Raw genomic sequence first — 71,553 nt, forward strand, 5'->3', positions numbered from 1 at the left:
TGATAGTCTATGATTATGAAGGAGGTCATGTCGTCCAAGCCCGGTGAGCATAGAACCCTTCTCTGGAAGCCGATCAAGACATTACATCAGAAAACAGAATAGGAGTACTAAATATTTATACCCGCTTTGGTCCAACCGCCACCGCCACCGGTGGTCCAACCGCCACCGCCGTCTCCACCTCCGCTGTACAATCCGTGGGCGGCTCCACCTCCACCACCGGTGTGGGCTGCTCAACCTCCACCACCGGCGTGGGCTGCTCCACCTCCACCACCACCGGTGGCACCGGCGTATGTTCCGCCGGTTGCCAACTGGCCGGTACCGGAGCGACGAGTAGGCCCATGCGTTAGTTTTTATATTTTTATTTTCCTTTCTTTACTATGTAAATTATGTTTTTATGTTGAAAAAAATGCAAAAATGCGTCGTGCCGCTGGGGGCACCCCCAAACGGATGTGAGGTCAATTTCGACCATTTGGGCCGACAAAAACTGACGCGCGCGGATATTTTAGGTGTCCGAAATGCGTCGAGATGTCCTAACACATTCACGTGTATAGCGGCTCGAGTGGGGGCACCGGACACAACATTCACGCCTTCTTTATGATTGATTATGTGAAGAAATTTCATGTATTTGGAACAGAGGTTGAACCAATAATTCACACACTTTTTCTGCATTTCTTTTGAAAACAACTTAACAATCCGAACGCATGGGACTATTCCACAGGCAAAACTGGAATGTTGTTACAGAAGAAAAGGAAAAGGAGGTACCTGCTTACATCATTATTTTTGTAAAGTCAAAGCAATGCTCTTCGTGCAGATGCTCGTGAAGGAAGGGGGCTCCAATTTAAAGTAAGACACGACTTACATCAGATAAACAAAAATGTAACAGGAGGGTCAAAGTTACCCTGAGATTTCTAGAGAAGATGTGAACGAGTGCCTCTCAAATAGTGACCAAAGCAATGCCTGTTTTCCGATAAAAAAATCAAGCCACAACCTAAAGATAAATACAGTCAATCATGCTGCAGATATCACCGTAGAAAAATAGATTCGAGTTTTGAAATGGTTCTCAATGAACGCATGTGCGCGTGTGCAGATTTTTACCACTGGAACAAAGTGAAGATAAGGTATTGCGACGGGGCATCATTTTCTGGGAATGTCAAAGACGAGTTTCAGGTCTTGTTTGCCTATTCCGACAGACGTGAATAATGGATGCCTGAGAACTAATAGTTGAATACCTGATTGTTAGATGGAGAAGAGCTCGCTGCCGGCCTTCCGGCCAATCCACATCGCCTTGCCTCCGCACGAGCTCGTCGGTGAAACCGCAGAGCCGCTTGCGCCCAAGTTGGCTGACGGACCTCTCGCCGTCGCCTATGGTGAATGATGTGTTACGGTACGAGCTGCGATAGTTTACAGTTACAAGCACGGATTTTCAGGTTTTGCCACAATGCTCACTGAATCTCAAGCTGAGGCCCTAGCAAGTAAGTACTGTCGATCTTCAGATGGCATATTTATATATTACATCCACATATATAATTAACCTATACCTCCGAATGTAGAGTTCCCTGATGTTGTGAGTGTGAAGCCTAATACCTTTCACAAACTACACACAACTCGGAGCTGGGACTTCCTTGGCCTTGAATATAATCAACCACCACAACAACCAGGCCTCCTCCAGAAAGCAAAATACGGTGAAGATGTAATCATCGGCGTGATCGATTCAGGTTTGCAATCCCACCTCAAGCTTAAATCCAAAACATGAAGAAAAAAACTAAAGATTGGGAAACGTTGACCCCATGCACAACATATGATCGTGCTACAACAGGCATATGGCCGGAATCACGAAGCTTTGACGACAACGGTTATGGCCCCGTGCCAGCACGGTGGAAAGGGAAATGCCAGACCGGCCAGGATTTCAACACCACAAGTTGCAACCGGAAGATCATCGGCGCGCGGTGGTATGGCCGTGGCATCAAGGTGCTCAAGAGCGACTATAAATCACCTAGGGACCAAAGCGGACACGGCACACATGTCGCCTCGACGATCGCAGGCGTGGAGGTGCAAGGCGTGAGCTACGGGGGCTTAGGCACCGGCATGGCACGTGGTGGGGCACCGCATGCGCGGCTTGGTATCTACAAGGTCTGCTGGTTGGGTGCAAGTTGCCCTGACGCAGCGATCCTTGCGGCCATCGACGATGCCATACATGACGGCGTGGACGTCCTGTCAATCTCGATAGGAGGAGCCGGTCTTGAGTTCTACTTTACGTTGCATGCTGTGCAGAGAGGGATCTCTATTGTGTTCGCCGGCTGGGAACGATGGGCCCGTGCCGCGAGACGTTGTCAAACTCTGTACCGTGGGTCACGACAGTGGCCGCTAGCACGATTGACCGGGCTTTCCCCACCCTGATATCGCTCGGGAACAAAGAAAAACTCGTGGTAAGTACAAACAATCTTCAAATAATTATTTCCTAACACATTCACGTGTATAGCGGCTCGAGTGGGGGCACCGGACACAACATTCACGCCTTCTTTATGATTAATTATGTACCTAACCATAGACATGTGTTATCAATTAACAACAAGGTTATGTTATTAGGAGAATGACATGATGATGGATAAGACCTAACTAAGAGAAACAATTAGATCATGCCAATGTTTAAATTGTCGTAGCTTTGAAATATACCAATCCTTAGACCATAAGATTATGCTACTCCTGGTACCGTAAGAATACTTTGTGGACACCACACGCTACTTCGTAATTGGGTGATCATAAAGGTGTATTTGGGTATCTCAATAAGTACTTATTAAGTGATATGTATCAAAACTGGAATTTGTCCATCCATGTAAAAAATAGATATACTCAAGGTCCGCTTGGGTAACACACATTTTATATCGCTTGCAAGCATGGCTAATGAGTTAGACACAAATGAATGATGTGTTACGGTACGAGCTGCGAATGTTCGGTAGGCTGTCGACGTAATGCGGCGAGGACCTCGGTGTCATGGTTCCGTTGTCGTTGAAGAAGCCCGGCATGGACGCAGAGGATCTTACATGGTGCCGCTCGTTGTGCCGCTCCATGGGCTATCCTCGGCCCCATCGGCGCATGTAGTCAGCACTGCCATGTGCACCACATTGGTGACTGTCGAGGCCTTCATGCCGGCGGCAACACGACGAACTTTCCGCGCCGCTGTCTCGTACTTGCGACACACCACATATGCTTCCCAAGCTTCTTGCGGCCACAATTCCGGCTTCGCCTTCGGCGCTGGCGCCTTCCGTAGCTTGTGGAAGGGCGCCTTCGCACCCGTTTTGACAGAAGCCTTGTTGGAAATCTTGCTAGCCGCCTTATTCAATGTCGTCTTGGGATCTTTCGGCGCCAACGCTGCGAGAGACGAGCGTGTGGCGGGGTCTGGATGGGAAAGAGAGGCACCGGACACGAGAAGTGGAAGTTGGGGCGGCCACCCCAAAGTCCTTTGGAGGAGGTTTTAGAAGACGTGACTAGAGATAGCTCTTGCGGTGCAATGGCTGTGTCGTTGTCTGGGATTGTTGAGCTGGACCGTGCAGAAACCGAAGCCTTCCACCGTGCGTAGCCCATTTACCCAAGTGAAGTATTATAGTGCAGAGGCTGCGGTCAACTCAAAGGGGTCGCTCTTCCCTGTACAAGTCTTTTGCAGCAGACTTCTCTCTCATATATTTTAAATTCAGATGACATTTGTCAACTTTGTTACATATTACCTACCGAAGGGTACTTGATAGTCTATGATTATGAAGGAGGTCATGTCGTCCAAGCCCGGTGAGCATAGAACCCTTCTCTGGAAGCCGATCAAGACATTACATCAGAAAACAGAATAGGAGTACTAAATATTTATACCCGCTTTGGTCCAACCGCCACCGCCACCGGTGGTCCAACCGCCACCGCCGTCTCCACCTCCGCTGTACAATCCGTGGGCGGCTCCACCTCCACCACCGGTGTGGGCTGCTCAACCTCCACCACCGGCGTGGGCTGCTCCACCTCCACCACCACCGGTGGCACCGGCGTATGTTCCGCCGGTTGCCAACTGGCCGGTACCGGAGCGACGAGTAGGCCCATGCGTTAGTTTTTATATTTTTATTTTCCTTTCTTTACTATGTAAATTATGTTTTTATGTTGAAAAAAATGCAAAAATGCGTCGTGCCGCTGGGGGCACCCCCAAACGGATGTGAGGTCAATTTCGACCATTTGGGCCGACAAAAACTGACGCGCGCGGATATTTTAGGTGTCCGAAATGCGTCGAGATGTCCTAACACATTCACGTGTATAGCGGCTCGAGTGGGGGCACCGGACACAACATTCACGCCTTCTTTATGATTGATTATGTGAAGAAATTTCATGTATTTGGAACAGAGGTTGAACCAATAATTCACACACTTTTTCTGCATTTCTTTTGAAAACAACTTAACAATCCGAACGCATGGGACTATTCCACAGGCAAAACTGGAATGTTGTTACAGAAGAAAAGGAAAAGGAGGTACCTGCTTACATCATTATTTTTGTAAAGTCAAAGCAATGCTCTTCGTGCAGATGCTCGTGAAGGAAGGGGGGCTCCAATTTAAAGTAAGACACGACTTACATCAGATAAACAAAAATGTAACAGGAGGGTCAAAGTTACCCTGAGATTTCTAGAGAAGATGTGAACGAGTGCCTCTCAAATAGTGACCAAAGCAATGCCTGTTTTCCGATAAAAAAATCAAGCCACAACCTAAAGATAAATACAGTCAATCATGCTGCAGATATCACCGTAGAAAAATAGATTCGAGTTTTGAAATGGTTCTCAATGAACGCATGTGCGCGTGTGCAGATTTTTACCACTGGAACAAAGTGAAGATAAGGTATTGCGAGGGGGCATCATTTTCTGGGAATGTCAAAGACGAGTTTCAGGTCTTGTTTGCCTATTCCGACAGACGTGAATAATGGATGCCTGAGAACTAATAGTTGAATACCTGATTGTTAGATGGAGAAGAGCTCGCTGCCGGCCTTCCGGCCAATCCACATCGCCTTGCCTCCGCACGAGCTCGTCGGTGAAACCGCAGAGCCGCTTGCGCCCAAGTTGGCTGACGGACCTCTCGCCGTCACCACTCACTCATCGGCCAGCCATGGCGCTCACTCTCGCTCTCCTCTCCTCTCCTCGACAAGTAAAAGTCAAAGTCTAAGTCATAGTCACACGCGAAATCCACACGCGGTGTGTGACGAATGACTCGTATATATAGAACGGGGAGTGGTTGAAGAATAGGATGGGGTGCTACGAATGGAGAAGATAGAGTGCTTCGTTGGAGAGAATAGACAGCTAAAATCAACTTCGCTACATAAATGATGCGACTCCTTGAAGATTGTGGCCGGTAGCATTCATTATGGGTTCAAAAAACTACCCACTCCCATTAATTAAGCGTTGGTAGGTGGAGCGTGGGAAATACTAGTAACAAGTACTACTCCTTACAAAGCATGCAGCTTCATGATTTCTTCACGATTTTTTTTGGTCTAAGAGGAGCGCCTATGCCTACCTAAATCTTATTGTGTATCAGAATCATGACTTGATCCTCCTAATTTGCGGTGCCATGTGAAAGGATACACTCGATTTTTTTCCTTCTTTCCCGGCCCACTAATTCGTCGCTTGTTAGTTGCTACTGCTGTGCAACTTCGTATTCATATGTTCTGAAAACATATACAATAAAGTGAATGTGTAGATTGAATAGGTGTTGATCTTTAGATATAACCGGCCATGTCCTAGCTAAATCGCCGTAGCGCTCTCTTGAATAGGGTGTCAAGTGGGATCCCATCAAAATTCAACTTGTATTGCATTTGCATTTCTAGTGTAAATTTTGACACAAAAATTTAAACCTTTTTTTAGATAACAACAAAAATTTAAACTAGAAAAGATAAAACACACTAAAAGCGAGATTCCGCTTAGATCCCACCTTGACACCCTACTCTCAAACCCAACCCGTGATTCACATGTTATCGCCAAGATTGGTGCCTAGCTTCCTTAAAAACTAAGTATCCTCCACATAGTCGCCTACTCGGGAACTATGAGTTCTCCGGACAAAAAGAAAAACCCAAAGTGTAGCACACGGAAAAGAAATATCCCATGCTTGTCCAGTTTTATCAAGTGCTAGCTACTCGTATAGACATAAATAGAAACAATGTTTGGATGTGAAAGAAAAATATTCAAGACTAGGAAATCAATGAATCAATATATACATTCTTGTTCAACTAATTGACAATGTAAATAAGTTTTCTGTCGTGACCTACTTATCGTAGTTCTCTACATGCATGGGAACATCAACATAAGCAACCTGCTACTTACAGCTACCATTTTGCCGGATGCTTTTGCCACACGTATGTCCTGCCTCCCGTTGCTAATCAATCGATGTAGCTAGCTGGAAAGATTGATCCTGCTTCTTACCTGACACTTGCCAACGACTTATTCTCTGTAATTATTTACAGAGGATGGGCAGAAAAATTAAACAACTACAAAACTGGTAATTAATTCTCTAATACTTCCTCCGGATCAGGAATAAAACGTAGGCGATTGTGGCTGATTGTGGAGTTTAATTGGGGAGTCCAAACGATCGGCCTTTATGCCCACCCATTTCTCAGCGCATGCAAGGTATCCAAACTGGATTGCACACCTTTTCCTCCTGTTCTAAACAAGCGCGGGGGGATGAAACGGCATGATATCCCAGGCGCGCCGGTTAATCCGATCCAGACGTAGTAGTATACTTCAATAAATACTGAAGTGCATAAAGCACAGATCTCAAATGACATTCAGACACACAAATATACATCGCCAAACAACAATCCCACAACACCGAACAACGAACATCAAGGAAAGCTGCTGGTGCACTGAAGAGATGTTTTTGCAATCAATCCTAGGATAGCTATATTTCATCTCAAACCATGTCTGCTAACACATTGCAATCATGCTCCTGGGGTACGCATTTGACGACGTCTCCTTGTCCCCGAGTGTCTTCAGCTTCCAAGCGATGCATTGGGCTGCAAGAAGCAGCTACACGTTCATGGTATGACATCTGCTCCTCATTATTGTCCTTGCACAAAAACAAAATATTATGGTCAGCTCTGGAAGTCAAACTCAAAATATGTAAGGCTCACACCAATTGTATTATTGAACAAAGGAAAAATATTGCATGGCAAGTTCAACCGATTCAATCACACATTTTCACGACACGTTCACATGCAAATACTGGCGCACAAATTAGAGACCGATTCTCCTCTAATATCACTTATTGAATTAGCTGATAATATATTAGTTATGCTCACACGAGAAGATTGCAAACAATGCAGCTTTTCTGGATAAACGCAGAAGCATGTGCCAATTTGGAACATAAATTTACAAATATGAACCTATACCTGTCACACCTAGTGTATAACGGAAACATAAAAATGTCGAGTCTTTTGGCTTGCTATTGCAATGTTAGGATACTGCCATAATGGAAGTCAAACTCAACATAGGTAACTGCCAGAGACAGTGGTAAAGATCACCTGATCAATGTCTTCAATTCATATACAAGTAGTTAATAACAGTTTTCGATGTGAAACAAACCTTTAGGTTTCAAAACAACAAAATTGACGAGGGCAACAGGTCAAGGAAAACGGTTGATCAAATAACCTCTCATGCCAGTTAGCAGGAACACATGAATTCAGTCAGCAGCTACTTACAGGCAACCAATACTGCCTGAATTAGCATGATAAGATGGTCCTAATTATATTTAGGTTGAACAAAATACCAACAAACCACATAGTGTTCATTGAAGCTAAGCAAGGAAACGTCTGACTAAGCTGTACAGGGTAGATGATACCAATCCACTCAAAATACGATGCGACAAGATTTAACCATACAGGGTATGAGTTCTTTGTGAAACAAACACACCAGGTACAACTGAAGATACAATACAGTGTTAAGTTAGAATGCAATAGAAAGTAGTAAATAGTTACCTCCATGCCCATCAAAGACGCCAAAAAATGATTTGCATTCATCGATCTGCGGTAAAGCGGCATACTGAAAGTTTTACAAGAGGGCTAGATTAGGCTTCAACGAGTAATAAACATGTTGATGCCCTCAAATTATAGTATCACAAGTAAAAAACTATTTATCCTTAACAGGACAACTTCAACAAAGAGGCTACATTTCCCATTTCACTCATACATCACCAGAATCAATTCATGTGACCTAGCAGTTACCTCTCAAATGCAAGCCGACAAACCGCTATCTCAAGCTTTCCACCAATAGGGAAGCTGCATTAAGTGAATAAATGTGAGTCGCAGGCTTTGAAAACAGTACATCGGCATTTCCAGTTCAGATGACATGCTATTGGTCAATGAGCAGATGGAGAGCTATGAAAGATATGCTACATCAAGCTCCCATAGGATAACCAGAACTCATTATATAATAAGAGAACAGGAAGCGGCTGATTCACCAGTAAAGTTGTCACACAAACGAATAGAATTAAACATGTGGCTGTTATACTACTACATGCCAACACCTAAATTGGATCAGGTCCAGGATCTACTCCATGTGCCTCCCGCTAAATCTCTCTCCAACAGATGCAACTCAAGATAACATCTTCTACAAATTTGCAGGGACAGTCCAAGGTCTCATCATAAAAGATGCCAGCTAGTCTAATGAGCAGATGGAAACACAAGCAGCACATGTAGAGTATAAGTGGCAGTTCAAGCTGACCTTTGAATCGGCCTGCTGCAACGCCCCTGCTGCTCCTAATCGACAAGGGCTTGTGGTTCATACCTCCAAACATTTCCAGAGCAAAATCTAGAACCCGGCCATGTAGAAAAGGACGGGATTATGATTTACCATAATCATATGCCATACACATCTCCATGCATCTCTCTAGAAGGTTGGAGCCATAATTTCAACAAACCTGAACAGAGAACATATACACACAGTTAGGCCTTTTTCCAGATATATCAGCAACCCGATTTAGATAAGTCATCTTCCAAGGGGAAAATATATACACGTCACATGGTGGTAGATGAGGATCCGTGCACCATCCTGGTCTCCTCGGTATCCCTATTAAAACGAAATCACCAACCAGGTAACTATATGAGATGGAATGGAAGAAAAAAAAACAAGTTATGTATCTTAGAAGGGAACGATAACAATAATAAACTCTTTGTGCAAAATCATAGATCAGTGCCGCAGCAAAGCAGTGCCGCAGCAACTTAGGTGTATAGCGAGTGCCACATACAGGTTCATGAATCGTTGAATTAGAAAATACAGACATCAACATCAAGCCTACAGGAAACTACCTCCGTGCACATAGCATATTTTTTGTTGCAAAAAGAATTCAGTAAAAGTATTGCACTCTAAAAACAAAACAAAATGATAATACGATGATACCACTCCACACTGCAGTTGTAGGACGGTTTTGACTTAAATCCACTCCACGCTGCAGCACCATGGAACTCTACAGGCCTTCACGCAATCAAAAGAGCATGTATTTAAACATGGAAAGTGCTAGATCAGAGAACACAAAGCGTTCAAGCTGACCACAATCTAAGTCCTGGTTCAAAAAAAGAAAAGAAAAAGGGGGAAACCAGTTCATTTCTTGGCAGTTAGCCATAATTTGAGGTACCATGAGTACAGAACTTCTACCGTACAAATAATATCCAAGAAGCCAAATCTCAGATATTGTCACTACTCATTCCTGGAATAAATTTTAGCACTTATAGATAGTAGAACTAGGTAGAGATTACTCGTTTTCCAGTTCAATTTCAGTATATAGACAATGTAAGGACGTTGCAGGTGCAATCAAAGCATAGAACATAGCATTCTAGATCTTTGTTTAGTATCCCCAGTTATCTCAGTAGCAAATACCTTGCGAATTTACAAAAGAGAGTAAGAATGATAGGCAAGTATCAATAATTGTTTTAGTTCCACCAATTCTAGCATGGAGCTTAGGTATAAGGCAATGGTCATAATAAAACAACAATGAAATGGATATGCAAGACCAGTTTGACAAGTGAACATAACTCTTCTGAAATTACAAATCAATTACTAGAATGAATGGAACAGGATGTAGATAGGTCTCTAAAATTTAGCGGGGGGGGGGGGGGGTAGATGATCAAAGATAGAGATAAAAACATTAAGCTACCAGGTCTCATGATGTGAGTACAAAAACCAGGCCCATGGTAAATAAGTATAGCTTTATAAAAATTATAATGTACAATGTAGCTTTATTATGAACTGCTTCTGAATTTGTACATTCTCCATGTAGGATGGAAACACCTAAGCTCCATGCAGATGCATTTGAAATCGACAGTATGTGGAGAGTGCGCTCATTGCACACAGAACGACCAATTTGACCAATAAAAAATTGCAAATGAGCTGGTAAATAGAAGTCCAAAGACAACTAAATTAGTGAAAGATCCGAACATTAAAGGTAACTTTTTAATAACATAAGCATATACTCAACCAAAAAAACCTCAGATTTGCATGCATTTAGGCGGTCAAATAATACGTAGTGACGAAAAATATAATCCCATAAAGTATCAATACCTCAATAAGGGCTTCCCTCTTTGCTAACTCCTCTTCAATAGCTCTTTGCTAAATCGGCAGTTGATTCTATCATCTTTGGGGTTGAAATGACAGAAGACGATTCAGACCCAACTATTGATCATCATTACAGCTCAGAGCCTCATAAAGCTAAGACTCAATGGACTTAAGTTTTGGCTGTAGATTATAGGTGCCAAATAAACATGCAAACTACACACGGGTTTCCAAAAATGTATAAAGCTGATGCTCTAACCATACTACAGAAATCTCTAGAGCAGACGCATAAAAGAGTACAAGTTAGATATATACACACTACTACCTCCATACCGGATTAATGGGCAATTACGCACTTCAAGAAATAAGTTTGACTACTAATTTGGTCAACAAAATATAAGATATACATCACAAAAATTATATTATTGGAAGCATTTTTTGAATATGAATTCAATGGTATAATTTTTGTGGCATATATCTCATATTTTGTTGACTAAATTTGTAGTCAAACTTGTTTCTCGAAGTGCGTAATTGCCCATTAATCCGGTATGGAGGGAGTACTATTAAACAGTGAAATTACTAATCACAAACTGAGTTATAATTATAGTCCCTAATGGTCAATTGATCATAGAAAACAACAAAAAAAAAATAGATGCCAAGTTTTGGTACATGTACCTAAATTCATAATTCAATTGGGCGAAACAGAATGTTCGTAAAAAAGTTGGCCGTTTATTGGACATCCAGATCACATAGCAACAGTATACATAAGAAAAACACTAAGGTGCATCAAGCACAACTCATGCAAAACAACGAACATCAAGGAAAGACGATGCACATCATCAATGTTTGCAGTCTCGCATCAAAGCATCGAACCATCTATATAACGTAGATGAGGTGCTAGAAAATAAAAACCTGCTGCATGAGAAAGCAGCTGGACCAAAGCACATGGTGACGTCTCCTTGTCTTCCAGCTTACAAGTGATGAATCAGGACCTCTGGCTAGCATCTATACCTCCTCGTTATCCTAAAAAAGAAACAAAACATGATGGTCAACAGAGAAAATTTAGCAAGAATATATCAGGTATGACATAATTAATATTCATTAAGATTGCCAATAGACTGGAGCATTCATATTGTTGTGGAGCAAACATAGCCAAATTGCAGATACAACGGAATGGTGAATCAGAATAATTAAATGCTATAATGCTTACCACTCAATACATTTAAACCTACTGAAATCTTTTTTATGTGTTGTTGTTGCTTCCAGAGCAACAGTGACACTATGTATCTCTCTCTGCCATTTTTATGAACTATTGCGTTCCTCCAGCTATAATTATCAAAATTATATGTGTAGTTCTCGTCTAGTCCATCACCCTAATCCTAAAGTAGTTAGTGAAAGAGGGATAAGCAACAACAAAAATTCATATGTGCTCTACGACATAGCAGTAAGAAGAAACATTTGCATATATCGCAAATATCATAATTTAGTGAAGATGAATTGAATCGAACCTATAGAATAGAACATACATGCCTATAGAATAGATCGGACCCTGACATCCTGCTACCACGCCGCGCCGCCATGGCCGCCGCCGCCCCTAGACAGCACGACCCGCTCGGCCACACCACTGCCAGGCTGAAACCGCGTCGCCAGTTGATGGCGCAGAGCCCGCGCCGCCCGATACCAGATGCCGCCGCCGCCCCAGAGCTGCCGCGGACACCTCCACGGGAATGCCCGAGATAACTGCGAAGCCACCACGCAGTCGGAGCGCCGACCGTGCCCCTCGCCAGCACGCCGCCCTCACCGGCCACTTCAGCCCGCGCCGTCGTCTCCACGCGAGGGGGGAAAGGGGCCTCGCCGCCGCTAAAGGGGAGGAGGTGAGAGGCCTGAGGTGGGGGTGGCTAGGGTTCCCTCCCCATCTCCCACGGGAGCGACGAGAGCATAAATGAAGTCTTTAACTCCAGGTGTAATCTTGTTGGATGTTGTCTTACAAAACAAATGATATGGGATATTTTAGAGCTTGATCCTGATCCCTAAATGACTGAACGTTGTTCAGACATATTAAGCATAGATAATCCACTGTGGTACAATGTTAGTTTCAGCATTTATTTTCACCGACACACTAAGAGTATGCATATGTGTATGTAGTGGGTGTTAGTTGGAGCTTGAAATATCATAATACATGCGGTGGTACTGTGTCAATCTGATCAGGTTCTGTCATTCTACATGTACATATTAGATTCACACTACTTTGTTGCTCTTCTATGTTTCCATGACCAGTTGTTACCTGCACCGGTGGCAACACACATGCTTCCTCTCTTGTTCCACAGTACAAAGGTAGAGCCCCATGATCACCAGCACTGACCGCTGCAAGACCAAGTCATCATCAAATTAGCTAGTAGTTTTTAGGCTACCTTGGAGTCTCATCGATTTGTATGGAGACCAAGTCATCATCAAATCAGCTATTAGGCAAACTGAAGCTTCACATAGAAGCATGCACATATGCATAAATATTCCGTACACACACCAGCTAGTAGTTTGCCAAAAGTAGTAGGTAGCTAGTAAAAATTTGGACAGGCACATGCACATAAGATGATTTTTGTTCAGGTTCTTATAATCTTCATTTATTTGTTTCAGGTTCTTTTCAATAAATAGCCAGACTATTTAACAGCAACACATGCGTCAGAGCACTAATGAAGAATATGAATTTTAGCACATGCTAGAGAATGAGCAACAAAAATATGTAAAGAACAGCTACCTTGTTGAGGGCCTTTGCAATCGTCATGGCGGAGAGCACTAATGTTCTCGCATGTGTACATGCTGCAGAATGCCCACATGTGGAGGAAGAAAATCAGACTGCCTTCCATGTTCAACTGGTTGCCTTTCCTCTCTTGTTGAGGGTCTTCACTATCTTCACTGAAGCTCTTAGGAATCTTCGCCTGTGTTGTCGCAATCGCTTCGGTACATGCCTCGTTTCCACTGACCAAAACCATAGACATAGATCAGTTGGATTACCAAAGGTAAACCGCCGCTGCAATTGAAAAAACTGAGAAACCATCCAAGCCAGAAGGCAATAAGTATAAGGTTAGGTTTGGTGCCAGCATCAAACAATATCAAGTGGGGAATAAATGGAGAATAACCTCTGTGAAACTGTACACGGATTCCATCGCGACAAGAATGCATTGATCTTGGATGCATCTCCATGCCTCTCCTTTTTCAACTCGCATTCTTCCCCTTCTCCTTTCGATCGGGAAGCACGAACAATTTACAATGGCATCCCAAACAATTTCCGTTGGAGGGCTCATAGTTGAGCGGTGCCATGGTTGGTTGCCCACGGGAATGACGGCCGTGGCTGGTTGCGAGAGGAGGAGAGAGGAATGTGGGTCGAGCGAGGGGGCAAGGCGACGAACGGGCGGAACGGAGTGAGGCACGATGACAGCAGGGTGAAACGCTCTCAGCGAGATTAGCTTGATTGTTTTCTTGTCTATCGAGATACTGGAGATGATTATTTCCTTTATTGTGACGATTTGATTGGTAGGCAATCAATTTTTACCTCTTCTTCCTCATTGATATTTGATGTTTCCTTGATTTATGGTGATATGATTGGTAGGCAATCAATTTTAAATTTGTTTTCCATCCGGAGATGCGTGGGTTTGATGGACGTTTTAGAGAGCCATTGGATAGTTGATTAACGATTGAGATTGCTCCAATGTTTGATATCAAAGTGACACCATCCCCAACTCCAATATAATAGCAAGAATATATCAGATATGGCATAATTAATATTCATTAAGATTGCCAATAGACTGGAGCATTCATATTGTTGTGGAGCAAAGATAGCCAAATTGCAGATACAACGGAATGGTGAATCAGAATAATTAAATGCTATAATGCTTACCACTCAGCCTTTCCAGGCTCCATAGGAACTACAACCACAAAACCAGTAAGTGCCCCATCCAAGTCTGTCTCGTCCATACCTGCAGAAGAATACTTGTTCAACATGACACTGGGCAGCGGTATATCCATCAATCTCTACATTTGTCAAATTTATAGCTTTTGGAAAAACAGAAAAGTATCACTTAAATCGCAGAGCTAGATTCTCTTCTTATTAGTCCAGCTAATTAAGCCTAATCAGATAAGGTCCTTATGATTCATCATAAAAATAAAAAACAAGCAGACAAGGGTAACAACATTGCACAACTAAACAATATAAAAGTTTTGGTACTCAATTTACAGTATTTCGAGACCATGATAGTATAAACATCATGACAGGTACAAAAACATCCGCTAGTTGAATAGAACAAAAGTATGAACTCTTCTATTCCCTTCTACTTAACTTGAAGTATCTGAAGACCATCCAAAGTAAAAAAGAGTAACAACATGATCAAAAAAATCTACGGAAGTCATCCGTGCAGCTAAAAGTCACATAATGCGATGAATATGGGTCAATGGGTCATACGGAGTATCCTGGGCATGCCATGATCTAGAAATGCATGTCTAAATTCCAGGAACAAACTTTCCTTGAGCTCACAGCATCACACGGGTGCAGACAATCAATATTTATAGTAAGAGAAAAGAGCTTTTACCAGCCTGCATAACACATGTCACAAGTTCTACTTGCACCTGGGAGAAGTTGAGCTGCTGCTCCAACTACCGTTGAACATGCTCCTTCCTTTAGAATCCCTGAGAGACGTGACAATGCAGTTAACATGTGCAGGTTAAAGAGCTGATGTAATTTTAAGTGAACTCTGTTTTAAAACAGCAAGGTATATTGGAGCTACAATTAGATAAGAAAGAGACTAAACAACTAGATCCTACGTTAATTTAGGCCCACACATTAGCTTGACTACAACAGTAACTAGAAATTAACCATTGAAAGGCTAAATTTAAGGATGACAATATATCAATCTCTCAAAGTTTTACAAACCATTATGTACAGGAGCAGGAGGAAAATTAAAAGCTACATCAATGAGATAATTCTTTTTTAAACTGGACATGTTAACTGCATTGTACTGAACTTAAATCAGACATAACAAGAGCTATGTACTGAACTGTCCACATAGCATAGGAATCTTTGGCATGTAGAGGAGAAAGAAGAGGAGCCCATGGATTCACCTATAACACGGAGGTGTAGAAGAAGGCCACTGCTGCCATGGTTGCGTCATGGTTGACTCACCACCGTAGCACGGCAGCATGGGTGGAGGTGAAGTATGACTGTTACATATCAACAAAGTGCTATCTTAGAACATGCATATACTGTAAAAGTCATAAGCTGGCAGTTGGTTGGCGTGACCAGCATGGTATGTAAAAAAGAAACATAAAATACGATGCCATTCTCTAATCAGACAAACCAACATTGGAAATCACTTGGCTGCCAACCTTTGAAATGCAGCATGCATACTGCTACCTCATCCTTTAATTCATCCATTGGTTCCAATTTATTCAACTTCAAATTTTAGTCTGCAAGTACAAAGAGTTCAATGAGTACAAGAATACAAACTCATTCCAAAAAGGAATTATAGTAATAGTTAATTCCGTAAATAAACAGGATAGTTCTTTCAACCTGAATGTTTCCAAGTACAACAACCTAAAGTAAAAAAAAATATCTCAATGCAACATTTGTCCCTAGTTGGTTTATTCAAGATAAAAAGAGTGAATTGAATATGCCATCTATGTTGCAAAGCTCTTCCCGAAACAAAAGCAATTTATCACAGCCAAGACCCCTTGCACTACTTTTACGCTTCTACTAAAGAAAATGATTCACGTGTTTCCCCAATTACACCAGCAAACATCTGTTCCGAGTGTTGTTTGGAATAAAATCCAGAATTCTGAAGAACCAACTAGCAGCACCAACTAGTGCTCAGATTCGTGGAATAGAATAATCCATAAATCTAAACCGAAGCAGTGCCAATATAGCTTTACAAACTACGCTGGCAAGTACTTCTATATAGCACAGATTTTAACGATCAGTACAGCAAAAAAGGAAAACAGCAATCACTCAATCGATATCCAAATATTACAAGAACATCAGTACTACCGAAGTAAGTGTCCTGGCTGTCAATCTGAGAACACTCAGTAAATGGCAATAAAGTGTATACAAAAATAAATTGCAAAACAAGCTAGAAAAAGTAGGGCGCCCTTTCCAAATTATTAATATCTGCACTGGTAAAAATGAATAAAAGGGTTACGAGGAACTATCACGTCTGTTCATTGCATTTCCTATCACTCAAACCAACAATCTTGAATTCTATATTGGGTAACTTTTCCCACAATATTATCAAGAGCACCAAAAATGTCCATCCAAATCATAAACAGTGAGGACTGGTTCACAAAGAAGTGAATAGTCGACTAACAAAGTTTTGGTAGCAATGCACTCTCATTGTTCACTGGACAAATGATAAACACTATAAACACAATCATGATATCTTTCCAATCATAGGTCTCATTGTTATTTTTTTCGAGAAAATGCAACACAATTATGATACAAGCCTCCAAGGAGGGCTATAGCTAAGCGTTACAGGGATCAGTGGACATCCCAGCCTGTGGACAAGATGGCATGAAGGCCAAGTGCCCCAGCTCAGGCCGAAAGCATCGCGTCAACCCTGATCTGCTCATTCACTAATTGGTGTATCATTAGTAAGAGCAAATTGCTCCACCTTCCTCCATAGCATTAAATAGTGACCAAGCTCGCGAATGCCGATGACGCCGTGGATGTCACACGCCCAGCAATGGGCGTCCAGCCCATCCGCGATTGACGTTGCCTTCCAACGCCTCTTAGGAAGTGTATAGCTCTGGGGCGATCTTGCTGACAGAGCGTCCATAAAACGGGGATGACGAGGCTATGTGACTATAGGCATGGAACCTGTCTGGTAAAATAAATGGCGTCCATAGATTGAAGAGGCTATGTGACTAACAACCAGTTTGATCGAATACATACTGTAGCTGCACCTAAGGAAATAGTTTTATGAGATGAAACTACACTAATGATCATTTAAACTTTCTTAACTAGGATAAACGAACATAAGATATGGGATTCCATTTGGAATTCTGACACTCCCAGCAACATAGTATGCCAATATTTCAGGATGGGTTCTCAAGTGTGAGAAGAATACTGACCAAGCTGTTTCAGATCCCATAACCTCTGAATTTCCGCTGTATCAAAAAATTCATTGGCCAACTTCATATCAGAGAAAGCAATTGTTATTGGAAAAAAATGAAGAGTTTGAGCAATGAAAACATCTACTCCATAACCCGGTACACAAAAATTTAGGGGAAAACAGACATTAGAGATGATCAGATCTTGATGAAAACCCACACATCCAAATATCCACTTGCAAATAAGGGTCATATATTGAACTGTTGGGTCAATAAGCATAGCCTTTTTATTTTCAGAAAAGAAGCAGCAGGTGCAAATGTTCCACTTGTAACATACGCAGAGTATTTGAAATCAAAATGGAATCCAACTGGCCAATAGTGAGAGTAGTAAGAAATTCTATTAAATTTTACCAGTTCATAACACTTATTAAAATGTAACCAATACTACTGCCATGCATTGTGTACAAATGCTATTTAGTCTTTACCGATTATTCGCATTCATAAAACACCAATACTAAATCGTATGCAAAAGTCATTATGCAAATTGCTATCCATGGTAGGAAGTAAAAGGGACCCAGTATAGCTTAAATATAAGCCAGTCGAGATAAATTCATCATTCAAGTTAGAATGGATGTTACTATATGCCATAAGCAGCTGCTGCACCACAACAAGACTAAATGCAGTGTAGTACATTAAAATGCTGACGCCTCCAAGCCAAAAATAGCGATGAAGTGAAATGCCTAAAGTGTTTTACTCCAAACAATACCCTCGGCTATCTGGGCTGATCCTACTGTATCCTATACTAGTAGCATAATATATGTTCAATCAACAAGTACTATAGGCTAGTACTTGGAAGCCGCATGTTAGAACACTAATCAATAAACAAGCCAATCAAGGCTTACTTATTACCCCCATAAGACAATAATACATGTCGCTCTAAAAGTTAACCCGGCGCATAACATTCCCCGATCGAAATTTAAAACATAACGACTAATGAGTAGCTAAATAAGCAGTTGATATGCCACGACAATGCAAACATACTCGAATCTGAAGAAAAATAAAAATGGCCCATGCATAGTTAGCTAGTAGTACCTACTAACACATTCAGAGCAAACAAACTGTGAGACAATAGTACTACTTTTTTTTATTGTTTTAGCGACCGCAACAAACGAACCAGCCTAGCGTGGGTGCGCTCTGAAATCGGATGAAATCGCAGTATATGAACTACATCAGGATCAAACCAACATAGTTTGCATAATATAAATCAGCCATCCAAGTAACCAATTGCAAAACAATCATATATTGGACTACAAGGTCAATAAGCCAAGCCTTTTAATGTTCAGAAAAGAAGCAACAGGTGTACTGTTTCACTTGTACCGTTGTACCGGATGCGGAGCATTTGGACTCAAAACGGAAACCAATTGAAATGTTACTGAAAATTGATCCAATGCTACTGCCATCATGTAGAAATGATCTGCAATCTTTACTGAGCACTTAAACTCAGGAAATTGAAATACTTAACTAGTATGCAAAAGTCACTATGCAAGTTGATATCCATGGCTGAAGCAAATAAAACGCAGCATTGTGTAATTATAGAGGCGCGGAGAGGAAGTGTGGTGTTCACTTGGTCAGAACAAAGAGAATTTTCCTAATTTTTATTTATCCTAAGAAAACAGTGTTCCAAATTTATGCCTGGGAAGGTGACTAAAGAAGACAAGATAGGGTTTGGTAGTAAAAATCTTCGCAATGAACCAGATAAATCTTCACAAACCAGGGAAGCAGAGACAAGACAGATTTTGTTAGCAAAAATCTTTACACTGAACCCGAGAAAATCTTGCAAAGAATCCTCCACAACACGAAAATAAGAGGGAGAAGCTGTTCGCAAAACATACACGGCTGCTGCAAATTAGAGAAAACATGTGTAGAATCTGGACGTTGTGCAAACATGTACATACATCCAGACTGGCCACAAAACACCAACTTTTCCTAGAAAAAAATTCTTACGGAAATCATGCTTTCTCATAGCCTATTCCTTGCATTTGGCAAGAGCACACAACAGATCACCATCTCTGCACCAACCATGAATATGAAACCAGAAGGGTTTAAGAGAGTGGGACTACCTCATAGCCATAGTTGATGCCAAGCAGCAGGACATGAAGACGACGGTGTTCTCTCTGGCGACACCACCATCATCCATTGGCAAGAGAGATCACGAGCGGTCTACTTCGGCGCGACAGACAAGTACTGGAAGGATGGCTCCAGGGGTGCATCCACTTCTGATGTCGATGCTGAGCCAGAAGCCGCAGCCACGGGTAGCTGCAATAAGTTATTAAGGAAACCTTATGAAGTCGGAAATGACTAGTAAGTACTTGATTCAAACAAGAATGATAGTTTCATCACCGCCTATAAATGATAAGCACAGAACTATGAAAGAAAAAAAGAACCGAGTTGTATGCATGATAAGCCGACAAGTTTCTAATCGAGTAAAAACAGATTTCCCCGCTTCCACACATGGCATGTTTCTATATACCACCTAGCCATTCATCCATGAACGGGAAATAAAAGTATCAAAAATCAATCAAGAACATATGTGCGCAACCAGGACATGCTTCAGAAATCTTGAGGCCAACCTTCCCCAGGAACCAAAGCACCTTCACACCACTTAATGCTATGTGCTAATAGTAACAATCTGGAACATATAAACTAAAAGGCAGTAGCCAAGGCTTTCTTATTTTCTTCAAGAGGGAGTAAAGCAACATGGCCTACCTAGTGTTTTTTATTTCCTGCAGAAGATATGCGGGCTAACAATCCGAGTAAAGTCGCACATACATCGAGACCGAACCCTAACCCTAGAATACCGTGGAAGAGAGGGACTAATGTGTGCTTTTTCCCACTGATGTTAGACATTCATTCAACGTGATAGATAAGAGGAGGATTTGAAATGATAATCTTTCGCCAGCTCTGACACTTGCTCCATCAACAACTAATTCCAAACCTGAAGCAAGCAATGGTAGAAGATTGGCACCTTATGAGACAGACAGGGGTAAGGTCATTCCCACTCCATGTACTGGAAATTCAGGCTTCGACGACAAGATGGCAGTGTTGTATGCTAGCCCTGCAAACCTCTCGCAGCCAACACCCCTCTAGTAATCCATTTCGCCGCCCATTCTCCTCCTGCATGTAAGTTCTGATCAACAAACCAGTGGTCGGTTCCGAATCGAATTCTGAAGTTTGCAGTAAGAAAATGTTCAGACGGTTCAGTACTAGAACCATTTGATTACCTGGAGATGGTGAGGCTGGTGGCTGTGTATAGCTGGATGGCGGAAAGGTAGGATGTGGTCGAGGAGGCAGACAAGCACATCGAGGACGTAGGCACTGCTCTCAGCAAAGTGCTCCAACAGGTCAGAAAACACCAAGTAGTCCACCGTGACTTTGCTCCTCTCCGTGTCCGGCCCATCCAAGCGTTCCTGGTAACCAAAAACAAAAATTGAAAATTTCAGAGTAGAGTAGAGCAGAGCCATTGAATTTTCTGGAAAGAAAAACATAGGAATCGCTGACCATGGTAAAAATATCGGGGTTGCACAAGTAACCGACTGGACCAGGAACAGAAAAAAAAGGAGACAGAACTACTAGTATAAGCAAAACAGAGTGCATGCAATTTTCACTTAAAAAAGGTTATTGGTTCTTCACGGAGATGGCAAGGCTTAAACTCCGATGATAAGTTCAAATGTTAGACTTTAGTGCTTATTTTCTTCATAATGTTGGAGATGGCTGGTTAAATTATCTGAATTTTCGCCCTCGAGAAAAAATTATCTGAATTTATCTGAACCTGTTATTGTAAATAAGGCCTTGCCCTTGCTTAACCAGCAAGCATAAACCGATGGGGACACATACACGTGCAGTATGATAACTTGATGAAGCTACAAGATTACCAATGCGAAACAGTAGTTGTGAGGGATATATATAAATTCAGTAGAATATTCGGCACGCCTAAATAAACCTATCATTTCCGGTGACCAGCATTTGCACACTTAGCTTCATTAATATGGCTATGGCATATCACATAAAGAAGTAGATTGACTAATGAGAAATAAAATAGTCACGTCCTGCAGAAAAAATTACATGATCAGCCCACTGCCTGATAGTGGTAATACGTGACTAACCATATCCCGCTGTCAAAGCAAACAAGTATGCAGGAACTAATTAAATGCAGAACAATACGCATGTGAGGAGGTGAATCTGAATACATCCATGGAAAGTCAGGTGAAATAGAGATTATTTCACTCAACGGGATTTGGAGGAGGCTTACTGGGGAGGCAGCAGCGGCAGGGAGAGGTGGATGGCGTCGCGCGGGATCAGCAGGTCCAGGGATGCTGCCGGCGCGCGTGGGGAGAAGGTCGCCGGCTGCAGCGTCTTGGTCAGGCCTTCCTCCGTCGATCCCTCTGCCGTTCCTGCCGGCGTCCGGCGGCGCCGAGAGACACGGTCTGGCCGCCCCTTTGCTCGGACGGCCACCACCAGGAGGCCCCGCGAGCAAGGACGGCAGCCACAGCCAGGATCCCATCGAGCATGGCCGGCGGCCACCACCAGGATCCTCGCGCGAGAGCAGGCTCTTCCGTTGTAATCCATTTCACTCCCCATTCTCCTCCTGCATGTAAGTTCTGATCAACCAACAAACCAGTGGTCGGTTCCGAATAAAATTTTGAAGTTTGCACTAAGAAAACGTTCAGTACCAGAACCATTTGATTACCTGGAGATGGTGAGGCTGGTGGTTGTGTACAGCTGGATGGCGGAGAGGTAGGATGTGGCCGAGGAGGCGGACAAGCACGGCGAGGCCGTAGGCACTGCTCTCAGCAAAGTGCTCCCACAGGTCAGACAACGCCAAGTAATCCACCAGGACTTTGCTCCTCTCCGTGTCTGGCACATCCAAGCGTTCCTTGTAAACAAAAACAAAAATTGAAATTTGAGAGTAGAGCAGAGCCATTGAATTTTCTGGAAAGGACTCGCTGCCCATGGTCAAAACATCGGGGTTGCACAAGTAACCCATTGGACCAGGAACAAAAAAAAACTGGCAAGGCTTAAACTTGATGATAGGTTGAAACTTTAGACTTTAGTGCTTCTTTTTTTTCTTAATGTTGGAGATGGCTGGTTAAATTATCTGAATTTTCGTCCTGGAAAAAAAATTTATCTGAATTTATCTGAACCTGTTATTCTAAATAAGGCCTTGCCCTTGCTTAACCAGCATGCATAAACCAATGGGGTGACATACACGTGCAGTACGATAACTTGATGAAGATACAAGATTACCGATGCGAAACTGTAGTTGTGAGGGGCATATATATATAAATTCAGTAGAATATTGGGGACGTCTAAATGTACCTATCATTTCCGGTGAGCAGCATTTGCACACTTAGCTTCAATAATATGAGCAGTCTGCAATGGCAAAACAGGTAGATTGAGTAATGAGAAATAGATGTCCTGCAGAAAAAATACATGATGAACCCCCACTGCCTGGTAGTGTTAATCATATCCCACTGGATCTCCACTAATCATATCATATCCCACAACTGTCCAAGCAAACGATTATGCAGGAACTAATTAAGTGCAGAACAATAGGCATGTGAGGAGGTAAATCTGAATACATCCATGGAAGAGAGATTATTTGTAACCCACAAAGAGTATTTCACTCAACGTGATAGATAGCAAAGGGATTTAATTGGAGGAGGCTCACTTGGGAGGCAGCAGCGTGAGTAGCATGCAGGTCCAGGGATGTTGCCAGCGCGCGTGGGGAGAAGGTCGGCGGCTGCAGCGTCTTGGTGAGGCCACCACCGGGGCTTCCTCCTTCGATCCCCATGCCGTCCCTGCCGGTGTCCGGCGGCGTCGAGAGCCACGGTCTGGGCGGACGGCCACCACCAGGAGCCCCCACGAGCACGGACGGCAGCCACAGCCAGGATCCCATCGAGCACGGCCGGCGGCCACCACCAGGATCCCCGCGCGTGAGCATCCTCTTCCGCTGTATTTGTCCAGGAAGAGGGTCGGCGCTGCGGTAAGGATTTAGGGGAGAGGTGGAGGGTGGCCGGCGAGGGAGGGAGGGAGGCGGCGGAGGGAGTGTGCCGGCGGCGAAATCGATCAGGGAGAGGAGGCGTCGGGGAATGAATCAATCCTACGAGTCTGGCTGTGTTGAGCCTCTTTAGGTTTAGGTTAGGTTGGGTTCACCAACGCAATTAATTATAATTAGTGTGACTGCTCGAAATTTTTTTTTTTTATATGGTGACTGCACAATTAGTGTGATGTGAGTCTGGAGACGCCTCGGGAGCTGAGCTGAGATGAGGCTCTCTCTGGCCATTAGATTCAACCCAGATGAACGACTCCAATCGAGTTTAAGTGGCGATCCACGGGAACGCAATTGGTGTAACCTAATTGGCTTGAGGGATTTGGGGTGAGTGGCGCCTCGGACGGGAGAAACGGTTAAATATTCCTTCATTTGTCTCTGATTTTGAGCTCCTCGACCCGCACAAGCTAATATAGGCTGGCATCAGCCACGACCACATCGACTAGTGGCGGTGATATCGTAGCACTTTCTCGAGAGCTCAGCGGGCACCTCCTCCACATCCAATCACGTTGAGGTTCAAGCTCGCCTAGGAATTCAAACGGTGACGTCATGACGCATGCAACAACTGTCGCACGGAGGTCACAGACGGGGAACCACAAAGGTGGTGTTGAGCCGGCCGGCCGGCCCAAGATGGAGGCTAAAATGAGATGATGAAGACTAGCTCGCTATGGTTTTGAACTCCTAGTAGCCTGCTAGCTATGTGCATAAGGAAAAAACCTAGGTAAGCTAAAACAGGTTATGAATTGCAATGTGGCCATGTATTCACCCGTGTCATTTATATATTATACATGTTGTTGGAGGCAGCCTTCAACTTTAAAAGATTGTTCTCGATAAGGTCGACTGGAAAAATTCCATCGATGGCGCGAGTAGTACTCCATTTGCAACATGTGATCTTCCACATTTGATCTTGTCATCTACCTACCACTACCACAACATGGAAGTAAACACGCGTCTATCATAACATGTACGTGATGCATTGCTATGTGGCCATGCATTCACCTGCGTCATTTATATTATGTGTGTTGTTGGAGACACCCCTTCAACTTTAAAAGATTGTTCTCGAAAAGGTCCATTGGACAAATTCCGTCGAGGCTATGATTAGTCGAACGGAAGCTGAGAAGACGCCCATAGCTAGAGAAACTTCTAGCCGAAATGCTAAACTCTAGCTAGGTGCATGCTTTGTTTAGAACCTCGCGACACCGAGGGCGGGAATACCACCAGATGAACTCTGGGGGTTATACATACACCAAACACAATAGCACTATGTTGCATCTTTTCGGCATGTTAAAGGCTCTCTGAATGAAGCGGCACACATTTTAGCTAGATCCTGAAATCTAGCGTCTTTAGGTTTTATTTCCAATTATGCTCCGGCCTGCATCCGGAAGACCCTTTGTATTGATATGAGTTAATCAATAAAGAGCCGTATTCTGTCAAAAAAAAAAGCACCGAGTAGTGTCTATAGCACAACCCAAAGGAATTTAGTAGGCAATAGTGTCATTGTGCATTGTCGTGAAGCCGAAAGACAACGCATGACCGAGAGGCACCGAGGTGTATTGACTATGGTCGAAAAGAGGCGGGGGCCACACCAATGCACCTAGCCAACTTAATTTGCATGGGATAACATGCATAAACAACACCTAGTAGCAATATAGGGTTTCCGAGAGTTTTCAACTTTTAAAGAGTTTTCTTGTAGCGAGGCCATGCTGAACCATGGGTTGTATACATACACACAAGGCATTTAGTAGTGTCTATGACACCATCCAAAAGGCATTTAGTAGGCGAGAGTAGTACACCAGCCACACCGAGGTATATATATGAGACCCCCAAATAGGGTATACTAAATGAGAAGTCGAACGCAAACCGAGACGACACGAAAGAGAAACCTGGAGCTAAAATGAAATATTGTAGGTAGGTGCATGCTTTTGTGTATCATTGGTGAAGCCTAAGGCAACACATGATCGATATCATGCGGCACCAAATCCCCCGTGTTCTACGGCCCTCGCAAATATGCGAATTTCATGGTTGCTAATGACTTTTTGTGGTTCGTCGTGTTCCTGTGACACACGTACTAATAAAGCAGGGTTTATTTTATGTGCCAAACTTTCCGAGATTTGGCCGGGGTAACCGGTTTTGTCCGTACGTACGGACCGGTGTAAGAAAAGGCTCGGCGGGGTAAATTTCATGTAGTTCTAGTCAAACTTGACTGATAAATTCTACATAGGTAAATTTTAAATTTGGTTTGACAGATGTTGGACGGTATTTGGAAAGATATTTACTTACGGTAGTATATCATCCGGTAATTAAGTGGTCCTAATATTACTCTAGTATACTCTAGGTAGGTAGGTCCTTTAGAATATCGATGAATTGAGAGCAATTCCAATAGTGTAGCCGGGTGCTGGCTATAAGGCCAGCTATAGTCAGCTTATAGCTAACTTGTACAATAGTTGGCTTTAGAGCAAGTACAATAGAGTCCAGTTTGCTGACTATAAGACATTAAATAATATATTTTAGATGAGTTGGAGGAGAGAGAAGATGTGAGAGAAGGAAGGTGGGCTACTATGCAATAGCCAGCTCTTGCACGTGCTCCTAGGCACTTTGTGAGAGTGAAAGGTGGGCCATATATTAGTAAAGTGCTTCATTCTTGTAGCCAACTATTATACATGTTAGCTATAAGCTGACTACAAATGATATGCATCTTGTTATAGCCAGCAGTTGGCTATACTATTGGAATTGCTCTTAAGGATTGATAACTTTATGTGTAAAAGGCCCACCACACATACTCACAAAATGCCTAGGAGCACGTGTAAGAGCTGACTCTTGCATGAGAGCCTATCTCTCTTCTCTCTCCACTTCTCTCTCATCCACCTAAGCAAAACAACACTATTTTAATTCTTATAGCCTGCTGAGTCAGCCTTATTGTACTTGCTCTGAGGTGTAGACGATGGAATGAACTCGCGTGCGTTGGGGCTTGAAGTTTAATACTACTCCCTTTGTTCACTTTTGCAAGGGCGGGATGGAAATCACGGTCATGTTCCCTAACGCCAGCGAGCAACATATAGTTAGTTTCCTCGGGGCGACAACAACGTACGTATAAAAATGATTAGAGCAAGTTTTCAAAGTTTTGATCGGAACACTAGTATAGTCCATGATGAATCGACAAGCTAGGTCCAGGCCCGTACGGGATGTATGCACAGGGGCCCCCAAATTCATCTCAAATATTGGAGCAGTAGATTGGCAGCAATAAATTGGCAGACTAATCAATATTATAGCAGTAATAAATTAAAGGGCCCATTTATCCTCGTGGAGAGTGGAGACTTGCCCAACCCAAATACACCACACCTCTATTTCTTCCTCACTTTTTCATCTTCTCAATGACAGCGTGCGTGCAGAGGCAAATAATTAAGGAAGTAGTGTTTTATTTTCAATGTCTTGTAGTATCAGAAACGCTGGAGAAAGAATGACTTTGGCCAAAGAATCACAGGTTTCTGCCTGAGATTCATACACTCCCTCCCTCCGTCCCACAAAAAAACATGTCAACTTTATCTAAATTTAAATATACAATATCAAAATAATGTAGCATTCCAGTTAGGAGATACTTAGGTTATAAGCTCTAATATTTGCATTAATAAGCAGATGAGTTCATTGACAAAAGAATATTTTACCCCTTTTCTGCGTTAAACTCCGTGGTTAACTAAAAATGGTTATGAGCAGGGTCCGCTATTACACTTTGCACAGGGCCTCCATTTTGTCAAGTACGGCCCTGGCTAAGTCTGTAATTCAGCCGAGAGCTGGGGGCCCAAATTTGGGTGTTGAAGATCGATGTTTGCCCAAATTTGGATGGAGCTCGGGCAACTTAGACCCTGGACTTCTTCCTCTCCCCGTCCACAGAAACGAGAGGCGATTTGTGAAATCCCGTAGGCTACCCACTTCGCCGGCGCTGATTCGTCGGGTCCCTCGGCCTCCGCCGGCCGCTCCGGCGGCGGGAGGGCGGGGGAGCCTCGTCTCGCTCCGTATATATAGTAGGGGTGCGTATGGTGTCCAGCCGGCGGCGTCGGGGCGGAAGCGGCGCGGCCGGAGTGGTTTTGCGAGCGGTGGTTCTTCCCTTCGACGGCGGTGCTCTCCGGAGTTCCGGCGTCGATCTACCGTCTCCGTCGAGCCTCGCAGGTCTACGGAGCTGCTGGCCTCGACTTCCCCACCGCCGGATGGCGCGGGCGGCGGATCCGGCCGGAGTTGCCGAAGGTGAAGGTGGTACCGTACTGCATCGAGGATGGCGTCGGCGATGCAAGGTGGAGGTTCCTCGGAGCCGAGTTCTGTCGACTTCCCGTCCGCCAGGGGTCTACTTCCGTTCCAGGGCTGTAGTGGAGGAGCGGCGGCGGCGCGCCGTAGTACGTCTTCGTTGTTGTTGTCGTCTTCGTTTGCTTGCAGGACTGGCTTGTAATTTCTTTGTTTCTTTGGGTTGTTCTGTAAGCTTCCTGGTATAATATCACTTGATCTTTCCGCGCAATTTTTTTTTTTTTGGATGGAGCTCGTACGTACGTACATATCTGGAGATGGTCGACTGGTTTGAGTGCTTTTCTTTGTGCGTACGTATTTAGTCCAGCTAGAGCGTGGAAGAGATGGATTGTGGGGTCACGTACACGTACGTAGGCATGCATATGCATACTACTATAATACAGTACGAATCAGCGGCGAGAAAAGAAAAAAAAAGATGAAGGAATTAATGAGCGAGCTAAAGTGCGCGCAGCTGGCCGGATTTCCTTCTTTTTCATGCAAAGAAGCGATGGAGGGACTTGATGGAATTGAGAAAGAAAGAAAGAAAAGAAAAGGAGCAAAGCGTGATTTGCGCGCGTTTTTGACGGGAGGAAGAGGTCTTTATTGTTTTGGTTGGGAAATTAGGAGTAATTAAAGCGTGGGTTAATTGGCAGGCTCTGGCGTGCGCGATGAGAGTAGGGAGCGTGCGCACGTACAGTATGTGTGATGCCAGCCTGGCCGCGCACGGAATCAGCATGCGTGTACCGATGGAGGTGGGCCCAGGAGAGAGAAAAGCGGCCGCGCGGTCTGCGCGGGAGGGGTTGACTCCAAGGCTGCAGCGGCACCATTATTAGAGGGGTGGGAATTAGGAGCGTACGCGTCTCTGCTCGGGGGCGCGCGCAGGCTCCGGATGTACACCTGGCTCTCGCAGCGGTGCTTCTCCGACTGCGTCTCCACCTTCTACCGCAAGACGCTCGGCAAGGGCGAGGGGGCCTGCGTCCGCAAGTACCTCCTCGTCACCACCGCCTCCGCCGCCCGCTTCGCCCAGCTCGCCGACCCCTACGCCGCCGTCGCCGACGACCAAGACTGATTCCTGCGGCCAGCCCGCCGTCGGCTCTGCTGTGGGATGGAGGAATTTTTTTCGCTTGCTCTTGTTAAATCTTACTATGCAGTTGAGGGAGTAGCTTGCCATACCTGAAGAAACACACTAGTAGTAGCAGACTAGAACAAAACCACGGATTTTGATGAGGTTTTTCGGCTTCGATTGCGGCTGTAAACATGAATATGGTTTCCTTGTTTTGCAAGCTTATTAGTATGGATGATGAATCTTACCTTCAGTGCCATGCATTTTCTTGTCTGATTGAAGCCTACTGTTGCTTCCACTCCAGTTCAGAATGTGCATCGATGCAAACCTGAATTGTTGTTGCTTCATGTCTACTACCTTCGTTAAGCAGGTTCTCCACATCACTACATACAAGTTCAGGTTCATTTCTCTCTCATAGCCTGGTGTAAGATCAAACCAGAAATTCATGATGACCACTTGATGCTTGACTCTATCCAAATATTACTCCATCTTTGCCATGGTATACCAATCTTGAATTTTCAAGGTCATATCATAATTCAATCTTTTACTGACATGTGTCGACAACTCAACGTCACTGAAATCAAGCTCATGTCCTCTTGTTCTCATAGCCTGTTACAAGACCAGCACTCAACTCTGAACTTTTGATATATCCATATGCAATCAGCATTCAATGCTGGATTTATGTAAAATATATTTTTATTCCTTACATGAACAAAATTCAGCATATTGAATTCACTTGTGATATGTCCTGATGCCTGAAATCAGGATATCAACTTTTCCTCGAAACAACAGTTTAGAGGAACTTCAGATGATGGGACAGAAAAATAGAATTTGTTCGAGAACTATGGTTCACCAGAGTAATGTGGCAAGGGCAGCTAGACAAGAAGTACCAGACAGAGAACATAGGGGAAAAGCTCAGGTACTCATTGTTACAACATACTGAAGCTTAATACTGTATTACAATCGAAAAATTTGCCATTAATGACTAGCAGCCACTTTATACAAGAGCACTGACTATTATGCCTGAAGATTTCTTTAGTGCCAATCTCATTTCGAAATGGCATGAGTGCAGATTACCAGAAGTGCTACAGATTTCTCAGAAGTTTGATATGCTTTGCTGTTATGCTGCCACCAGACAGAAATGATCACAAACAATAATCCTACTTAGACTGTTCACAACCGAGTTCAAGGTGGTGAAAGCTGCAAGTGAACATGAGTTTTCTCAGCAGTACTCTTGAGAGTATTGATAAGGGCGAGCATCAGTGTTCTCAGCAGTAAACATGGACAAATTAAGCCATCTCCAAGTGCATTATTTAGTAAACAAATTTATCACAGCGATATAACTATGTCACATGTAAAGTGTGGTTGAGTAACACCAGTTGCTAAGCAAAAAAAGACAAAGAACCATGTGGTGATCAGCAATCAAGGAAACCAGTTGCTTGTGTATTTTTGTATCTTCACCTGGACTGGATTAAGAGTTTATGCGAGGTAAGCATATCATCAGGTTACTGGTAAGCATATCATCAGGAACTTGGAACTTTTTCCAGTGAAATGTATTTTTCGTAGTACCAAAAGCTGCAACTGGTCCAATTAGTTTAACCATAATATTTCAATTAGGAACAGCGCGAGGTGGTTTCTCAAAAGAGAAAAGGAAAAAATTGCAAGCTGCTGATTGCTGAATGCAGCAAACTGTTGGAGTACAATCAAATAGCTCGTAGTAGTTAAAAAAAGGCGAAGACCGAGCTGGACTCTCCCTCTCCGAGCTCAGTATTACAATATTCAATATCATGATTATGCACTGTACAAGGCTGGGAGAATTAGAAGAAGCTAATGATTTATTTGCTGCAATATCTGCCAACAGATTGGAACCTAATGCTTATACTTGCGGATTAATGATAACAAATGGAAGAAGCTGATCATATGTTTTCATCAATGGAGAAGACTGGTTGTGCCCTGAGTTGTGTTCTGTTAGATGATATCATTAGAATGTTGTATGAATAATGTGATATCGTAAAGTCTAGAAGTATTTGTCAAAAGTTGATGGGAAGAGCATCTCACTTGGTGCTTTGACTAGTTTGTTAATGATGTCTCTATATTCACGGGAAGGCAAATATAGGGACCAAGTAAAATCGCTCCATGCAAGGTATCAATTTTATGGTGGAGTCGGCCACAGTTGAGTAGTTGATACATTGTATGTGTGTATAAATCCTCAGAAAGTACAGCTGATTAGTTGCTTACTATCTGGTCCTCTTGCTTGTAGAAAACCACCCCATCATTCATATCTATATTTTTCATCTTTGTTTGGTTTGAAAGGTGGACCAGTTAGTCTAGCAGAACTAGTCCCATTTTTAGAGATATGGCTTCCGATTGAACAGGGAAAGGTTCGCATATGTGTTCTTACTACAAGAACAATAATGAATACTAATGTAATTTTTTCTTAAATGGTTTATTCTAGTCACCGGAGGTTTATAATGTTTTTAAAACAGTCCATTTCCTTCATATCAATGCATTTTAGCAGATGCCATAATCACTGATCTTTTATGCATGCAAGTGTGGATTTACTAGTAGTTTCATGTAATGTCAGAGCAGTCGGGTGCTGAAAGAAGGGATGTTCATTTGTACATTCGAGTTCATGTCATATCATTTATGGAGCTTGTTGCATACAGGAGAGACAAGTATTTCCAATATTTTTTCTTGCTACTATTGAGAACTCACTTCATTTAAGATTCAACTACTTTCCTGTTTCTCCTAATGTAGGGAAAGGTATGGCCAAGAATTCACCGGTGCGCGCTTTCCTTTCAGTCTGCGAGGCACTAGCACCACCTCGGATGACAGAGGAGAAGGAACCAAAGCATCATGAATCACACACCATTGTGATATAACGTAGTCCCGCCATTGTGCATCATAAATCACAACCTAATTCAGCAGGCAAGCAAGAAGAGAGCATGTTCCTTGCTTCAACACTATTTACATAGACCATCACCCTCCTCCGCAGCTTCTCTGAGCTTCAAATCGATAAAATTGGAGGCCTGAACTGGGAGATGCAAGATTAAGGAGTCTGCTGCAAAGTAGTAGTCCTCTTTAGTTTTCTCCATGTCAGCTGCTGGCAGAATACATCTTCGTCTGTGAGACTGATGGTAGAAGTTCTGATGAGCTCCAAGTCTAAAATCTCTCTGTTCATGAGAGTAGTGGAGCTGGACTTAGTGGAAAGTAGTACCTTGTTACTGAAATGTTCATCCATGTCCATCTCAATGTTGTTGGTGCAGATCAGACACACACACCTGAAGAAATGCCATTCAATTGGAACAGAGGTTGAACCAATAATTCACACATTTTTTCTGCATTTCTTTTGAAAACAACTTAACAATCCAAATGCAGGGACTATTCCACAGGCAAAACCGGAATGTTGTTACAGAAGAAAAGGAAAAGGAGGTACCTGCTTACATCATTATTTTTGTGAAGTCAAAGCAATGCTCTTCCTGCAGATGCTCGTGAAGGAAGGGGACCTCCAATTTAAGGTAAGACACAACTTACATCAGATAAACAAAAATGTAACAAGAGGGGCAAAGTTCCCCTGAGTTTTCTAGAGAAGATGTGAACGAGTGCCTCTGTAGTGAACTGTACATCATGGAGAGCTTCCATGACATCAGGATGGTTAACAACCGTTCTGTAGTCGAACAAGCTCATGAGATACAGTGCATTGCGAAAGAGCTCGAACTCCTTAAGTGTGCCTTACCTGACAAGTTTGTGGCTGGATGCATCATTGCTAAGTTGCCCCCTTCATGGAGGAACTTTGCCACAACCCTCAAACACAAGAGACAGGAGATATCAGTTGAAAATCTGATAGCGTCTCTTGATGTTGAGGAGAAAGCTCGGGCTAAGGATAATACTGAGAAAGGAGAGGGTCAGTCTAACGCCAACATGGTGCAGAAGAAACCCTACAGCAAGAACAAAGGGAATAACAAGCCCTCCTTCAATAAGCCTATGAAGACTACAACCTTCAAGAAGAAGAAGATGATAAACAAAGCAGATCTGAGCTGCTTTACCTGTGGAGAGGCTGGCCACTTTTCTAAGGACTCGTCCGGAGAGGGCAGACCGCAAGAAAAAGGGGAGGCAAGTCAACACGGTGACCGCTAGCAATGCTGATGGGTACGGTAATCTCTTTACTCGTTCTTTTGGTATTTCAATCTCCATGTTGGTGGATTGATACAGGTGCTAATGTTCATGTGTGTGCTCGACATATCCATGTTCACTTCTTACCAGGTCGCCCGGGATTCTTCCGTCTTGATGGGGAATGGGTCACATGCTTCGTTCGTGGTGTTGGCACGGTAGATCCGAAGTTCACTTCGGGAAGATCGTGCAGTCGAGGAACGTGCAGCATGTCCCTACTATGAACAAGAATCTCGTTAGCGGCTCCCTTCTATGCGGAGATGGGTTTAAGGTTGTTTTAGAGTCGAATAAAGTAGTTGTTTCCAAGTTTGGACAATTTATTGGTAAAGGCTATGAGTGCGGAGGCTTGTTCCGCTTTTCGCTTTCGATTTCAGTAATAAGTCCGTGAACCATATTTGTGGCAATGTTAGTGATGATACCGGTGTTTGGCATTCTCGTTTATGTCACATTAATTTTGGTTTAATGTCTCGGCTATCCAGTTTAAGTTTAATTCCGAATTTCACCATTGCCAAAGGTTCTAAGTGCCATAGTTGTGTGCAATCAAAGCAACCTCGGAAGCCTCACAAGGCGGCCGAGGAGAGAAACCTGGCACCTCTAGAACTCATACATTCCGATCTATGCGAGATGAATGGTGTGTTGACAAAAGGTGGAAAGAGATATTTCATGACATTGATTGATGATGCGACTAGATTCTGCTATGTTTATTTGTTGCGAACTAAAGATGAAGCTTTAGACTACTTTAAAATTTATAAAGCCGAAGTTGAAAATCAACTAGAGAGAAAGATCAAGCGTCTTAGGTCGGATCGTGGTGGCGAATATTTTCCTAAAATCTTTGATGAATTCTCGTGAGGAACATGGCATTATTCATGAGAGGACGCCTCCCTATTCACCCCAATCAAACGGGGTTGCCGAGAGGAAAAACCGCACGCCGACCGACTTGGTGAATTCCATGTTAGCCACCGCTGGTTTATCAAAGGCATGGTGGGGGAGGCTTTGCCGACTACATGTCATGTCCCGAATAGAGTTCCTAACAAGAATAAAGATAAAACCCCTTACGAGGAGTGGACTGGGAGAAAACCATCACTTTCGTATTTGCGCACATGGGGATGTTTGGCGAAAGTCAATATTCCAATTACTAAGAAGCGCAAACTTGGACCAAAGACAGTGGATTGTATCTTTCTAGGTTATGCTCCACGGAGTGTAGGATATAGATTTTTAGTAGTTCAATCCGAGGTACTCGATATGCATGTTGATACTATTATGGAATCTCGTGATGCAACATTTTTTGAGAACATGTTTCCTATGAAAGATATGCATAGCATTGCTAGAATTTCTACCGAGATAATACCCGAGTCCAAGTACATCTAATGAGTATTTTGAACAATCACATGAGAATGTTACCGAGAAGGATGACAATGAAGCTCCTAAACGGAGCAAGAGACGAAGGATTGAAAAATCCTTTGGTGATGATTTCATTGTGTACCTTGTGGATGATACTCCCACGTCCATTGCAGAGGCATATGCATCTCCGGATGCGAGATGACTCGGAAAGAAGCTGTCCATAATGAGATGGACTCGATTCTTTCTAATGGAACTTGGGAGCTATCGAACGACCCCATGGATGCAAGCCAGTGGGCTGCAAATGGGTGTTCAAGAAGAAGCTAAGACCTGATGGTACTATTGAAAAGTACAAGGCACGGCTTGTAGCGAAAGGCTACACACAGAGAGAAGGCGAAGATTACTTCGACACCTATTCACCTGTCGCTAGACTTACCACCATTCGAGTACTACTGTCCATGGCTGCCTCCTATGGTCTTATCGTTCATCAAATGGACGTAAAGACAGCTTTTCTTAATGGAGAGTTGGAAGAGGAAATCTATATGGATCAGCTCGATGGGTTCGTAGTAAAAGGTGAAGAAAGAAAGGTGTGCAAGTTGCTGAAATCTTTATATGGCCCGAAACAAGCACCTAAGCAATGGCATGAGAAGTTTGACAGAACTTTGACTTCCGTAGGCTTTGTTGTCAATGAGGCTGACAAGTGTGTTTACTATCGCCATGGTGGGGGCGAAGGTGTTATACTATGTTTGTATGTGGATGATATTCTGATCTTTGGTACAAACATGAAAATAATACATGAGGTCAAGTCTTTCTTGTCAAAGTGCTTTGATATGAAAGATCTGGGAGAAGCTGATGTGATTCTGAACATCAAGCTGATTAAGAACGAGAGTGGGATTACTCTAACGCAATCCCATTATGTTGAGAAGATCTTGAGCCGGTTCGGCTATATTGATAGCAAGCCTTCTTCAACACCTTATAATCCTAGTGTGACACTACGCAAGAACCGGAGGATTGCCATAGATCAATTGAGATATTCTCAGATCGTTGGCTCACTCATGTACTTAGCGAGCGCGACTAGACCCGACATCTCTTTTGCTGTTAGCAAGTTGAGTAGGTTCATGTCAAACCCGAGTACCGATCATTGGCATGCACTTGATAGGGTCATGCGCTACCTATGTGGTACAATGAGTTATGGGATTCACTATTCAGGGCACCCAGCTGTGCTTGAAGGATATAGTGATTCGAATTGGATCTCAGATGTAGCTGATCTGTACGCCACAAGTGGGTATGTATTTACCTTTGGAGGTGGCGTAGTGTCATGGAGATCTTGTAAGCAAACCATATTGACGAGGTCAACTATGGAAGCAGAACTTATCGCTTTAGACACAACCACCGTTGAATCGGAATGGTTGCGTGAGCTCTTGATGGACTTGCCCGTGGTTGAAAAACCTGTTCCGGCAATCCTTTTGAATTGTGACAATCAAACTGTAATTGTCAAAGTGAACAATTCTAAGGATAACGCGAAGTCATCAAGACACGTCAAGAGACGTTTGAAGTCCGTCGGAAATTGCGAAACTCCGGAGTAATAACCGTTACATATATTCAAACGAGACAAAAACCTGGCAGATCCCTTTACAAAGGGACTATCACGTAATGTGATAGAAAGTGCATCGAGGGAGATGGGTTTGAGACCCGTTGATGTTACGCCATAGTGGTAACCCAACCTTTGTGATCGGAGATCCCGTGAATTAGGACCCGGGAAGAACAAACTAGTGGTTTAATTGAGGAGAGTATTATGTAACCCTCTCTATGTGAAGATGCACAACTCTCGGTTGTCTGTAAGGCAGGTTGGCAACAAGCCTTAATGTGTTTATGTTGGCTATTTTAGCAAAGATGCTGTCCTACGAGCATTCTTGAAATAACACACCTATATGAGTCCGATTGTTAAACGTCGCAATCTATGAGATTTGGGTGATCTCTAGTAAACTCATGAAGAGACCACGAAGTATGACGCATATGCTTCACCCGCGGGGTAGGCTACCGGCAGCCATGTACTGGTCATGACTTTGAGTGAAACCCTGTTCACGCAAAACTTGCAATTCAAGGCTTAGTCCATTGTTCAAGTGTGAGTGGATGTAGCTTAAGGTTCTAGGCGGAAGTTCAACTTAACGGTCTCCGCTGAAACACCTGGTATATAAACAAGCAGCGAGTATTGGTAAATCTCTAAATGGGATTTGAGATCTGGTGGGGGATTGTTGAAATATTGGGCCCACTTTTAGTGGCCCAAATTAGATTTCAGTTTTTCCTATAAATCTCAAAGCCCACTGTGGCGACCCCGGAGGTCGGGGCTAGACAAACCCAGATCTGCATCTGGCATAAGCCTAACCTAGATCTCTAGGGCCTACAGGGTGAGAATCGGTAACACAACAGTGACTCTACGACTCAAAGAGTAATACAAGCTCATAACTGAGCAAAAACCAAAGTATTACAAGCAGAGGTCACTGACCTGACATTTCATCAATCAACGGAAGCGAAGTTATGCTATTCTAAATAGCAAGATAACAAAAGGCCTAAGAGGCCAGAGCATAACGGCGACGTCCTAGCCCATAGATTCCAGTGCTGCCACCCGGGAATCCCAAGCTACTCGTCGATGTCGACCTAGAAACCACCATTTGTTGGAGAGTCTTCGTCTGAAACAAAGCATGCAAAGCTGAGTACAGGGACTCAGCAAGACTTAGTACAACCTTTTAGCAAAGCTGGTATGCGAGGCTTTATGTGGAGCTTATTTTGCGTAAAGCTAGTTTTCCTTTGTAAAACAAGAGGGAGCAGAAGCTCGTCTATTCAGATCATTTTCAAAAGGGGATAAGAGAGCGATATCTCTAGCTCTACTGATCATCATATTGAATCCACCGAATCTTCATCATCACCTGAACCTATCACCTAGGATCACCCCCTCGATACCCTGAGGAGGGATCCTTATCACACATTGATTCCAAGTTTTACGATTAGGTCCATGTTGTCTATGATCACAGAATCCATCACCAAGTCGTCCGTAACCGTGGACACGGCTTTTCGAAAAGATTTACCCTGCAGGGGTGTACAACTTTACCCACACGCGCCGACCGACTCTTAGTGCCGTCATGTACACGCTTCCTTGGCGTGCCGGCAGAGGGTGGTCGACCAAAACCTTTCCCTTACTTCGCCTATTCCATGAGTCAAACTAACTGGGGAACTCCGTCATCGTAGGTAGCCACTCTCCGAGGCGGTCCCGGTCATTATGCGCAGGGGATCCAGTTCAATGCCTCCAGCATCCTTCACCCTAGCCACGTCCCTGTATGATGCACCTTTGAAAACCTTTTCCACGCCTTCGCCATGCAGAATGCCAAATGGAACTCGCAAACTAATTGACTCATGGGTAAGCTAGGCAAGTTCGGGCCAAGGGGTTCCCATGGGCCCCGTGTGGCTGTACGCTCAGTCTTGGTTCCGAAGGCGAGAACTCAGGTCCTAGTATCGGCGAGAACGAGTCAAATCACCACATCCCCATGTGGCGGCCCATCCAAGCCTTTAAACATGTTTATTAACAACATCACTGATCTTACCGCGTCATCCTGTCAAACTAGGTTCATTCGTAGCTCTGATTCATCAACCGGATGGATCAGACTTCAACAGCTAAGCATGGCTAAGCATATCATATATATACGGCTCTAGCGATGCGAACAAGCTCAGACCTAGTTTTGCTGGGAGCGGTGGATCGGGAACTTTGGGCTACAAGGATGGAATATGCACACATAGGATAACTAAAACTGCCGATAAAACATATTTGAAGCGGATGCAATATGTAAGAACCAGAAGTAAAAGCATTTCGAAACCATAATATGAACCAGGCTAGGGCTTGCCTTTGTCCCTGACAAACCGATATGGATCTTCAGAGATTCCATGCTTGACTGTTCGTCGGTGGACAATTATTGATCTGCGTCGTTGGCATCTTCATCGTCTCGGGTATGTGCTCTATCGATCGCGAAGAAGCAAATACCGGAAAGGGAAAATAACAATCAACACATGGCATAATGCAATGAGCACACAAGAATGATGACATGACATATTTAAAGGTACTGAGCTTTAATCCCTAAACATGGACAACAATTTAAATGGAGTTCAGATACCGTAGAGATAGCATCTGAATTAACTCCAAGATTACATAAAAAGAGTTGTTTTATTCTTCTATTAAAAACAGCAGTTTCAGTTGTTTAATGATGCATGATTTTGAAACAAACAGATAGATGACATTTTTATGAACAGTTCGATATCTTATTTGCCTTTTTCCGATTTTATATGAATTAGTTATGGATTTTACAAGTTCAGATATCTTCTGAAAACGAAAAACAGCAGACTGCGAAATTAGTCTTTTAACACTCTTTGAAATGTTCTCTCCGACTTGGTTAGGAAGTACTGAGTTTAGATGTTAGTACTGTAGCTATTAAACTGAAAACATGGGCACACAGCTAGTTCAAACATCAGACTAAGCTGATGGTTTCTTGGGTTGTAGTTTTCTCTAGTATACTGAACTTGAATTGAGATATCTCAGTTTGTCAAGTATTTGCACAATGAGGAAGGTACTTGTAGTAGAGAACTATGCAAGTACTGGATGCGTTCAGCTAGTTAGATTGGTTCTCTGTTGGGAATAAAAGAATTTCAGTATAACGTGTAGTTCAGAAACGTGTATGTGCATGGTTAAACTTAGCACAACACTCAAGTTCAGAAGAATTCACCAACTTAGCAGATTATCATATTGCAAGTATCGATGCTCCCTTGCTCGACAGTTTAAGCTGAAATTTTAAACTGCAGTTCTCTTTCTCTCTGTCTTGCACAGGAATAGCTGGCTCTATCTTACAGGAAGTTTAGCTAATCCGTGATGATCATCTTCGAGAGAACAAGTTAAAACAAAGGTAGCTAAAGCGGAGAACAAAAGATGCTACAGGAAGTTGTCTAAGAACAAGCATGATCTAAAGATCTGAAGTTTCTCTCGTTCCCATACTCTTTGCACCTCCAGGCATCGGCTTATCTCACAGGGAAAACAAGTAACGGATCTGAAACTAGAAAGGATATATTGAGAGCCTCACATGCAGGTTGTACCTGTACTCAAAGATCAAAGATGAAGAAGAACCGATCGGAGATGTATTAATCTTTTCCTCTTCTCCATCTCCTTGCCTTCATGGAAGCCTTGCTCTGCTCCAGCCAAAGGTCCCGGCGCTAGTCCTCCTAGGTGATCTCCATGGCTCGGCAGCTTGGTTCCGGAAAAGTTTGTCTGGGTTGGTCTGGTTTCGTGTGGATGGGGAATAGGGATAACGATGATGGGGTGGTCTTCCAGGTTGGGGAATAGCAATACTAGTTGGCCACTTCTCTTCAACTCCGAGTACGTGCCGATATTTTAGATAGATGGCACCGTAGCTTATAGATATACATGCAAGGTCGCTAGATATTTAGCTCCAGCCATGTACGAGTACATGTGTGAACTGAAATTTGACAGAAAATTTTCTCTTTGATTTGACAAAACTATTTGAAATATTTTTGAGAACATTTAAAAAATAGGGAAGAAAATAGCCAAATTTAGCGGATTTTATATTTTCAACGGCGCATGTTTTCGAGAGTTGGACAAAAAGATGCATGCAATGCTCATGATGCACATTACAACTCCTATTTAGGTTAACTAAAAGAGGGGTGTTACAGATCTATCCCCCTTAAAAGAATCTCGTCCCCGAGATTCCTAGGTAGGAAGAGAGAGGGAACAAAGACTACACCGGTCTTCAACGATCTTGTCGATACCATGACAATCTTCCTTCTTGAAGAGGTTGATCCACGACAATCGTGAAGAAGTTGATCCTCAACACCATGAAGAAACTGATCCACAACACCATGAATGAAGTTGATCCACCTCACCACGAATTCATTTGCTTTCTTTGAAGTTGTTGATCAACTGAACCTAAAGGAAAGAGGGAAAGACACTGGACGACGGATCTTCACAAAGATCGAGTATCTCATGGTCAACTCATGGAAGGAGTGTTTTAAAACAACTCTTGAGCTGATAAACATGAAACACTACAAGGTAACGGAGGAGACTGAAGAAGTTTCAAATTTTGGTAGGCAATTGCTCCACGCTTGACAAGAACATAAAGGGACAAGGTAGCGAGGAGTTGAACCGCCTTTGATTACCATGACGAGGTATTCTTAGAGAGGGTGACTCGTAGAAGCACAGATGATTATCCCACGAGAGCAACTTTGGATTTCAATATCATTCACTCTTTTGGTATGGGCACATGAAACGATTGTTGTCTTTTCAAAAGGCTAGGGGCCTAGATGACTGACGAATTCACACAACGTGTGAATTGATTAGAACTTTAGGTACAAACCAAAGGAAGGGAAAGAGCACTGGCTACGGAAGTGCCAAGGTTCATGATATAACTTCATGTTACTTGAAAAAAAATAGACAACGGAGATTTGGCACCCTAAGAAAAGATACTTCTCTGAGGCTTTGAACTTTGAATATGACAAGAGGAGTGGCATTCGGTTAAAGCTTACTCAAAAGTACTGGGGTCACATATGGTTGACAAATTCACACAACGTGTGAATTAAAGAGAACTTCAAGTAAAATCCAAAGGAAGGGGAAAAGCATTGTCGAACGACGTAGAAGGATCACCGGGAAGTGACATTTCTCCTAACGGAGTTGTTGTCACAGGAGGAATGGTTTCAAGGGATTGATCGGGAGACATTTAGCAACTATGCTTCTAATGTTCTCCTTGATGTTAAAGACACCAATTTTAGGCTATTGAAAAGCCCTCAATAGGTTATCAAGTGAAGGTCGGACTTCGAAATTGGAAACACATCATAAGGGCAACTTCTAGAATAAGCACATAAGATCCTTATGGAGAGTGGTTATTCTTGTTATTTCAAGAGATTATGGCCTTAGATCTTCCGGCTAATTGTGTTAACCACGACATCAATCTTGCCGGATTTACAAAGAGACCTATGTCATGAATCCTTGAGAAACACCAACCATCATTGCCGTTTGAGATTCAGCTTAGGTTATGTGTAAAGATATTTCAGACGTAGCAAGTCCAAAAAGAAACTTGCAATAGCTACCACCAAGGTAAAGCTGCTAGATTCTCAAGATATAGACTACAATGTCAAGCTCCAAAAGATTTGAGCTAGATTGTGTAATACATGTGGTTGCTACTGCCAAAAGGAAATTGCGCGCATATGAACTTCTTGCAGTGTAACACAACTGAGTCCTGGTGGGGACATCAAAGAAGATAATGAAGTTATTAAGCTTCTTCTCTTTCTTGAACAAATCAGTCAGTGGCTTTGTGTGCATAGATGAACTTGTCAAACAAATGGAGGTAACAACCTTCCATCTCAAGAACATTCCGCACATGCATGACTAACTTGCGATGATTCCAGAGGAAAGGAAAGGGAACTCTACTCGGATCCACGGCGACATCTTTCAGCAAATGCACGTGAACCAGAGAAGATCACTTCTAACATCCAGAACACATACTTCGTGATAACACAAAGATAGTTCTTAAAAGTTTCCAACAGTAGTGCCAACTATTCAAAATGAACCTCTTTAGACATGGAGAAAATAAGAATGTCATTGATGGGCTCAACAACGAACTTATCAATATACTCCAATGAGATGGTCTCATATGTTGCATGAACAAGGCAAAAGTATTGGTCAGACCAAAGGACATGAAGATGTATTTAGACGAAGCACCATGAGTAAGAACACCATCAAGATAGTCCTTGGAACTGAGTTTGATTTGATGATAGCCCAAGCTCAAATCAAAGATTTGGGAAGATAGCATATCCATAAAGGAGATACTTCCTTACTTCAACACAAACGAACTAGACATCCCTTTAAGAAGAATGAAGTCTGATAGAGCTTTTGTCTTTCAACTCTCCAAGTTGTTGTTTGAAGCTCAACCAACTAGTCCAGGATATCCAGTATGGTTTCTTGGAGAAGGAGGGATTCAGAGAACCCACTTACTCACGAACCTGACAACACGGTCATGTGGAAACATGGCGATACTTCTAGAAAGATATACAGAATATCACGTACCACCGATAAGTCACTGAGTTCGAGAGGGAAGCTTGCTTTTCAAAGTAGCTGATGTGGTCTTGAGAGCTTTGGTACGAACCTAACTCTTTGACCGAAAAAGGTGTGCCTAAATAACAGACTAGGGAACGCAGTCAAACTTTGCATAGTGATATATTAACCAATCATGCTAAGAATGACAGAAATGTCCTTGGATTTCGAAGCAATGAGAATTGCTAAGAATCTCGGATAGACTCATCAATACATACACCCCAACATTCCCAAGCACGAACAGCTCGGAGGAAAGGCGAGTAAAGATATGTAAGAGCATCGATAAGGCCATGAGACCTAGCACGATTTATAGATATAAAAGAGTGTGATACACTAAGGTAGAACAGAACAAAAAGTGCAGAAACCTCACATTCTGCGGATTACAACACTTTGACCGGGTCCTAGAAATGGACGAGGTACTGGAGTTTGTTTCTCCTGACATCTCGAAGTGAAATGTCTTGGAAGTCCACAGGTGTAACATGCACTAGAAGATTCCAATGCAAAATTACCACTTGGCTGCTAACTAGCAGACAAAGGTCGGAAAGAAACTAGGAGGAGGAACATGATCAAAATTAGAAATCCTGAGATGTAGATGCATAAGTTAACACTCTTGTGAAACTCATGCAGAAAAGGGATGTGTGGCAGAGTTATAGACATAGATGTGAGACTCACAAAGAGCACTCTTGTCGTGATCCATTTGGTTCCATGAAAGAACCTCTGCCATAGCTAATGGTAGGTAAGATTTGTTGTTGCCGTAATACAATCACGACAATAACCACAAGGTTGAAGGATACTTTGAATTAGCCATCCTGACGTATGGTTTGACCATTAACAATAGGGATCAACGGAAATGGATCTTGGGTTAAAGGTCAGCATCATGTACTGAGGTTCAAAAGAACCTAGCACAATCCGGGACCTTCGGTTCAAGTCCAAGGGTTAAAACACAGAGAAATGAATAACTACCATCTAAGTGACGCAGAGGACACTACGAGGTAGTAATCACAAGGTAACTTTCAAGAAGCCATAGCTTCAGAAGTAACCAAGAAAAAGGAAAGGAGACATCCGAGGTGAAAGGAAACCTCGAAGTCTAGAACAGAATTATGTGGAACCCACAAAATAGAGAGATCATGATGGAAGGAGATCCCACTGTTGAAACGGAAAAAAGAGATAACAAAGAACAAATAATACTCTAGAAAACTCAACTCTAAGTCAACTGATTAAGAAACGACCTGCCATTGAGGCACCTAAGTTTTGAAACACCAGAGGAGATAGTAAAACTTTGACAAATCAACACAAGGTAAGGTGACTATGAATTAGAGCGATACCAGATAAGGAGTAAAAAGAATCCTAGTTAGATTTTCGCAAATACTTTTAGCTTTCAAATAGTTTTCACAACCACTAGACTCAACATCGACCAATAGAAGGGTTTTCCTACAGGCAGTCCGGCTCTGATACCAAAACCTGTGGCGACCCCGGAGGTCGGGGCTAGACAAACCCAGATCTGCATCTGGCATAAGCCTAACCTAGATCTCTAGGGCCTACAGGGTGAGAATCGGTAACACAACAGTGACTCTACGACTCAAAGAGTAATACAAGCTCATAACCGAGCAAAAGAACCAAAGTATTACAAGCAGAGGTCACTGACCTGACATTTCATCAATCAACGGAAGCGAAGTTATGCTATTCTAAATAGCAAGATAACAAAAGGCCTAAGAGGCCAGAGCATAACGGCGACGTCCTAGCCCATAGATTCCAGGCTGCCACCTGGGAATCCCAAGCTACTCGTCGATGTCGACCTAGAAACCACCATTTGTTGGAGAGTCTTCGTCTGAAACAAAGCATGCAAAGCTGAGTACAGGGACTCAGCAAGACTTAGTACAACCTTTTAGCAAAGCTGGTATGCGAGGCTTTATGTGGAGCTTATTTTGCGTAAAGCTAGTTTTCCTTTGTAAAACAAGAGGGAGCAGAAGCTCGTCTATTCAGATCATTTTCAAAAGGGGATAAGAGAGCGATATCTCTAGCTCTACTGATCATCATATTGAATCCACCGAATCTTCATCATCACCTGAACCTATCACCTAGGATCACCCCCTCGATACCCTGAGGAGGGATCCTTATCACACATTGATTCCAAGTTTTACGATTAGGTCCATGTTGTCTATGATCACAGAATCCATCACCAAGTCGTCCGTAACCGTGGACACGGCTTTTCGAAAAGATTTACCCTGCAGGGGTGTACAACTTTACCCACACGCGCCGACCGACTCTTAGTGCCGTCATGTACACGCTTCCTTGGCGTGCCGGCAGAGGGTGGTCGACCAAAACCTTTCCCTTACTTCGCCTATTCCATGAGTCAAACTAACTGGGGAACTCCGTCATCGTAGGTAGCCACTCTCCGAGGCGGTCCCGGTCATTATGCGCAGGGGATCCAGTTCAATGCCTCCGGCATCCTTCACCCTAGCCACGTCCCCGTATGATGCACCTTTGAAAACCTTTTCCACGCCTTCGCCATGCGGAATGCCAAATGGAACTCGCAAACTAATTGACTCATGGGTAAGCTAGGCAAGTTCGGGCCAAGGGGTTCCCATGGGCCCCGTGTGGCTGTACGCTCAGTCTTGGTTCCGAAGGCGAGAACTCGGGTCCTAGTATCGGCGAGAACGAGTCAAATCACCACATCCCCATGTGGCGGCCCATCCAAGCCTTTAAACATGTTTATTAACAACATCACCGATCTTACCGCGTCATCTCGTCAAACTAGGTTCATTCGTAGCTCTGATTCATCAACCGGATGGATCAGACTTCAACAGCTAAGCATGGCTAAGCATATCATATATATACGGCTCTAGCGATGCGAACAAGCTCAGACCTAGTTTTGCTGGGAGCGGTGGATCGGGAACTTTGGGCTACAAGGATGGAATATGCACACATAGGATAACTAAAACTGCCGATAAAACATATTTGAAGCGGATGCAATATGTAAGAACCAGAAGTAAAAGCATTTCGAAACCATAATATGAACCAGGCTAGGGCTTGCCTTTGTCCCTGACAAACCGATATGGATCTTCAGAGATTCCATGCTTGACTGTTCGTCGGTGGACAATTATTGATCTGCGTCGTTGGCATCTTCATCGTCTCGGGTATGTGCTCTATCGATCGCGAAGAAGCAAATACCGGAAAGGGAAAATAACAATCAACACATGGCATAATGCAATGAGCACACAAGAATGATGACATGACATATTTAAAGGTACTGAGCTTTAATCCCTAAACATGGACAACAATTTAAATGGAGTTCAGATACCGTAGAGATAGCATCTGAATTAACTCCAAGATTACATAAAAAGAGTTGTTTTATTCTTCTATTAAAAACAGCAGTTTCAGTTGTTTAATGATGCATGATTTTGAAACAAACAGATAGATGACATTTTTATGAACAGTTCGATATCTTATTTGCCTTTTTCCGATTTTATATGAATTAGTTATGGATTTTACAAGTTCAGATATCTTCTGAAAACGAAAAACAGCAGACTGCGAAATTAGTCTTTTAACACTCTTTGAAATGTTCTCTCTGACTTGGTTAGGAAGTACTGAGTTTAGATGTTAGTACTGTAGCTATTAAACTGAAAACATGGGCACACAGCTAGTTCAAACATCAGACTAAGCTGATGGTTTCTTGGGTTGTAGTTTTCTCTAGTATACTGAACTTGAATTGAGATATCTCAGTTTGTCAAGTATTTGCACAATGAGGAAGGTACTTGTAGTAGAGAACTATGCAAGTACTGGATGCGTTCAGCTAGTTAGATTGGTTCTCTGTTGGGAATAAAAGAATTTCAGTATAACGTGTAGTTCAGAAACGTGTATGTGCATGGTTAAACTTAGCACAACACTCAAGTTCAGAAGAATTCACCAACTTAGCAGATTATCATATTGCAAGTATCGATGCTCCCTTGCTCTGACAGTTTAAGCTGAAATTTTAAACTGCAGTTCTCTTTCTCTCTGTCTTGCACAGGAATAGCTGGCTCTATCTTACAGGAAGTTTAGCTAATCTGTGATGATCATCTTCAGAGAACAAGTTAAAACAAAGGTAGCTAAAGCGGAGAACAAAAGATGCTACAGGAAGTTGTCTAAGAACAAGCATGATCTAAAGATCTGAAGTTTCTCTGTTCCCATACTCTTTGCACCTCCAGGCATCGGCTTATCTCACAGGGAAAACAAGTAACGGATCTGAAACTAGAAAGGATATATTGAGAGCCTCACATGCAGGTTGTACCTGTACTCAAAGATCAAAGATGAAGAAGAACCGATCAGAGATGTATTAATCTTTTCCTCTTCTCCATCTCCTTGCCTTCATGGAAGCCTTGCTCTGCTCCAGCCAAAGGTCCCGGCGCTAGTCCTCCTAGGTGATCTCCATGGCTCGGCAGCTTGGTTCTGGAAAAGTTTGCTGGGTTGGTCTGGTTTCGTGTGGATGGGGAATAGGGATAACGATGATGGGGTGGTCTTCCAGGTTGGGGAATAGCAATACTAGTTGGCCACTTCTCTTCAACTCCAGTACGTGCTGATATTTTAGATAGATGGCACTGTAGCTTATAGATATACATGCAAGGTCGCTAGATATTTAGCTCCAGCCATGTACAGTACATGTGTGAACTGAAATTTGACAGAAAATTTTCTCTTTGATTTGACAAAACTATTTGAAATATTTTTGAGAACATTTAAAAAATAGGGAAGAAAATAGCCAAATTTAGCGGATTTTATATTTTCAACGGCGCATGTTTTCGAGAGTTGGACAAAAAGATGCATGCAATGCTCATGATGCACATTACAACTCCTATTTAGGTTAACTAAAAGAGGGGTGTTACACCCACATAGTGGCAGCCATGTGAGTTTGAGCCCAAGTTGGTGGCAGCTCACTAGGGAGTGGCAAGAGGTGGGAAGTTTAGTCCCACATGGAAAGTTGGGAGGAAGTTAGACCACCTTATAAGGTGGGTTGTTCCACCACTAGTAAGTGAGTGAGAATAGGAGTGCTACACGCGCGCTCCTCCTCCTCCTCGCTCGCTCGTCTCGTCTCGACTCGACTCGACTCGACACGACACGTCACGACGCGCGCCGCGCTCGTGGTGAGTGGATTGAGCCTCGAGCCGAGACTTTCCTTACTTTTTGCAGCTCAGGAAAACGAACGAGTCCTAGACGGACGCGTCGCGGTTAGTCGGTTCGGGTCGCTCCCGGATCGTGGGCTATCCGTAACCGACTCGAAACGTTCGTGCGACGTGGGCGTGGCCCACGTTGCCTAGGGTTTCCCGAGCCTATATAATCTCCTGCCCGGCTACCGCGAAACACATCCAATACACGAGTTAGGGTTTCCACCTCTCTGCGCTTGCGCCGCCATCGTAGCCTACTCCATCCCGCGCGCCGACGTGCATCGGCGAACGGGAGAGCAGGTCTCCGGAACCGCTCGTCCTTGCGATCCTGTACGGGAGAGGGCGAATTAGGTTTTTGGGAAGCGCTCGCGCGACTGCTCAAGCTCTTCATCACGGGTCGCCTTCCGTCCAAGTCGGGCGGTGCTGCCTACCGTCGTCTTCAACGCCGTCTACTTCGACCTGTCGTCAACAACGTTGTCATCAACAACGTTACTGCTGCGACATCGTCTGCTACACCTCCACCAGATCGGTACGTGCGACATATCTCGATCTGTTTAGCGATGGATGCTTTACTGTTTGTGCTGCTGCTGCTCATGTTGATTAATGCATCTAGTATGTTCGAGTTTCACATGTTAGTAGTTGCTGTCGTCATGCTTAATATTCTGGAATTAATCATGGAAATTGTGCCTAATTATCCAACATCCACCAGATCTTTGGGCAAGTAATGAAGAGATTCACACTGTCGTGGAAAAAGCATCTACATCTGCATCAATAGTAAGGCAAACGCCAATCTATGAGTCCTCCATAACTTCATGGAACGTATAGTGTAGCTTGGATTGCAGGAGCTCCATGCAGCACATAAGCGGCGGAGCAGGCTGCTGAAGCAGCGCACGAGATCGAACTCCGTTCTCTTCGATGCAGATGTCGCTCTCATCTTTCTTTCAAGCAGTATCTTCATCAGCTATCGACAGTGTTATAATTCATTCTTCGGTAGTATGAACGCTGCTACTCTAAGTTTCAGTTTACGCTATTGTTTTCTTCTGTGATTTCCGTTGGGATGGGAGGGCAGGGGCGGCATCTGGAGGTGGCCGTCTGGCCGAAATTGCTCGAACACCCCATCCACGAGCTGCAGGAGCTCAAAATCGGCAGTCGATCCTCAGCCACGAGTTCGAGCTGTAATAATCGCGAGTTGCTTCTTATCCCCAGCCTTCCCATGCGCGACGCCTGCCCACTTTGCCCCTCCTCAACCCAGGTGCGGCGCTCGCCCCGTCTGGCCCTCCGCGGCTCCACCCATCCTTGGCAGGGTCCGAAGCGGCCCGAGCAGAGAACCTAGTCGCGGATAGGAGAGAAGGTATTCCGGTTGCCAAAGATTCGATTTGATCTGCTCGATTGCGCATCTGATATTCTGATTTGACGCGTTGACTTCGCGACGTCCTCCCGTGGCCTCCGCCGTGGCCGAGCTCCTCCGCCCCTGCCTTCGTGCGCCCTCGACACAAGGGGACTCACCCTCACCTCGTGCGGCCGTCCAACTCCGGGCCGGCCGCCGCCTCAAACTCATCGCCATGAACCTCCCCTCGTCGACATGAGCAAACCCCCACCTCTTCTCAAGGGGCATGGGTGCGATGTGCGGATACCAATTTTCGCGAGGAAGAAGCACGGGAGAGGAGGAGAGCACCAGTCGAACCATTCAATCATCCCTTGATCCTACTTGCTTGGCCGGCAGCGGGAGTCGCGCGGCTCAAGCAGTTCTGTTAGAAGAAGGAGACAAAAAGAAAAGAATAAACGAACAGGTATTATGGCATTTTGATGTATTATGTAGATTGGTGGGAGGGCAAAACGGTCCCAAAAAAAACGTTGACGAAACTTTTTGGCAGAAACCTTAGCTCATACGGACCAAACCGAGGAAACGCTTCTCCCTTTATTATTAATTATTATTATTATTATTATTATATATATATATATATATATATAGAGAAACTCTATTAGATACCCTGGGTGCAGAATAAGTAATTCTGCACCCGGGTCGGATCGAACGAGCCCATTTGTCCTGGCTCCACCGAACCTGATGGACCGATTACATCCCGCGTGACCGCGTCCAACATAATTTTATTTTTTCTTTACATCGACGGTTCTATACTTTTGTGGTCGTGGTGTGCTAGGAGCTACCCACCGTTGTCAAATCGAGTGCCTGCGTGCGGTTGTTGGAATCGCCGGGTGGAGTGGTGCGGCCGACGATCGACTGCTCTGCATTGTGGCTGGCGGCGAGCGGCTTCAATCGGAGATTGCTGCCGGTAGTAAGCGGCTTCAGATGGGGATTACGGCCGGCGGCGAGCGGCTTCAGCTGGGGATCGAGGCGAGCGGCGGGTGTCCTCGGCGGCCTGAATCGATTCCGGATCAGTTACCGGACTCGGCGACGTAGTGAGCGGAAGGCGGCCAGGCGGGCGTCCCGTTCCTCGCCCAGCAGTTCGGTTGGCTGCTGCTCTCCCGCCGGTCGCCGTCCCGTTCATCACCCCCAGCTGGTCGTCTACTCCGCCCCGGCGACGGCTCGCTGTCTCGTCCGCCCGAGTGGGCTTCGACTTGAAGGTACGGTGTGGCGATTAATCTTTTCCTTCTTTCTATCGTGCAGCATTAGATTCCGTCCCCAATTGCAGAGGCGGATCCATTGATCGCCCCTGACTCCACCTAATTACAACTCAGAACTTTCTGGCCCTGGCTCCAACAACGATGAGGAACAGGGGCATTGCAGCGCCTTAAATTTACTCTAGGAACTTAAAACTTGGGTTGCTTTTTTGCTGAATTGTTTGGACTGCAAAGAATTGAGGCCGGAAGTGGATGTTCAGTTCTAGTTCTTTTTAATTATCAATGCAAATTAGAGGCCGATTGAATTAGCTTGTGTGCGTTTACCTTCACAAAATGCAAGAAACGACTGCTGTAAATTGTGCTCATCATGTGCATCATTGTCCATTTTCTTGGCGAAATAAAGAACAGGCTAACCTGGCAGTTTCTGGCTTTCTGCACAAGTTTAGAAGCTAATCATCTCATTTATTCAAGATCATAAGATTTTCAATTAATTGATTACTGTTTTAGTTGTACCTGTGCTCAGTTGCATCTTCGTACATAGATTTTGATTGGCAATAAAGAATGGAATAACTTCGTGAATAATGTTCTGGGGGAGCTGATCTATTACGGTCCTATTAGGTGAGCTCAAGTCTGAATCCAATAGTGTAGGTTCTGTTACTATTTTTCATTTGGAGTTTCTTGATCCAGTGATTATTCATATTACTCAAAACCTAATGTTTGTTTCGGAAATCCAATTTCTGCATCAGATTTAGCTCAAGGTAAATTGTGTCAGCCGATGCAGAAAATGGGTTTCATATTACCTTTTTGATACATTACCTTTTTTTAGGATTATATTTAGCTTTTTTGGGAGGTTCACATTTTTTCGATTCACCTATAAGCATTTCTCTAATTTCTCGCTAAAGTTTCATATTTGAATATGGCCCGGAGTAATTTTAATAACAAGAATTTTGACTGTTCACTCATGTTATTGCTTGTTAGTCTTCCGGTACATAATCGAGATGGAAATGTGCTATTTTGGTGAGTAATCATGCGATTTCTAGCTAGCCAGATGAGAGTGTGGTATGTAAAGTTATCATTGAAAGGTCGAAGTTTTCTTCCTGCCGTTTCTTTTCATTCAACACTATTTTTCTCTACTCATTCCATTTTCATCTTTCTAATACAAGTATACAAATGATTCTATGCCAAATGAATTTATCTTCCAGTCATTTTGAATCATATATTACGTTTCCAGCAACCTGTAGTGTTGTAATCATCTATGGCTGAAAATACAAAAAAGAAAACAAAGCACTAGAGGATAGAAACCCTCCCTAATATATTTAGATGCGCAATCTTATAAAACACATGTTGCGAAAGCTTTTGTTTACTTGTCGTAATTTTTCAGGCACGTGAAGCCATACCGTTATTCTTAGATGGTGTGACATTAGGCAGACATCCCACCATGCCATTAGTTCAGAATTCAGAATTTTTTCTTACATGCTTGTTTGGATAAAACTTACCAATCCATGAGGATTAGAATCTTATCAATTAATTGAATGCTGAATTTGGTAGTTCTGAAATAGCTACCTCTCTCCCCGCAAAAGAAAAAGATGTAGCTAACTCCCGTATAAACATGTATTTTAGATCTTTTGGAGTGCTAGATTATGTAACCTTTTTGAGTTGTTCCAGAAAAAAGAAGTAGCTAACTTAATATTTTAATATGGCTTGGTTTTATTCTATCATTGATTCTAAGAAGCTTATGATGAGGTATACAGCTTTCCATGTAAAAAATATTAGAAAATCTTGGCTCACCTTCTGCATGTCGCCACAGAATAACTTATGATCCTTCATGTAATAAGTTGTTGATTTTGTTTCCTTCTTATCATACATACATCAGCCACTTATTACTGAAACAAAAAATCCTACTTGTGGGGTTTCAAATATCTACTGGAGCTTACAGATTGAGCATCTTTAACAAATTCTTGAAACAAACATATTTTATGTCGACTGCCACAAGACTTTTGATTCTATATGGAAGGTCCAAATCATCTTTTTTTTTTCCATTTTGGCAGTAGGCCAATAGCTACAAGCGAGACAATATTTCTGAAACTTAGATGATATTTATGTCCATTTGGGCTTCGACGCATGAGAAAATGTTAACTGAGGGCACATGTTGCCCCTGATGTTATTTCTGTTGTTTTTGTTGGAAGTAGGTATATGTAGAGATAAAGTACACTTGTCCAAACACCAATAAAGATAGTGGTATTTGCGAAGGACTGCCTCAACTAGTTCTTAGTTGGCTTCAACAATTTTAACAGCGGGCTTGGTTTCGGCAAGAGCGGCACGATCCAAGCTCATCATCAGGCATCTTCCTTTCCAATTGCTGCTAATTACTTACTGATTGATATTTCAAGTTTTAGTTTATCTTTTGCTTATTGATTGTGTAAGCGATTTGACCTTGTCAGGCTGAAGCGGCAAGCATGGAGGCAGCACCGGCGGCTCGCCGTACAACATGTTCTCGTCAGAGATGCAGTGCAGTGGTCGAAACCGGAGGTCGATCCTGTCGCCACCGATGGCCTTAGGCACCCAATGGCAGAGGAGGATGGGGTCTTATGGCGACTCCAACAGCAGCCTTTCTACCAGACATCAGTTCCCCGAACAATTTTCTCTGGCACCGCTTCGCTGCAGACTAGCTGGCTATTACAAAGTGCCGGAGAAAAGTTTATTGATGGCCAGATGAATTTTTGTTTTAGAAAAAACAATTGCGGAGGTAGGCAGGAGCTAGCTATGGGAGTAATCGGGGGAATTCTTACGATCCAGAAACTGATTCATTCATTTTTGTTGCAACGTAAAATTGTGTAAATGTGATTGCTATGTATTTTTGATACGTAAAATTGTGTAAATGTGATTATGCAATTTATTCTTGCATAGCCCGTGGTATAAGTTTGTATTGCAAGTACAATAGGTTACGTCAGATTTATCTCATGTGCATATCCCAGCGTTTTCAGATGCAAAAGCCGTCACAATGTCACATGAACAAAAGCAGCGCGCGGGACTGATTCTGAACGCACGTCGTAAAATTACAACACATGCAGAATGGCCTTTGCGAGATGGGCGCGCTAGTTTGGACGGAGCATCGTAAAATTACAACACATGCAAAACGGGTCGGCTTGTGCACGGATGGGAAGCTGGTGCGGCGCTGAGGATGGCTCGGGTGCAGAATAATATTCTGCCCCCAGGGAGTCAAATAGCGCGTCTCTATATATATATATATATATAGAAATAGCATGATGTACATCTCACCTCTAATATATGCACCTTTGCAGGCGGTATTCGATTTCCACTCTTCAGAAGTCACAGAGGCAAGATTCAGAACTAAAGCACAAAGTGCAATCTAGGAGCGGGTGCTCATCATCCCTTACAGGACGCACAAGGTAAAAACCAAAACAAATTAAAGGCTACATTGACCAAGTAGCTTTGAGAATCAAAGTCGTTGGCAAGCAGCTTCAGGTTAGCCGTACTCCATCCATCCTCTGCTCGTGTCGACGGTTTCCATTGTCGCGTGCTCCTTGACCAGCAATCCCTGCTTGGTCGAGCTGTGTATCTTCAATTCAACCGATGGCCGATGTAAAAGGTCATGTGGGTGAGGTTTCGCAACTTATCCTAGTTCGGAAGCATGAACTATTTCCACGAACACCAGAGCTCCTCCACTCCACTCCATGCCTGATGCTGATGCACCGCGTCCACTCCACCACGCGCGCTGCTGATATATCCCCCGCCACCGCTCCTCGAAGTCCACATGTTGGTAAATCTCAAGCAACCAAGTAGATCTCGGCTCATTTTACCTAGGAGTCTCTCAGTTCATGGTGTGTGGTACCAGAAGAGGGAAGCCACCGGAATCGCAGGAGGCAGGGCCGTCTGCAGGTTCTCAGGATCTAATTCACTTGGCTATGACAACAGTTAGGAGAGAGAGTTGTTCCTGCTACACTTCAACAACTCAAATTAATTGTGTTAGAGCATCACTAGTGAGGAGGAGGCTGTCGCATGCCCTAAATATCTGTTTTGTCCGACCGCACCAAACGGTGTCCATCACGCTAACACATTCACACGTGTATACAGTGGCGGAGCTCCCATTCTGGCGAGCTGTGGCGTTCGCCAGATCTAAGCATCGCAAGGTAAATACATAGTATGCTTAACTTGTGTTCTGATTAGAGCTAGTTTCATGGGTATGTACGTTGACATAGAGAAGAAATCCAACCAGAAAACATGGATGGGCCCTCGTAGGATTTTTTAGCTGAAAAAGTTGCTTGCTACGGCGGCCTTTATACAATATACTAATGATGAATCTTTGGCTCGGACCAAAATAATTGATTTGAGAATGTGTAATATGGATTTAATAAATAATTGATTCTTTGATATCCTACTTTTATATTGAATTTTTTATTACTACTTCCTCGGTTCCATAACCACAATAAGATTTATGAAACGGAGGGAGTAGCAAATAGTTTTTTTTTTTTTGAGAAACATCCACATACACGCGCATACACGCGCATACACTCACCCCTACGAACGCACACACGCACACCCTACCTCTATGAGCACCTCCGAAAGACTGAGCCGGTGGGGATCTTGGAATTGACGAAGTCACCACTGGCGCCTCGCTATCGACGGGAACGTCGCCTCCCACTGAATAAATATTCCGCCTTAATAAGACACATAGATGTCGGCGGTGTACTTAGCACATACTTCCGCCGCCCACTTTAATAAGACTTAAAAAAAAACATGTATCTAGACGTGTTTTAGTATGTAAGTTCACTCATATCGGTCTGTATCTAGCTTAAACATTCTTTTATAAAGAATGAGGGGAGTATATTTTTTACCCTACCTAATATTACCGTACTATTGGCTCCGCCACACCTAAAATTTAGTTTGTCCTCCGCCACTGCGTGTATAGCGGCTCGAGTGGGGGCACTGGACACAACATTCACGCCTTCTTTACGATTGATTATGTTCCTAACTATAGACACGTGTTGTCAATTAACAACAGGGTTATATCATTAGGAGAATGACATGATGGACAAGACCTAACTAAGCGAAACAATTAGATCATGTCAATATTTAAATTGTCGTAGCTTTCAAATATACCGTTCCTTAGACCATAAGATTATGCTACTCCCTGGTACCGTAAGAATACTTTGAGAGCACCAAACGTCACTTCGTAATTGGGTGATCATAAATGTGTCTTTGGGTATCTCAAAAAGTACTTATTGAGTGATATGTATCAAAACTGGAATTTGTCCATCCATGTAACAAATAGATATACACAAGGATGTAACAAATAGATATACACAAGGCTCGCTTAGGTAACACACATTATATATCGCTTGCAAGCATGTGACAAATGAGTTAGACACAAATAAATGATGTGTTACGGTACGAGCTGCGAATGTTAGGTAGGCTGTCGACGTATGCGGCGAGAACCTCGGTGTCATGGTTCCGTTGTCGTTGAAGAAGCCCGGCATGGACGTAGAGGATCTTACATGGTGCTGCTCGTTGTGCCGCTCCATGGGCTATCCTCGGCCCCATCAGCGCATGTAGTCAGCGCTGCCATGTGCACCACATTGGTGACTGTCGAGGCCTTCATGCCAGCGTCAACACGATGAACTTTCCGCGCCGCTGTCTCGTACTTGCGACACACCACGTATGCTTCCCAAGCTTCTTGCGGCCACAATTTCGGCTTCCCCTTCGGCGGTGGCGCCTTCCATAGCTCGTGGAAGGACACCTCCGCGCTCATCTTGACAGAAGCCTTGTTGGCAATCTTGCTAACCGCCTTATTCAACGTCGTCTTGGGATCTTTCGGCGCCAACGCTGCGAGAGACGAGTGTGTGGCGGCGACAACAACGAGGTCTGGGTGGAAAAGAGAGGCACGGACAGGAGAAGTGGAAGTTGGGGCGGGAGAAATGAAATGGAGATGAAAATTGTGAGAATATGAACCAGCCGTTGTGTCAATGACAATGCTGGCCCACACTCGCCACGACGCCTTCGCATTGTGTCCGGTGTGACCGCAACAACCCATGTGTAGCACGAATGGACTCGAGTCACCAGACGCCGTATTGGGCCAAACCGGACAGGAACGGTGTTTGGACGCGGTTAAGTTCCGGCTAGACGCGGCCACACGACCTTTTTTATAGGAGGTTTTAGAAGACGTGACTAGAGATAGCTCTTGCGGTGCAATGGCTGTGTCGTTGTCTGGGATTGTTGAGCTGGACCGTGCAGAAACCGAAGCCTTCCACCGTGCGTCGCCCATTTACCCAAGTGGAGTACTATAGTGCAGAGGCTGCGGTCAACTCAAAGGGGCTGCTCTTCCCTGGACAAGTCACTAGTAGGAAAAGCCTCATCAGTGGCGCACCAAAAATGGATTCTGTGGCGCATGGGAGGTGCGCCACAGAAACGTCGCCACAAAAATAAGGTTTCTGTGGCGCACCTGGCTATGCGCCGCAGAATTAAGGTTTCTGTGGCGCACATGTTCTTAGGTGCGCCACAGAAAAGCGTGCGCCACAGAATTGCTTCTTAGTGCGCCACAGAATTTGCTTGTATTATACACGATTTTGTGCTGCCTGCTATACATATGCAGTTTATACACAGCAATACAGATACACAATACAAATACACAGGTTATATACAGCAACATTCAGATATAATATAAATATCATGTACATTGCACAGATATAACATAGACATCATCATCACATTATTTAGAGCCCGATCGAGATACATATATAGTGGCAAGTGTCAAATGTTTTGCATACAACTCTTAATTCATACAAAATTCACAATTTCGAGATACAAAGTAGTCTTCATCCGGTTCCTCCTTTGCTCCGTCATCTCTACCCACCAGGCTCGCTTGCATCGGGGTCCTTCATCCAGTTCCTACTATGATGAAAATGGAAGAAAGTGAGACCAACAAGTCCGATGCACAAGAGAAATGGAATAAATGCCTCATACATTGTTGGTCAACACAAATATTAACATTCAGGGACGGTGTAAGTGAGACCAAGTCCGATGCACAAGAGATTGATATTTGTGCTATCTTACCAGGCTCACTTACGCCGCCCCGAGTGTACGGTGACCAAACATTTTAATCATCGGCATTTTGAAAATGTCAAAGCAAATGGAATGACAAAATGGAATAAGTACCTCATACATTGTTGGTCAACACAAATATTAACATTTAGGGATGGCGTAAGTGAGACCAAGTCCGATGCACAAGAGATTGATATTTGTGCTATCTTACCAGGCTCACTTACGCCACCCCAAGTGTACGGTGACCAACATTTTAATCATCGGCATTTTGAAAATACCAAAGCAAATGGAATGACAAGGGCCTCATACTTTGTTGGTCGAAACAAATATTAACATTACGGGACGGAGTTAGCGAGCCAGGTAGGATGCACAAGAGATTGATATTTGTGCAATCACACGAGGCTCACTAACACCGCCCCTGAGCAAACAAGCAGTAGCCATATCACTCAATCCAATAATATAGTAATTTGGATCATAAGGAATCAATTAAGGCCTAACAGAGCATGCAAAACATTTGAAGATCATTGGGGTAATGTTAAAATGTTTGTCTCCATATTTGGGAGACATTTTTAATATTGGAGTCAACCCAAGTCCCAAGCCAGGCTACACACACACACAGCCAAACAGCTCACCAGGCAGTGTGCATGCCCAACAGCACACACAGGCCAGTGAGTCACCACATGCTTGCCAGGCCAAAATGGGTAGAATACCCAGTTTGTATCATCATCTGGCTACTAAGCCATTTGGTGGAAGCAAACTGAAGATCAGCCAGAAGGAAATCACCAAGGGAACATTGGTATGTCAGTATGGTGACACTACCAGAGAAATCCAACATGGATTAATCCCTAACTAGCCATCCAAACTCACCTAGCACCACACAGCTAGTTATACCATCAGAATATAGACATTTAAATGTCTATTTTGTTTTCAACAGCAAAAGCTACTGGTAATCTAGTCATGGATCAACCAGATAGCATGAGAGAGTCACAACAACAGCCACAGTAAAGGGGAGCCACCCTTGGACAACATAAAGGCTGTCAGGGCTACCTCAAACCCATAGGAACATTCACTAAGCCACTGCATCATAACCCAATAGGGCTCAGCATGAGCTAGGGTACCCAATCAATGATTGGCAACCCTCTAGCTACATCCAGTCCATCCATGAGATCATTACTGCTCAGCAGTTCATCTCATTTATCTAATCAATCAAGTTAAACTAACCAGATAAATGAAATGCATAATTAACAGTGCACCAGACTATTGCAAATGATCCAGAGGACATTTAAATCCGACAAAGTAATTTGGAGAGCAAACAAGCAGTAGCCATATCACTTGGTAATTTGGAGAGCAAACAAGCAGTAGCCATATCACTCAATCCGACAAAGTAATTTCGTCGAGCACTTTGTGCCCGCACGGGAGAGGAAGAGGGAGGGGAGGGGAGAGGTGGAGCTCACCGACGATGCTGTTGGAGGAGCGGCCGGGTAGAGGAAGAGGGAGGGGCCGGGTAGGGGTGGACGAGGAGGTCGACGATGATGGCAGGGGCGGCGGCTCCTCCTCCTTGACGCGGAGCCGGCCCCTCCTCCTCCATGCGGCGGCCGCCCTCCTCCTCCACGCCGCAGCGGCTTGTGCTGCTGGTGGCGGGGATGGGTGGAGCGTGGCGGCATGCGGCCCTCGCGGAGGAAGGAGGCGGCGGCGGCGGCGACGACGGCCACGCTCACCATGGAAGGCAGCGGCGCGCGAGGGAGAGGAAGAGGGGTGGACGAGGAAGTACGGGCGGCGGCGCGCGAGGGAGAGGAAGAGGGGTGGAGGAGGAAGAAGTACGGGCGGGGGGAGGGGGTACGGGTGGTTATAGAAGGCGCTATTTACGTGGCGCACCAGCACAAGTGCGCCACAGAATCAACTACTTCTGTGGCGCACAAGCACAAGTGCGCCACAGAATCAACTACTTCTGTGGCGCACCAGAGCAGGTGCGCCACAGAAACACTTATTTCTGTGGCGCAGCAAGCCATGTGCGCCACAGAAATACCTAAACCTAATTATTGGTGGTGGCAGGATGTGGGCCCCACATAATTTCTGTGGCGCACGGCACGGTAGTGCGCCACAAAAATAGCTTATTTTTGTGGCGCATTCTTCCTCGTGCGCCACAAAAAATCTTTCTGTGGCGCATTTATTTTGGTGCGCCACAGAACTAAGCTTTGCCTATAAGGGTTTTCCTACTAGTGAGTCTTTTGCAGCAGACTTCTCTCTCTCCTATCTTTTAAATTCAGATGGCATTTGTCAACTTTGTTACATATTACCTACCGAAGGGTACTTGATAGTCTACGATTATGAAGGAGGTCATGGCATGGCATCCAAGCCCGGTGAGCACAGAACCCTTCTCTGGAAGTCGATCAGGACATTACATCAGAAAACAGAATACTAAAGATTTATATACCCGCTTTGGCACTAGTTTCTTAATTGAGGCCGACCAGATCCAATCAAGTTGCTTCTTCCTCGAAAGAAAAGGCATGGTTGCTTCCCCTAAGACATTGATCTAGTCTTTATTTCTCAATTGTGTCAACTGCTCTTGCACAACATGGTTGCTCCTGGCTACTATATATAGATACCGTACACATAGACGACATAACACAAGAAAACAGCCCTCTTCTCCAAACCAGACATGGGCTTGAGAACAGGATTCTGCTGTGCTCTGCTACTGGTGACGCTGCTGCCTCTTTCAGCTAATGGGTCCAGCAAAGTTAGATATGCTTTCCCTTTTTTTTATAGAAGAGTTAACTTTGTATCGGTTCCGCATTAGATCGGCTTGTTCTGATATTATTAATTTCTCGACCGCTATGTCAGCTCTACATCGTGTATATGGGGGACAAGAAACATGACGATCCATCCATGGTCACCTCGTCGCACCATGACCTACTAACCTCCCTTCATGGGAGGTACTAGTAGACTCTAGTAATCCACGTTACATATTGTTACCACGAAGCACAAGTGATTGCTAACATTTTTGTTTTATTTGGCAACAGCAAGGATGAAGCCTTGAAGTCGATAGTTTACAGCTACAAGCACGGATTTTCAGGTTTCGCCGCAATGCTCACTGAATCTCAAGCTGAGGCACTAGCAAGTAAGTGCTGTCGATCTTCAGATGGCATATTTATATATTACATCCACGTATATAATTAACCTATACCTCCGAATGTAGAGTTCCCTGATGTTGTGAGTGTGAAGCCTAATACCTTTCACAAACTACACACAACTCGAAGCTGGGACTTCCTTGGCCTTGAATATAATCAACCACCACAGCAACCAGGCTTCCTCCAAAAAGCAAAATACGGTGAAGATGTAATCATCGGCGTGATCGATTCAGGTTTGCAATCCCACCTCAAGCTTAAATCCAAAACATGAATAAAAAAACATAAAGATTGGGAAACAGTTGACCCCATGCACAACATATGATCGTGCTACAACAGGCATATGGCCAGAATCACGAAGCTTTGACGACAACGGTTATGGCCCCGTGCCAGCACGGTGGAAAGGGAAATGCCAGACGGGCCAGGATTTCAACACCACAAGTTGCAACCGGAAGATCATCGGCGCACGGTGGTATGGCCGTGGCATCAAGGTGCTCAAGAGCGACTATAAATCACCTAGGGACCAAAGCGGACACGGCACACATGTCGCCTCGACGATCGCAGGCGTGGAGGTGCAAGGCGTGAGCTACGGGGGCTTAGGCACCGGCATGGCACGTGGTGGGGCGCCGCATGCGCGGCTTGGTATCTACAAGGTGTGCTGGTTGGGTGCAAGTTGCCCTGACGCAGCGATCCTTGCGGCCATCGACGATGCCATACATGACGGCGTGGACGTCCTGTCAATCTCGATAGGAGGGGCCGGTCTTGAGTTCTACTTTACGTTGCATGCTGTGCAGAGAGGGATCTCTATTGTGTTCGCCGCTGGGAACGATGGGCCCGTGCCGCAGACGTTGTCAAACTCTGTACCGTGGGTCACGACAGTGGCCGCTAGCACGATTGACCGGGCTTTCCCCACCCTGATATCGCTCGGGAACAAAGAAAAACTCGTGGTAAGTACAAACAATCTTCAAATAATTATTTTTATGTGAGATCAATAGTTGGAAAGGGAAAATCAACTCTGATCGCATCTATGATGCACTCTAGCGTGCACAGGGATGATCAATCATATTATTTTTACAAAAATATAACTTATTCGGCTGAGGTCGTTGAAACTAACGATAAGAATGTATAGCTCGTCCCTAAAGCTTTCCTTAGTTCCTTTAATTAGTAGTTTCTTCACTTATCTGCTTGATTTGAAAATGAAGGGGCAATCTCTTCCCAACAATACATCTGTGATCAGCAACGACTTTAAGGACCTTGTAGATGGCGGGAGGTAACAAAATAAGGCAGTCACTGGTCACATGTTTATTTTGCAGTTCATCACGACTCAACACTATATGCAACTTAAAACTTTTGTGCAGCTGCGACGCAGAATCAGTGGCGTCGATCAACGTCACTGGCAAAATTATCCTGTGCTATGCACCAGCTGATGCGAAAGACATGCCGCCCACGGAAGCACTTCCCAAGGCCATAAAGCTTGCCATCAAGGCTCGCGCGAATGGTCTTATCTTCGCACAGTACACTATCAACCTCCTTGAAATCCTGGGCTTGTGCGATGGCATTATGCCCTGCGTAGTGGTGGATTTTGAGATTGCACAAAGAATCTCATCGTATATCCAAGTGGCAGGGTGAGAGCGCAACTGTCGCATTGTCCGAAACAGAATGAAAGTGTTTTTTTTCTTTCTTTCCCTGAGTTTTCATATATGTCTTCTTGTGGCATGCCAGGAGTCCGGTGATGAAGGTCTTGCCTACGGCAACGGTTGTTGGAAATGGGGTGCTGTCACCGAGGGTTGCCTCATTCTCGTCGAGAGGGCCAAGCACTCTCTTCCCCGGCATACTCAAAGTATATATCAGTATCTTTATTGGGAAATATACAACATATCAAAATATCAGCAAACAGTCTACTTGTGGCCGTTACGTAGCCTCTAAAACCTGCATCTATATGTCTGTACAGCCTGACGTGACTGCACCCGGTGTCAGCATCTTGGCAGCCCAGCGCGGCTCCTACGTGTTCATGTCCGGCACATCCATGGCGTGTCCCCATGTCTCAGCGGTCACAGCGCTGCTCAAGTCGGTTCACCCTGATTGGTCACCTGCTATGATCAAGTCTGCCATTGTCACCACAGGTACGCACACCAAAAACGTAGTAAAAGTTTTATGCCAAAATAAATCCGTGTAACCTTTGACTAACTCACAATATATTTTTGGAATATCTTTGCAGCCTCCGTGACCGATCGTTTTGGTATGCCAGTCCAAGCGGATGGGGTTCCGAGAAAACTAGCTGATCCGTTCGACTTTGGCGGTGGCCACATGAACCCGGACAAGGCTGTTGACCCGGGCTTGGTTTACGACATGGATGGGATGGAATACAACGACCTCTTTAATTGCTTCATGGGGTTGTTAAATGACTGCGAGTCCTACCAACTGGCTCTTAATCTCCCATCGATCGCGGTGCCGAACCTCAAGAACCAGGTCACTGTGTGGCGCACAATCACGAACGTGGGGCCAGTCGAAGCAACCTACCAAGCAGATGTTGAAGCTCCCGCAGGGGTAGATGTTTCCGTGGAGCCATCGGTTATCAGTTTCACTGCGGGTGGTGAAAAAAGCGTGGCATTTAAGATAACGTTTACGGCGAAGCAGAGAGTGCAAGGTGGGTACACATTTGGAAGTTTGACATGGTCCGACCAAAGTGCGCACTCGGTGAGAATTCCTATTGCTGTACGGACTGTGATAGAAGACTTCGTCGCCGATACATCTTAAATTCTTCGGCTTGTATGCTTGTGTAAGACAAGAGTTCTTTTTTCTGAACTGTGTGTAAGATAAGAGTTGGGGACCCTGGAAATGTATTTTATTTTATTATGAAACTTAACTTTCTACGTGAATAACGTATAAGAGTATTTGTTTTTGTCCGGAGATTGTTTCAATCAATTATGATCTATTGGTGTCAAATGCTGCATTTTCTTATATGATTTTATAGAACTACTAAATGAATTTTAACGACAACAAATTGGGCTAGATCACGCATATGAATACATCTATACTTCTTAGCGATTAAGAGGGAGATTCTATGAGGGACACAACTAAGAAGGTCTTGCAACTCCGTAGAGACGAAAAGGCGGAATGGGCGCAACAAGCAAATGTAAAACATGTTCAAGAAGATGGTAATAACACTAAATATTTTCATCTCATTGCTAATGGAAAGCATAGGAGGAAAACGATCTTCCAACTTGAACAAGATGAAGGAACCATCATAGGGAAAGAGAATCCAAAAAATTATATTACTGACTTCTATAAGAAATTATTTGGAGCACCGGCTCGAAATGATTTCACTCTCATAGAAATCCACATACATGATATACGACAGATTTCTGCAGAAGAAAATACAATCTTGACGGCCGCATTCATAGAGAATGAGGTGATGACACTATTATGCAAATGAAAATAAGAACAAAGCACCAAGTCTTGAAGGTTTCCAGCTGAGTTCTACCAAGTATGTTGGTCAGAAATTAAGAAGGACCTAATGAACACATGTTTGATATGTTCCATAGTGGAGATCTTCCTTTATTTCATCTAAAATTTGGAACCATCATTTTGCTCCCCAAAAAAGAGAATGCTATCGAGATTCAACAATGTAGACCCATTTTCTTAATGTGAGTTTTAAGACATTCACAAAAGTAGGAACAAATCGTGGACTAGCTAATAAAAATCAATTTACTTATTTTTGGAGTAAACACTGAGCGGCTCCATGGTCTCGACATAAGCGAATGTCACATAGTTGTCGCTATCATAGTAGAATCTTTGAGGCGCATATGCCCACTTGGCGACCAATGTTTTCTTATCGTGGCTGATAAGTACCACGTTGTTATTATCGGATCCTATTAGGCGGTGCCCATAAAACGACGATGACGACGAATTGCATGTCAACACATATTCACCATACACGAAGTGGTGCCGTGGGATACCTTCCTCGAAGTTGTACCGGTGGATCCATCGCTTTCCCTCCACTAGAACCCACACATCGGGCCACACAACGTAGCCCAGCCTTTCGTGCACCTCCGTCAGGCGGCAGTGATCGTGTCGGGCTGGTACGGGTGTGGTGGCGGAGATGACACGGTCGTCCATGAGATCGAACGACACAATCTTCGCGGCGGCGCCCCTTGTGATGGTAACCCAGTATGTCATGCCATGGACGCTGACGACACCGGCTTCGAGCTTGCACATCGCACCACTAGGCCCAGCCGACACCTCCCGCCAAGTGGTGTTCCCCAGCGTGAACACATGAACCGCATGGAAATCGTACAACCGTTCGTAGCTGCATGGGACGTGCACGACCTTGAACTGCCCCGTGGTCGGGTGGTATGCGAAGCTGTATGCGTCGTGCCAGTCCTCCCACCCATGCCTTCCGATGAAATTGGCGGCGCACGGCATCGGTGGGAGGGGCATCGTCTCGCCGGTGGACGGGTTGGCCACGGTGATGGCGCCGCCCATGATATCCCCTCTGTCGTACATGCAGAGCAGCCCGTTGCAGGAGGCGATAAGGTCATAGTGGCTCCGAGGCCTCCACAGCTCGGTGCAGCTGCCCGTGGAGGACGGCGACAGGTCGTCGGCGACATATGCGACGGCCTGACTGCGGCTCCAGATAAGGAGCTTTGGGGTGCTCGGCGTCTCCGTGATGCGGTTGTTGACGACGTCGCGCCAGCGCCGGCAGACATGGCGGGCACGGCGCCGGCGACTATGCGGGAGACGCTGCAGGATTTCCACCAACACGTCCGTGGAGATCTGATCCATGGCCAATGGCTCCGCTATTTCTTTTGCTTCCTTCTCGTACTTGTCCTTTTAATACGGACGGGATCGATCTGATTACATATATCCTGGCGCGCAAGCTGTTAGGTCTGTTTTTGGGTTGGAGCTTTACGTAGCTGTCAAGTTTGTTTGGAAATTGAGACCAAATCGTAGTGACTACTAATTCGGAGCCATCTCGCCTATTATACTATGGTTCATTGGATCCAGCTTTGGCGCTTCTTGCTCCCGGAGGATCAGCAGGAGTGCATGATTTTTGACGCCTTCGATTGGTTGCCCACGATATTTTCTACCAGGCTATTTGGCGGCCTGTTATGAGATTACATGATGCAGTTTTCTCTTTGTTTTGATGGTTGATTTTTATACCGATCCTCGTTGATCTTTTGAATTGTAAACTTTGAATGATTAGTTTTATTAATAAAAGGTTGTGTGCATCACCCGATGCAGATGCCGGGGCACACCCCATTTCGAAAAAAAACTACTTCAGAGTGTCGCCCTAACCCAAAGAGAAAGTAATTGCAAAAAACTTCAGAGGAAAATCAGACGACCAAATTGCTTCGGGCCTCCAATTTGCAAGAATTGTGCTTGGGAATGTGATTTTCTTCTTTCCGGGGTAAAGGGATTGTATTGATTATGAGAAGGGTGGATGTGCACGATAAAGGAAGCCGAGGAGGAGGGCGGTGCCGAGCACGAAGAGCAAAAAGATGAAAAGAAGGAGCGCCTGCCTGGACACGGGCGCCGAGCTGGACCCGACCTCTTGCAGTACCCGCAGTGCGCCACTGTGATGTCGACGCACACAGCCTTGGTAAAGCCGCACCAATAGGTGTCCCGTTAGTGCCACAAACCCGTTCCTAGCAGCTGCAGCTGTTATCACCAGATTTTGGCTAAATCAGGAGATGGGCCGCGATCAAGATGGACTTGAAGAATATACATGGAAGAAATACGTGAATCGGCCTTGTGTACCAAGTTTGGGCTAATTGCCCGTGTATCTGTACCATAGTAGGATACGTGTCTGTTAGGAGTTAGAGTTTTACCCGTGCACGGTTAGGTGCACGCTTGAATTAGAAAGTCCCTTGGACTATAAATATGTATCTAGGGTTTATGGAATAAACAACAACCAACGTTCAACACAAACAAATCTCGGCGCATCGCCAACTCCTTCGTCTCGAGGGTTTCTCCGGTAAGCACCATGCTGCCTAGATCGCATCTTGCGATCTAGGCAGCACAAGCCTATCTCGTTGTTCATGCGTTGCTCGTGCTGAAGCCTTTTTGATGGCGAGCAACGTAGTTATCTTAGATGTGTTAGGGTTTGCATTGTTCTTCGTATCATATGCTGTCGTAGTGCAACCCTCATGCATCTAGCCGCCCTTACACCTATCTTAGGTGTAGGGGCGGCACCCCGCTTGATCATAGTTTAGTAGATCTGATCTGTTACGGTTGCTCCTTGTTCTGCAAGGATTAGTTTAATATCCGCATTAGTTAGGCCTACAAAGGGTTGGAGGATCCAGCGGCGTGTAGGGTGAAGTTTGCTAGCCCTAGAAAGGATGTTCCGGGGATCAACCTCGTGTTGGTTTTTAGGCCCTGTCTAGGATCGGCTTACGGTCACCGTGCGCGAGCGCGAGGCCCAATCGTGAGTAGGATGATCCGATTATGCGGTGAAAACCCTAAATCGTCGTAGATCTCATTAGCTTTATCTTGATCAAGCAGGACCACCATATATTCGGACACCTTGTACGAATCATGGGTGGATCGGCTCTTTGAGCCGATTCACGAGATAACCCGAGAGCCGATCGAGGCTCGTATTTAATGTTTACGTGTATGCCATGCAGGAAACTAAGCGAGGCATCATCCAACACCTTCCCGACCAGGTATAGGTCAGGTGGCACGCCCTTGCGATAGCATCGGACGTGTGACCAGGAGGCTTTGCGGGCCGTCACTCTGAGGGACTGGGGCCAGCCGCAGCCCTAGTTGTTCCCGGCTCTACTGTGTTGCCAGTCGCTGCCCGCCAGTGGGTTTCTGACGCCAACACATTCTGGCACGCCCGGTGGGACCGCCTTCGACATCCACCACATCGCCATCTACATCCGAGATGGCGGAAAGCACTCCGGTCAAGTACGAGGATCTGCCTGATGACCTCAAGAAGAAACATGACGAGATCAAGGCAACCCTCGAAGCCGAACTCATCGGCTCTTTCCACAGAGCCCTCTCCCATGGCATCAAGTGGAAGGGTTTCTCACATGAAAGTGCGTTCCAGGCCCGTCCGCCGTTGCCATGCGCATTGGCAGCACCAGGAGTACCGATTTCGCCGGCGTCCACCGTTAACACGGTGGAGCGTACTTACCTTGAAGAACCAAGATCCCCACTCGACATCAACATGGTGGGACCTGGGCACCACCCTGGTAAGGACGGAGATGAGGGCAGCTGCTCTCATAGCAAAGATACAGAGGAAGCCGCTCCACGCGATCGGCTCCGCCAAGACGGCAAGCGCTACGTCACAGAGGGAGAAGTGAAGAACATAAGATATCAGCGACCTCTCTCTGATCACCTCCTCAACAAGTATGTGAGTCAGTATGACCAACGCCGGCGATACAACGACGATGATGAAGAAGATCGTCTGGCTAGGGACGACAGGAGACATCGTCGGCATGATCACGACGAGGAGCAATACGAGCGCCACGCCAGGGAAAAGTCGAGGGGGCAGGATGACATGGATAGGCACTGGGACTGTCCTTTCTTCAAACATTGCTGGGACTCAGGAATGAGCCGATTGCCAACAATCGAGAATTGCCCAGAATGCAACCAGAAGAAGAAGGAGACAGCCAACGTGTCCGTGTTCAAGCGCCTAGGACCTCTCCCGCCACAAAGCAAACGTGCTGAGTTCCCTCGGTTAGAAGATCTCGAGGATTCAGAAGACGAGGGGGAAGAAGAAGGCGAGTACCACCGACCAAGGTGGTGCCCTGATGGGCTCAGCCGTTCCCAAAAGCGCAGGGTTCAGCGATTGCGCGGCCTAGAGGAAGCCGAAAGTCTATACTTGCATACACTGAGGAAGGCACGACCTGATCTGGCCGCGAAAGTCCAGCGAACCCTGGATGAAGAGGGTCGTCCACGGAAAATGGAGTGGCGCCCCAAGCAAAGGAAAGCCGATGATGAAACATCGGCTGGCACAAACATGGTGCTCGTCCTTCCGACGAAGCTTAGTGCTCCACGGTTACACGATGCACTCGAGGTGGACGACAGCGAGCGCACCAACATGATAAAATCAAAGATTGGGCTGGTTCTATCCACTGGCCTAACCGTGTAGCTGGAGCAAATCAACGAGCAAGCGTGGCGAGGCTGATCCTTGTGATCGGCCCCAAAAAATTTATGGAGGAACATTACAAAACCTTCATCGAACAAGCAACGTGGAGGCCGCTTCCAGCAATCGGCCAAAATTATCCCGACCTTCCATTCTGTTTGGGTTCAACATTTGATCCAACAGGGAATACCTAAAGAGCCGATACCATCAATTCTCTTGACCGAATCGGCTCGGGGGGCACCCAGGTGGATGAAACACGAGGATATGCAGTGGGAATGTCTTGCAAGTGCCCAGCAGCCCAAGATTATTCTTTGATGATGGGTATTGAGGTATGGGGGCCGATACATAAATCGGCCGTAAAAATTCAAAAAATTTAAGCACAGCCGATGCAGCAGACATCGACTTAAGGATATAAAGCTGATGCGTGGCCATCGACTCAAGAGGTATAACTGTTACAACCAGAGGGTCAATGGAGCAGGAAGTGGGCTACGAAGAGAGACTCTAATGAAAGAACTCCTCAATGGAGTGGTTTAATGGCTCAGAGCTTCTCTTCAAGAACAATGCCAAGGGCAGCATAGATGTGCAGATCAGGTTAAGGGTGGGTTGCGTCAGATCCGCTGAAGGGAAGAAGCTCGGGGGGCAGCTCACCCTGAAGGTTCTCTGCTCTAGGAAGCCGATCTTGTTGAAATCGGCTGGCTTTGCGTTATGATTTTGAGGCCAATGGCGGCACATTGGGCTGACTCGCTACCTTGCTCGCCTTGACTGAGGCTCGGGGGGCAGCTTGTCCTGAAGGACCCTTTGCTATAGGGAGCCGATTTTGGTGAAATCGGCTGATGCTGCATCATGGCTTGGAAACCGACGGTGACACGTTTTGTCAGCCCATTGCTGTTCTCGCCTCAATGGAGGCTCGGGGGGCAACTGATTGCGTGGATATTCTGTTCTTAAGAAGCCGACTGAGATTTCATTGGATGGCCCTCCATCATAACCTTTTTTAAAAAAGGGATTGGGCAGTACCACTGAATGTTTGAATGGTCCAGAGGTATCGGCTTCAGCATCAAGTCATTTCAGCAACGATTTTGGGGCTCTCGTAAAGGCGTTGATCTGCTTCGTTATCCGCCAGAGCTCAAGGTCATCGGTCGAGTAAGGCGAAAGATGGATTGTGAAGGAGTAACGTTAACATCGGCTTTTGAGCTGTGAGCAAGTTCACGATCACTCCGATGTCAAAAGGATGGAGGGTAGATCATGAGAGACCGATGCATTGTCATCGGCTCATTAAGCATTGGCTAAGTGACGATCGGCGGGATCAGTATGAGGGGAAATCGGCTAAATTGGCGTGAACGAAATCGGCGAAATCAAATTGGGGAATTTCTTCATTAATAAACGAGATTTCTTACATAGAAGAGCTGATTGCTCTCAAAAGGGAGTACCAAGGGGATACATTGCCCCGTCTACTACTACGGATCCTATGCTAAGGGTCCTATCTACGGGCCGTCGCTGCCCTCATCGTCGCCCTCGTCGCCGCTGTCGGCGCTACTCCCGGCGGGCTCGTCGTCGCTGTTGTAGCGGCCGCCGGCAGGACCTTCGTTGTCCTCATCCTCCTCATCGTCGTCGTCATCGTCGCTGTCGTAGTCACTGAGATTCCCTGGCCAGGGGCAGTGGCGCTTGGACGGCGGCTCGTCGGAGGGGCTGTCGTCGTCGTCCTCCTCCTCCTTCTCCTCCCTCACCTCCTCGGAGGTGGTGAAATCATCCCAGGAGAAGCGATCGTCATCGCTCTCCTCCTCCGATTCCCCGTCGGCGAGGAAGCGGAGGTCGCTCTCCCCACTGGTCAAGGACTTGTCGTCCTCGGACCAGATGGAGGAGGCGTGGTCTTCCAGGTCCCATTTTTCTGGTGCGCGGATGTCCGGCGGCGTCTCGCGGGAGGAGGAAGACCCAAGGGAAAGTTCCGATGAGGTGGAGGAAGAGGAAGACATGGTGCGCAGAAGGGCTTTGGAGTGCTGATGCGGAGAGGATGAGGAGGAGAACTGTTCGGTGCGGTTAAATAAAAGAAGTGGGGATTTAATGTTCGAACAGTTTTCGAGGAGGTGGTGCCAAAAAACTGTCAAATCGTGCAGAGAAGTTGGGAAGGCAAGTTGTCATGATGAAAATTACTGCGACGGTTTTGCTCTGCCACGACATGACCCCTCGGAGGAAAAAGCAGGGTGGTTTTGAAATTATCATTACCAAAACCAGGGGGGCATATGTTATCACCAGATTTTGGCTAAATCAGGAGATGGGCCGCGATCAAGATGGACTTGAAGAATATACATGGAAGAAATACGTGAATCGGCATTGTGTACCAAGTTTGGGCTAATTGCCCGTGTATCTGTACCATAGTAGGATACGTGTCTGTTAGGAGTTAGAGTTTTACCCGTGCACGGTTAGGTGCATGCTTGAATTAGAAAGTCCCTTGGACTATAAATATGTATCTAGGGTTTATGGAATAAACAACAACCAACGTTCAACACAAACAAATCTCGGCGCATCGCCAACTCCTTCGTCTCGAGGGTTTCTCCGGTAAGCACCATGCTGCCTAGATCGCATCTTGCGATCTAGGCAGCACAAGCCTATCTCGGTGTTCATGCGTTGCTCGTGCTGAAGCCTTTTTGATGGCGAGCAACGTAGTTATCTTAGATGTGTTAGGGTTTGCATTGTTCTTCGTATCATATGCTGTCGTAGTGCAACCCTCATGCATCTAGCCGCCCTTACACCTATCTTAGGTGTAGGGGCGGCACCCCGCTTGATCATAGTTTAGTAGATCTGATCTGTTACGGTTGCTCCTTGTTCTGCAAG

General features: G+C 44.7%; 3 protein-coding genes and 1 long non-coding RNA gene across 16 annotated transcripts; 2 read left to right on the plus strand and 2 right to left on the minus strand.

The window, feature by feature from the left end:
- Window positions 1–6,729: 6,729 nt before the first annotated feature.
- LOC124707652 lies at window positions 6,730–15,235 on the minus strand. Of its 11 annotated transcripts, XR_007004951.1 has the most exons (12): window positions 15,130–15,235; window positions 14,442–14,520; window positions 13,302–13,522; window positions 12,831–12,910; window positions 11,459–11,569; window positions 10,556–10,729; window positions 9,398–9,560; window positions 9,013–9,067; window positions 8,723–8,918; window positions 8,224–8,277; window positions 7,978–8,041; window positions 6,730–7,070 (listed from the first exon to the last, which is right to left on the minus strand). XR_007004951.1 is itself a non-coding variant. In XM_047239317.1 (5 exons), the coding sequence occupies exons 1-5, from the start codon at window positions 15,137–15,139 to the stop codon at window positions 12,407–12,409; spliced, it is 513 nt and encodes a 170-aa protein (XP_047095273.1). In that variant the 5' UTR covers window positions 15,140–15,235; the 3' UTR covers window positions 12,381–12,406. The 11 variants fall into 11 exon arrangements, 1 of the variants encoding a protein (XP_047095273.1); XR_007004953.1 differs by lacking the exons at window positions 12,831–12,910; window positions 13,302–13,522; window positions 14,442–14,520; window positions 15,130–15,235 and adding an exon at window positions 12,055–12,105; XR_007004958.1 differs by lacking the exons at window positions 12,831–12,910; window positions 13,302–13,522; window positions 14,442–14,520; window positions 15,130–15,235 and having other exon boundaries at window positions 9,398–9,472; window positions 10,556–10,628; window positions 11,459–12,048.
- A 421-nt stretch (window positions 15,236–15,656) lies between these two features.
- LOC124707650 lies at window positions 15,657–23,497 on the minus strand. Of its 3 annotated transcripts, none has more exons than XM_047239316.1 (9): window positions 23,367–23,497; window positions 23,015–23,068; window positions 22,386–22,571; window positions 21,948–22,283; window positions 20,920–21,105; window positions 20,664–20,812; window positions 19,759–19,954; window positions 15,923–16,003; window positions 15,657–15,757 (listed from the first exon to the last, which is right to left on the minus strand). In XM_047239316.1, exons 1-6 carry the CDS (start codon window positions 23,390–23,392, stop codon window positions 20,782–20,784), a joined length of 819 nt encoding a protein of 272 aa, XP_047095272.1. In that variant the 5' UTR covers window positions 23,393–23,497; the 3' UTR covers window positions 15,657–15,757; window positions 15,923–16,003; window positions 19,759–19,954; window positions 20,664–20,781. The 3 variants fall into 3 exon arrangements, with proteins under 3 accessions (XP_047095272.1, XP_047095271.1, XP_047095270.1); XM_047239315.1 differs by having other exon boundaries at window positions 19,759–19,926; window positions 20,664–20,825; XM_047239314.1 differs by having other exon boundaries at window positions 20,664–20,825.
- A 26,514-nt stretch (window positions 23,498–50,011) lies between these two features.
- On the plus strand, window positions 50,012–53,404 carry LOC124707654. The gene is made up of 2 exons (XR_007004960.1): window positions 50,012–50,451; window positions 52,638–53,404. It is a non-coding gene; the product is annotated as an uncharacterized LOC124707654 (long non-coding RNA).
- A 6,762-nt stretch (window positions 53,405–60,166) lies between these two features.
- LOC124707653 (subtilisin-like protease SBT3.9) lies at window positions 60,167–63,389 on the plus strand. Its single transcript, XM_047239319.1, has 10 exons — window positions 60,167–60,244; window positions 60,349–60,440; window positions 60,528–60,625; window positions 60,704–60,868; window positions 60,972–61,579; window positions 61,835–61,902; window positions 61,991–62,239; window positions 62,355–62,472; window positions 62,584–62,755; window positions 62,851–63,389. Exons 1-10 carry the CDS (start codon window positions 60,167–60,169, stop codon window positions 63,387–63,389), a joined length of 2,187 nt encoding a protein of 728 aa, XP_047095275.1.
- The last annotated feature ends 8,164 nt before the right edge of the window (window positions 63,390–71,553 follow it).

This window comes from Lolium rigidum, chromosome 4 (genome assembly GCF_022539505.1).
Source record: "Lolium rigidum isolate FL_2022 chromosome 4, APGP_CSIRO_Lrig_0.1, whole genome shotgun sequence".
Taxonomy (NCBI): Eukaryota; Viridiplantae; Streptophyta; class Magnoliopsida; order Poales; family Poaceae; genus Lolium; species Lolium rigidum.

What these genes read in the sequence shown, in the direction of transcription:
- LOC124707652 (XM_047239317.1), bottom strand. An exon ending in GAGCCTGGAAAGGCTGAGTG is followed by an intron (nt 13,523 to 14,441) that starts GTAAGCATTATA and finishes GGTTTTGGTCAG; the next exon opens with TGGAAACGAGGCATGTACCG. An exon ending in TTGCAAAGGCCCTCAACAAG is followed by an intron (nt 12,911 to 13,301) that starts GTAGCTGTTCTT and finishes TTGGTCTTGCAG; the next exon opens with CGGTCAGTGCTGGTGATCAT.
- LOC124707650 (XM_047239315.1), bottom strand. Translation starts at nt 23,392, where the DNA reads ATGCTACTCACGCTGCTGCCTCCCAA. An exon ending in CTCACGCTGCTGCCTCCCAA is followed by an intron (nt 23,069 to 23,366) that starts GTGAGCCTCCTC and finishes TTGCCATTGCAG; the next exon opens with ACTGCTCATATTATTGAAGC. An exon ending in CTGCTCACCGGAAATGATAG is followed by an intron (nt 22,572 to 23,014) that starts GTACATTTAGAC and finishes TTTGTTTACAAG; the next exon opens with GAACGCTTGGATGTGCCAGA.
- LOC124707653 (XM_047239319.1), top strand. Translation starts at nt 60,167, where the DNA reads ATGGGCTTGAGAACAGGATTCTGCTGTGCTCTGCTACTGGTGACGCTG. An exon ending in TCAAGCTGAGGCACTAGCAA is followed by an intron (nt 60,626 to 60,703) that starts GTAAGTGCTGTC and finishes CTCCGAATGTAG; the next exon opens with AGTTCCCTGATGTTGTGAGT. An exon ending in GACCTTGTAGATGGCGGGAG is followed by an intron (nt 61,903 to 61,990) that starts GTAACAAAATAA and finishes ACTTTTGTGCAG; the next exon opens with CTGCGACGCAGAATCAGTGG.